Source organism: Rousettus aegyptiacus, unplaced genomic scaffold (assembly GCF_014176215.1).
Source record: "Rousettus aegyptiacus isolate mRouAeg1 unplaced genomic scaffold, mRouAeg1.p scaffold_m13_p_1, whole genome shotgun sequence".
Lineage (NCBI taxonomy): Eukaryota > Metazoa > Chordata > Mammalia > Chiroptera > Pteropodidae > Rousettus > Rousettus aegyptiacus.
The window spans coordinates 53,842,498-53,914,586 of NW_023416284.1; the positions used below are offsets into that span (position 1 = coordinate 53,842,498).

Genomic DNA, 72,089 nt, shown 5'->3' on the forward strand with positions numbered 1-72,089 from the left:
GATAATGGATTATACACACAAAGTGTCTGTCATGGTACTCGAAACTTAGTTCTTGATAGGTTACCCTCCATGCAACAAATTCTTGCTTGTTACTTCCACTCTTGTCAAGCATGATATTTCTTGTCTCTTACCTGCTCGGGGACATTTAAAGAGATAGTTTACTGGGTGGATTAAATTTGTTTCTTAGTTGAAGCCTAGATATCTATATCAAATATTGAAATCAGATAAGTCAGGAAGAAAAGTTCCAAAAGAGCAAATGGTAGCCTGGAAAAGGATGAGGGTGATTTGGAAAGAAAAGTGAAAAACAAAGCAAAACAAAACAGGAGGTTGTTAATAAGAACTAGCATGCTACTCTAGATTTTAAGTTCTTCCAGGGTAGAAACTGAGGCTACCTGATCTCTGCATTTAAATATCCTTAACACAATGTCTTGCTCATGTTAAGAGTCCAACAGGTTTGTAGAATAAATAGCAAACAGTGATAGGCACCAATGTGCTGGAGGGAGTGGCTAAGAGCAGGGTCTGGGATGAAGGGGAGGTATGGGAATAGACAGGAGGTTTTTAAGAGGGTCTGCACTGCCCCTGTGTACTTCGTGGTTTGTGTATCTCAATTTCAGCATGAGGTTTGTGATTTTGGGCAAGTAATTTTTGTTCTTTGGGCTTGGTTTGCTCATCTCTCCATTGTACAATGAGGATAAAAATAACTACCTGGTGATGTTAATGTGTTCATTAAAAGAGTCTGTCACAGTGCTGGTCACAGGGCAGGAAATCAATAAATATTATCTTTCTATTCTGCCTTCTTCCAACCTTTCCCTTCTTTCCACCTCACGGACTTTCTATTCTGCTTCTGTCATGAAGAGTTAACAAAAACAGCGTTAAAAATGTGCTACTGTAGGTCTTGAAGGTTGTCAAAGAATGTAGATGAATTATTGCAAAACTTTTTTTCACTAAAAGAAAAACAATACAGGGATCTGTTCTGGTGGTAGGATTAGCAGCAACACACCTGTGTGTAAAGGACAGCACTTTATGATTTACTAAACCCAGAGGCAATATGAAGAATTGGTAAGTATGGGGTTTGTGGTGAAACAGATTTGGTTTTGTCACATGTGTTTGCCATTCTAATCAGGCAAGTTACTGAAGTTCTTTGTGCTTGGGCTTCCACAGATCTATGGTATATCTATTTTATTCATTCGTTCGTTCGTTCATTCATTCATTCATTCATTCATTCATTCATTCATTCATATCCGAGCATATCCACAGCATATACAAAGCACTAGGAACACAATGTTAATGACAGATGTGCAGTAGGCATGATGTACAGAAAACACACTAACTTGTCGGGTGCTTATCCTTGAAGCCTGAATAGGAGTCAGGCAATGTTTGAAGGGTTGAAGGAAGGTTGTTCAAAACAAAGGGTGAATGAAGGCAAAGAAACAGGTTTTAGGAGCTGAGAACTCAGTGTTGCTGATGCATAGAGTTCTAAGTGTGAGGAATGAGAGTTAAGCCTCAGGGGAGAAGTTGCTGGATAGATTAGGAAGGGCATTGAAAACCCATAGAATTCAGAGTTTAACCTAAGGATGACAATAGCACTTCCCAAACAGTACTTCCCAGTGGGACTAAGTCTAGTGAGATCACTCAGCATTTTCTCCCTTCCAGAAAATTCACAACGCATATTGGTATCTATTAATGTTCCTCAGTAAAGAATGCTGTTTAACATCTGTTTAACAATTTTCCTAAACCTAATTATATTTTTAAAAAATTAACCTCTTCTAAACTGAGGCCCCAGAGAATCTGCTTAGGGAAATTATGGAAGCCGGAAGCCATTTCATGGTTGTAAACTGGAGCCCAACATAACTATATTTGCATTTTATAAAGATATATTTTATCTACCACATATGAAACACTGGGTATTCTTCAAAACGCTTAACACACTTAATTCTTATAATAAGTCCATAAGGTAGGTATTATTTTTTACATCATGGAAATGAAGAAACCAGGCATGAGAGAATTTGGTAATTTCCTAAGATCATGGAACTAGCTATAAGTACAGGGCCTTGAATATGAACTTGGCCATTCTGGCCTTGGAGCCCATAGTCAACAGATCAATCTGATTGTGTGGGGCAATGGATTGTAATCAAATGGGAGACAATTAGGAAGAAATTGTTGCCATAATTCAGGTGAGAGACAATGACCACTTGAATTTCATACATTTGTTTAGAGGATTAAATTTTATGATTAAAGTACTTAGTATAGTTTTACCTATATGGTAGGCAGTCAACAAATAACATAGTTTTCCCGTGCATGTATGGAAACTTGATATCTGAGAGAGGTCTATTCCAGATTAGTGGGGAAAGGAGAGTATTTAAATTTGCAGTTTGTGCCATAACAAAGTACCACAAACTGGGTGTATTGAAGAATGAAAATTTTTTGGCTCACAGTTCTGGAGTCTGCAAGTCCAAGATCAAGATGTCGGCTGGGTTGATTCCTTCTGAGGGCTATGAGGGAAGATTCTGTTCAAGACCTCTTTCCTTGGCTTATAGTTGGCCATCTTCACGTGTTCTCTTTGTTTTAGTGTCTATCTCCAAATTTCCCCTTTTAATGAAGACACTGGTCATGTTGAATTCGGGCCCACCTCGATGGCCTCATTTTGAGTTGATTACCACTGCAAAGAACTTATCTCCAAATAAGGTCACATTCCGAGGTACCTGGGGTTAGGACTTCAATGTATAAATTGGGGTGACACAATTCAACCTGTAGCAGAGAGATTATTTAATAATGACAACACAAAAATTGGTCATATGGGGAAAACCCCTAGATTCCTACCTTACATAATTCTTAAAAAATCATTATCTGAGAAATTAAATACTTAAATGTGCAAGGCAAAATGTTATAATGTTTAGAAAATAAACAGCAGAATGTATTTATAATTCAGGTTTTGAACAGACTTAAAATGTGACACAAAAAATGCTAAAATAAAACACAAAAGATGAAATTTAAAAATTTAAATTTGATTACATTAAATTAAGAGCTGTTCGTAAAAAAATAACAGCATAAAGAAAATGAAATGGCAAGCTGTGATTTGGAAAAAGATGCTTGCTGAACATATATATATATATATATATGACAAATGTCTAGAACACACAAAAAATTAAGAAAAAGACAAATAACCCAATAAAAAATTAGAAAAAAAGAGATGAACACATTTTATAAAAGAGGAAAAATGAATGCAAAGGGAAATACAATATAGGTCTGCAATGCAATATAATTTTATGACCATTGGTTGATAATAATTAGAAAACGACAATTCCAAGCTTTATCACAGATGTGGCCAAAGGGGAACTTTTATGCACAGTTTGAAAGAATGTGACTTGGTACAAGATTTAGCATTTTCTTGTAAAGTTGAACATGCTCATACTTTATCACACAGTAATGTCACCCAAGATATATATCTTAGAGAAACTCCTAGACAAGGTGATGAGATGAGCTCATTCCTAGTAGAATATTTCCTAAAAACAGAAAACCATAAATAACCCCAATGGTTATTGACAGAATAATATTAAAAATATTTGGATATCCAAACATTGAGATATTATAGAACTTTGTAGATGAATAAGCTACTACTACATATAACAATATGCACAAATCTTATAAATCTTGCATGCAAAAAGCAAGTTTCAGAAGGTTGTTATAAAAATAAAAAAAATTTACTATATTGCTTCATCTGCATATTTATGTGATAAAATGCAAGGGAATGATAACAAATGAAATTTAGGATAGTGGTTATCTCTGTTATCTCTGAGGGAAAGATGCAGAAGAATGGAATGGAGGCAGAAACATACAAACAGATGTAATAATATTAGTAATGTTCTAGTGTAGTTCTTCTGATAGGTTGAATTGGTTCCTCCACCTCCAAAATATGTGCCGAAGTTCTAACCCTTAGAATCTTAGAATTTGATCTTATTTGGAAATAGGATCATTGCAGATATAATTGATTCAGATCAGGTCATACTGGAGTACACTGACCCCCTACTCTAATACGACTAGGTCTTTATAAGAAAATGATCATGTGTGGACAGAGACACAGGGAGAATGGTATGTGAAGATGAAGGCAGAGATTTGGAATTCAGTTCAGTGGAAGAGACATAAGTAAATATTTGCAATGCAATGAGATTAAGTGCTATTAGTCATTAAAAGAAAGAATAGTGCCCCTATGTCATTTACATTTTTACTGTGGTTTATTACACAGTTGTTTTTTGGATACTGGTCATCCAGATATAATACTTATCTACTAACCAGAATATTTTATTAGCTAAATTATTCAATTCTCTGACCATACATAAGTAAGTTTATTTTACAAGTTATAATCATATCATTCAACTTTTTTCCCTATAGTTAATGGCCAATTTATCTTCCTTAAGCATTTTAGGATCCTTTTCAATTTTCAGGAATTTAGAGGTAACTTCTGAGTTTAGAATGGAGACAAAAGGGTTTATTTCTATGTGGCACTGGTTTTTCACATAGGTTGTAGTAATGTTTTACTAAAATAAAATTAGCAAAGGTCAGTAATAGATTCCCCTAAGTGTTGTTAGAAAAATAATACCTGTTAATAGGTATGGATCAAAATTATATTAGCGAAAAGTGGTTACGACATTAATATGGGTCAAATAATTCTAATGAAGTAGTGGATGTTGTCATAAAATGATCTTCACAAAATGTGTTATGTTCACATCTCTTTGGATAAATATATCAGTAGAAATTCTCTCACCATCAGAATGTTACTAATCCCTTATCTGCAGGTGTCCTTCAACAATACTTCACATCTCTTCCCCTTCTCACATTACATAGAAAGCTGGAGACATACGCCAGTCCCTCTGACAGCGAATCCTAAGCAGTAACCATTTCCATTTACAACGCTGGCTTGAATCTCTGTTTTTAACACGCTGGGGATACTGGCCACAAAGGCCTACCTTAAATAAGCCATCTCTTTCTACCTGGTTTCTTTATCCTTTTCGAGCTGGATTTGGGTGGGATGAGTTCAGTCTGCAAACTACAATCTGACAGCTCAACACGCCCTCACGACAGCTGTCTGTAGACTCAGCTCTCCAGATTCCTGTTTTGCAACCTTAAAGTTGGCGCTTCTAGCTTGAAGATGAATTTAAAACAAGACTTTCCTCAAGTGGTCGGGCTTTTGAGATTGTAGCTCTGCTGCTGCTGGAGGTGGGTGGGTGGGTAGTATCCGGGCGCGGTTCTTTAGTCTCTCCTGATCCTGCTCTGGGTTCACGGAAAAGGAGGCGGAGAGGAGAAAAGAGAAGGAGGCGGAGGTCACCCGCTCCCTCCCTCCCGCCCAGGATACAAGCGCCGCTAGGTGCTGAGGGATTGGAGGAGGCGAGCGCGCCGGGTGAGTTCCACTCTCAGGGAGCGAGCGGAGGGACGCGCGCTGAGACTCAGCAGTACTTGCAGCGGGTGCCGCAGAAGGAGCGCGGAGCTGCTACTGGGGAACCTGCAGCAGCTGCGGCGGCGGGGCGCGATGGCGCACCGAGTGGCGCGCTCTTCTACTCCTCGGTGAGCCCTGTTGGCGGCCGGGAAGCCAAGGTAAAACTACCCCTTGAGCCGCTCTTTCCCCACACGTCGAAGACTCAACGCGACTAAGGTTTAGCCACAGTCGGCCCCCCTAGAGGCACCTTAGCCTGCGTGTGACAACAAGTTTGGACCAGGTGCCCCCAAATGGAGATATCTGGGGAGAGAAGGGTATTCGGGCTGACCCCTTCTGATTCCGAGCTGCAGGATGTGGACCAGGTAGAGTCTCAGAGGAGGGAAATAGGGCAATTCCCTCCGCACCTCGCGCCTCCCTGCCCGGGGCACTTCGAGTCCTGCACTGGGGCTAGCGCAGGCCTCTGGAGCAACCCACCCCCCCCCCGCCCCGGGGTGGGAGGAACGCGGCCCCCCGGCATTTGAGCAATCGCAGAAAGTTTCAGCAAGTTAGGAGGTTTGGGAAGGATGTTGCAAGCAGTCCTAACTGGCGAAAGTCGATCGGTGAGTAAGATCTGGAGGAGGCGGCTGTCCTCGGGGCAGCCAGGTCGGACCCACTCGGGCGGGTCCTTGGAAAGGCTGGCTCCAGAATTCCCAGCCTCCCGGAAAGCTGCTCGGGAAACGCCAATCGGATTAGCTCGGGCGGGGTGGCTGTGGTCGTGGGTATCGAGGGTCCGTGACTCAGGCTTCGACTCACTAAGGAAAGAACCACAATAAATACTTAGTTTTGGATGTTGCTATCCTGAAGCTGTAGCTTAATCAACAGCATCTGGGCAGATGTGCTTACAGTGAGCACGGCTCTCCTCCTTTCCTATAGCAACTTAGAATTTCTGCACAGGTGGTAGTAGCTGGACCAGAAAACTTTCCTACAGACTCACAACTCTTCCTTCCAGGGGTCACTGATGCGTGTGGTTTGCTGTTATTTGATCTCAATCAAATAGTTTTAGAACTTATTCAGAGAAGCCCCATTTAACACCAGTGACCTTGCTGGTGATTTCTTTTGCACTCTCCCAAGTTTTGGAGAAGATCGTTTTGTCTACCTGACAAACAAGTAGTTCACCTAAGTAATAATCTGTAGTTTGGGGACAAAGCTCATCAGAGAAAAGAACAGAAACTTTAAAAGGTCGTCTAGTTATTTAAACAAACTATTATGCTTTTAAAACTTTATTGGGTTTAAATTTAATCTTGTTAGTGATTTTGTAACCCTGTAAAGTGTTGGGAGGAGATTTAGGAGGTGCCCATTTGCAGAAGGGCCACAGAGGTTAATCAAGGGGTTCAATTTTGGCAGCTGCTTTACCTCGAAAATGAAATGTGGAACCACAGGCAGATGTGTGCTGCTTTCAGTATGATGCAACCTTGCTTATGATAGGTCAGATAAATCTGATTCCTACCACAACGTGCTGGGGCTCTTTGGTCTTAAGTGGCAGATGAACAGTTATGCAGTGCTCATAATTTTTCTGTCTTCATGCTACAGATGCCTGGACAACAAGCCTGCACTGTCCGGAGTGGGAAATGACTTGAGCAGCCGGCTATTATCTTCACAACAATGTCCATGAACAATTCCGAACAGTCATTGTCTCCTGCAGCTGAGCTTCTTTCAAATACAACTTGCCAGACAGAAAACCGGCTTTCAGTATTTTTTTCAATAATCTTTATGACAGTGGGAATCTTATCAAACAGCCTTGCCATTGCTATACTCATGAAGGCATATCAGAGATTTAGACAGAAGTCCAAGGCATCGTTTCTGCTTTTGGCTAGTGGCCTGGTAATCACAGATTTTTTTGGCCACCTCATCAATGGAGCTATAGCAGTGTTTGTATATGCTTCTGATAAAGACTGGATTCGCTTTGACCAATCGAACATCCTTTGCAGTATTTTTGGTATCTCCATGGTATTCTCGGGTCTGTGCCCTCTTTTTCTGGGCAGTGTGATGGCCATTGAGCGATGTATTGGAGTCACCAAACCACTATTTCATTCTACAAAAATTACATCCAAACATATGAAAGTGATGTTGAGCAGTGTATACTTGTTTGCTATTTTCATAGCTTTGCTGCCCATCCTTGGGCATCAAGACTATAAAATTCAAGCCTCAAGGACCTGGTGCTTCTACGAAACAGAAGACATCAAAGACTGGGAAGATAGGTTTTATCTTCTACTTTTTTCTTTTCTTGGGCTCTTAGCCCTTGGTGTTTCATTCTTGTGCAATGCCATCACAGGAATCACTCTTTTAAGAGTTAAATTTAAGGGTCAGCAGCACAGACAAGGCAGGCCTCATCATTTTGAAATGGTCATCCAGCTCCTGGCAATAATGTGTGTTTCCTGCATTTGCTGGAGTCCGTTTCTGGTAAGAGCCTAACATTTTGACAATTTCTGCTTTCTTGCCTTTTTTCATGTTCAATACAAGATTTGTTGTCTTTTCCTACAATTTTTAATCTTGATGGGCAACACTATTTAGCCTTGTAAAAGCTGGAGTTTACGCCTACTCAAGACTTATTTCAGCACTTAGCTCTGGCTTCGAATTAAGCTATTTATGACACACATGGTTTTTTTCTCACAAGCCTTAAGTTGAAAGAAATATCTTGCTAACCTATGTTATCTGCTTGCAGTGCAGTGTGAAGTAATTTTAATGAGAGCAACATAGTTTTAACATACTGAATGTGATTGGGCTCTAAAATGTGAAAAAAAAAAAATTACCATCTAAGATGCAGTACTGGAATGGACTCCAGTAAGTCTTGGTAGAAAGTCACACAGACCTGATTTACAGAAAAGGTATATTGCTACTGGGTTCTTCCAAACACCCAATGACCAGGTCTCAGCTTGCAAAGGGAGGTATTAAGTGCAACAATTGGATAGTTCAGGTGAACGATACGCATAGATCAGGTGAAGAAATCACCAGTTCACAAACCCAGGAACAATGTGCAGAGAGAAATATGATTGGCAGGAGAGTTAGGGATCTTTCCTTTATAATTTCATTCCTTTAAAAAAAATAGCCAAAAGCTATATTTGACAGCTTGCTATTTTTATTGGAGATGAAGGCTAAGGTTAAGGAATTAGTAACAAAAGACAAGTCATTTATATTACTTTCCAGATAGAAGGGGAAAAAATACTTAGGATTGATAACAATGACACTAACTCTCTTCAACATTATACTTTATGATGGAAAGAGTGAAAACAGGTCACGAAAGAGAGAAAATTCCTTCTGTACATAGCTACTGATTGTTTTCGTTTCTTTTTCTGTACCAATGGGAAAACGTGCTGGTATCCAGAGATAGTATATAGCTGATAACACAGGTAGAGGTGAAGCAAAGGGATCAGACAAAGGTAGATAAAACACAAAGTTCATGGTAGTATACACAAAGTGCCTGTCATGGTAGTATAGAGGTGCTTGTTTTGGTTATTTTTTTTTTTCTTTTTCTTTTTTTACATTTATAGCACCTTGTCTTCCTAGGTGGTCTCCCATCCAAGCACTAACTAGGCCCGACCCCGCTTAGCTTCTGAGATCAGACGAGATCCGGCGTGTTCAGGGTGGCATGGCTGTACAAGGTGCTTGTTACTCATGCATTTTCCCTAAGCTCTCAACAGGCCCGTTGTCCAAGAATTGTTGCCAGTAGAGTTTTAATAAACAATCCTGATGACCTAGATGCACTAAAAAATCTGTGAGAGCTGTCGCCACAGACAGATTCTATGAGAACCAATTTTATTGTATGAAAGGAGTTCTACTTTTTAAATATTTCTTTATTTCTATATATCTTATTTCCTCATAATTTGAATTTAGCTTCTTGAATTCAAATTATGTTAAGTCATTTAAATATTTTGTCATGATGTTTCTGAATTGGTCCTAGGAACCCAACCAAGGGAAGGCGAGGCTGGGTTTCTTAGTGACAAGTCAACATTTCGAAACCTTCTTATTGTCAATTTAGGAGGCCTTAGGTGAACCCAAGCAGGGATCTGATCTGGGCTCACAGTATAGTTATTTGAATCTGAATGGCAGAAACAAGTTTTGTCAATATGTGGAATTACTTTAGTGTTCATAAATTAAACTTGAAGAGTTTAATTTATGCCACTCTACAAAGGGAATTTCCTTAGAATAATGCTTCTTTTTTTCCTTAAACTTTGAAATAGAGTAGCTTCTCAAAAAAAAAAAAAATGAGTCTGAATAGAATTAAAATTAACTTGGGGGTTATAAAGGGAATATGAAGAAGATAAGAAAAGAAGTAGCTGAAAATACTGACTTTTTTGCATGAAGGTAATAGCTTCAGAGAAAATCTGAAAATGATGATATAGTAAACTCAGTGAGAGATAATCTGGACAACTGAGGTAATCACTAGTGCTTTGCTTTTTGTTTGTTCTGAGTCACCTTTAAAATTCTTTTTAGTTGTGGCTTTTGACTGTGAGAAATCAGAGTGAAAGTTTAACTGGTATAAGACTATATTGTAAGGCAGCAAATTTCACTTTTGCATTGGTTAATTTGAATTTGTGTTTTTCTCTAATTTCTTTTCCTGAATATTTGGTTTCCTTCACAGTTAAAATGGATAGTGCAATTTAACTTATATTTTGAACATATTTTCTAGTTGAAATATTTTATGAAACATTTTCTGAGGTCAACACTTGACTATGAGTTATTTATATACCTATGACACTGATTTATCAATACTTCTAAAATTCTTTTAAGTGTGAACATTATTTCTGTGTTAGATGTCAAATAGATATGCCGCAGATACTCCTTGATGGATTAATATTTGTTTCAAACATTCTTTGCATTCCTGGTTTCTCTTGTGGGGACTTAGGTCTTCATGTCAAGTTCAGGTGAAAAGATTTATACCCTTCACGGGCTTACACAAGTGCCTTGAGCAGTAGGTTAAGGCCATTCAGACAGCTAACTCTAAATGGAACCCTAGTAAAAAACACAGGTTTTGGAATGCCAAAATAACACCTAACAGAGGTATATCACTTGAAATCTTTCTCCTTTTTTTTTCTTAATTGCCTAAGACGGATTGCCATCATTCTCCACCCTATATTTTTAAAGCATCTTAATTTTAAAAATACTTCAAAACCAAGCTTCTAAATTCCCATAGATATACTACAATGGTGGCAGCTTCTAGATCAATTCCCTATTTTACACCATGTGCCTTCTCTCTTGATCGATAGTATGAATTGTTGGATTTATAATCTGAATGACATCTGTACATACTCTTCGACCTGTGTTCCTGTCATTTTTAAGCCTGAAACTGGAACACAGGTATAGGTGCATACACTAAGAGTACGAAATGCAAATGATGGGGTCTGTGCTTGTGCTTGACAGGATTTATTGCATCAAAATTTATCAGTGGTGGAATAATTTCTAAAATGATCTAAATTAGTAACTGATGATAAAGGGAATACTTCATTAATTTCGATGATTGAATTTAACCGATACAAAGACAAGACGATCATGATAAAATCTCTCTGTTTTTAATGGACTTTATTTTTCTTGAGTCGTTTTAGGTTTACAGAAAAATGATTGGAAAGTAGAGTTCACATTTATTCCCTCATATTTCCTCCAGCCATTCTTATTAATATTTTGCATTGATATGTACATTTATTACAATTGATGGACCATTATTGATATGTTGTTATTGATTAAAGTCTCTAGTTGACATTAGGGTTTTCTCAGTGTTTTCCACAATATGGGTTTTAACAAATGTATATTGACATATTTTCATTATTACAGTGTTATGCAAAAACACTTTTATTGCTCTAAATATCTCCTGTCGTGTTTTCTTTTTAATTCAATGTGTCATTTTTTCTAAGGGGAAATGTGTTTGTGTTTTCAGGAATTGAGATTTAGAAATGTAGTACAATCATAGTATTAGTTTAAAATTTAACTTGTTAAAGTTGTGAGCAAGAAAAGTGGCTACTGAAGTAACACTTCTGAATGCATTTCTGTCTTCCCATAGTGCCAGTTTTGTTGAGAATCATTACCTGATCAGGTACCTATGCAGGTTAACACACAACACACAGAAGGGAAGTACAGTCTTATGTGACAGAGCAAAAGGTTGAAAGACCTTAGGGTCTCCAAAGCAAACTCTGTTGACAGGCAACATGGAGAGCTGTGTATTGGTCCCGAGCCAGTGGCTAGGACAGGTCAGAAGGTTCAGAGACTTCAGCTCTAGCTCACCGTCCAAGATGCTCTCGGGACAGGCTTGAGCATCATCTGTCTAAGGTGTTCAGCATATATAGACCTTACAAGGTGTGATCTTCATGCTTATCGGCCCTTGCAGATGGGGGCTAACGTTTCTGGGGTTTTGGGTGTTCCAATTATTGCCTAAGGGCATTTCCCTTGTGCACAAGTTGACATTACTGTCATGGCTCTCATGAAATCCATTCTGTAAAGTCCAAAAAGTCCTCATTCATTATACCCTATACAGTTAATGACTTTTCAAAATTTACAATATCTGGATTTTATAACTTTAAACACGGTTAACACATATAAATTAACTTAATTACAATTCCAACTGAAAAATACAGAAAACTTCAATAGGTATTTATTACCTGATAATTCCATTTAGCAATAAGTTAATACAAAAGCTTTGAATAAAATGGCAATCATAAAATTGTCTCGTGTGCATATAGGCGAATTATTTTCCCTAATAAATAAATCTTGAAGATATCCTTTTGATGTTCCTCGAGTGAGAAGAAAAAGACATTTACTGGCACTTTCAAGTAACATTTTCTTAATATATTTTTTTTTGTTTCTGTCTTCATATAGGTAATGGTTCTCTTTAATGCTTCATTTCTGGAATATGCAACCCCATAAAGAATTTATTATTATTGGTATGCTTTATTTCACTGGTTTGGTAGAGCAATAAATACTTTTTGACCGGCTGACTGTAACTTAAGTAGTATGAATGTTAAGAGATTGCAAATGATTGACTAGAATGTGGGTTCTGAGTTTTGTAGATAAGAGTTAATTAAGCAAATACTGAAACCAAATGGTAGTTTTAAATCTGTTCCCTAAGTTAGTAACTATAGACTTCAGACACTATTAAACTTCAATGATCTTTTACTAGAAAGCCACACATTCGTTTACCTTCATTTGGGGAAAGAGGATCATTTTGAATTGGGAAAAGAAGTATAAAGTATATTAAGAGCAAATGATCTCTTATATAGGTGAGTACTTAAGAAAAATGTCCCGCAGTAGAGTTTGAATTTGTTTTTTTATAGGTTGTTACTCTTATTCCAATACTTTGCATCAATGTAGTTAAACATTTGGTTACTAAGATGTTTGTCAGATATAAATCAAAGACTTGGGTGATTAATTAAATTTCGACTGAATTACTAAAGGTATTGGCATCATAATGACCAGGTCTTAAAGGGCTAATGGCAAATGATAGAGCAAAGCAATATCACAGAACATCTTGACTAAGTGAAGATTGTTTTCTTTGAGAGGTGGGCCCTTATTTTTATATTTAAGAACCATGTAATGAATATCTCTGTGGGGTCCTATGCACTTGCTACTACAGCAAAAAAAAAAAAAAAAAAAATGGTGAATGGATGTATATTTACACATTTTTAAGTAAAAAGAAAATGTGGAAATGTAGAAATATGTACATACATAATGTGTTCATGTGTAAATTATTTCTAAAGTTAAAAAAAATTAACTGATCAATCCATCATTCCACCTAACTGTACCAAATAAAAGGGCTTCTAATGGGTGCCATTCTAAAATTGAAATTAAAATGGACTCTTTTTTAGTTTTATGTCAGATCTTGGAGGGTAGGTCATTTGGTTTATTCTTGGATGACTGCTGATACTAGAGGCAATATTGTCATAAGTTGTTTTTGCTGGCTTCCTTTGTGAGCAGGAAGTGCTCCCACATTTGGAATATGGAAGCAACAATGATGTCTGAATAAAGGGCTGATGATGGTGCTTGGGTTCTACTTCTACAAAAGCCTCGAACTACTCAAAATTCATATCAAGAAGAAAAAGTTTATTTTAGATCTGTATGAATGTAGTTTAAACTGTGGGAATTTGGCCTGCTTTTGTCTTTGGGTAGGGATGGAATTAGTGGCCTGAAGTCAATAATGGTAGCTGGCAAAAGACAGGTTCTAGGCTATTTGGGAGCACATTCCTGTCCTTGAGCCCTGGTGTTCTCTCCCTTACTCTTCTCTTAATATCACCTTCTTTATCTAAAGGTACTGTTTCTCTTCTCTCTTCCTTTCCTGTGCTTTATTTCCGTCATAGCACTTAGCAGTATCTGATAACATAAGAGAGATACATTTCTTTATTGTTTGGCTTCATAAACCTCCAATTGTTTGAAGAACAATTCAAGTTGTTGACGTGCCCCAAATCTCTCTGGGTTACAAGTTTTAACTTTATTTGCTTAGTCTTATCCTTACAGGAGGTATATAAAATGCATTCCATTTATATTTGTTTTGGAAGGCATTTATAGCCACACCAAATTTCACCTGGTATATCAATGCCATTTATTTGTATTTAGAGAGGACTTCATCCAGTCTTTTGATATTTGCAAATATTACCTTTTAAAGCTCGTGTAAATTTGTCATTCTGTCCATACTTTGTCAGGGGTGTAAGGATGGTAATGCCACACAGGAATGGATATAATTGTGGATTTATACAGATAGGAAGGTGGTTTTCTTCTTTTTCCTAAGCTATTGAATCCCCGAGTAAAATTCAGATTGTGGAATGCCAAAATGGAGTATGGGAGTGGTGTGATGGTAAAGGAGACAGAGAGAATTGAATTCTTGTAGCTTTTTGTGCACAGCCTTTAATCGAGCCTTCCCTTTAGAATACTGTAGTTATTTAAGTACAAGCAGGGGACAGGGTTTCAGCCCTACCACCTCCTAGCTGTGACCTGGTGTCACTCTTAGCCAATTTTGCATATATGTGAAGTTATCACAATAATAGTACTTAAAAGTCAAATCAGAAAAAATGATTTGATCTCCCTATACTCTAATAACACAGCAATCGGCACATAATAAATGCTCAACGAAACCCCAAAATCCTCAAAACGTCTATTGCTATAATTGCCATTCACCATCTCAATTAGAAATAATCACCTGTGTCTAGTTTAGATATTTTCCATTTTCTCCTCTATTAGGAAGTTTTGGTTGCAGTGGAAAGGAACGGAGGATGCTGATAGCTTTAGAAAATTTTCCTGGACATTTCCACTTAAAGTTATTTAACTCTTGCCAGAAGTGAAAATGTTGCCTGCTAACCTTTCACATCATATTAAAATTTAAATATTTTAATAACAATAATTTATTAGGTATTAATTTATAAATTATTGGAATCAAGTTAAAATGAACAAAAAAATTATTGAGACCATTATGTATAAGGCACTACTCTTGGAGTCCTGTTTCCAGGGAGTAAAAGATAAAGCTCCTCAAAGAGCTTATAAGTTGGTTGGAGTAAAAGACGTATCTTGTCTATGAGTTAAGATATTAGCTCTTAGGAAATATAGTGTGGTGCTTAAGAGTTTGGTTTCTTCTACTTCCTGGCCGTGCGAATGTAACCACTCTGTGCCTCAATTTCCTCATATATAAATTAGGTATAGTCATAGTATCTGCTTTATTGGGTTGTCGTGAAGACTAAATGAATTAATATATTGAAGCTAAAATAGTGCCTGACATAGTACTTCAGTTATTATACTGTTATCATTATTATTGCTGTTACTATTAAATATTAATGCCACCAGGCAATAATTTTGTCAACAAGATAATCAAAAGTACTTTTTAGTTAGTTATTAAATGAATAATGAGCGCTAGGTAGGTAACTGTCATTTTCAACTTGGTGGTCCACAAATAATTATATGTTTATATATTTGATAGATATTTATTGAGCACCTTCCTGTGCCAGGCACTATTCTAGATACTAGAATAACAATCTCTGATTTTCCAATATCTATGGCTTTAAGCAACAATACTCACAAAAAGTGAAAGAGAGAACATGTAGTGTGTTGAAATATGAACATATTCAATTATACTTTTTGTTAGGAGTATTCTGTTGTGAATGTATATGAATGAGATTATTTTTGATTACTAATAAAAGGAGAAAAACTTTTAAAGTATGTCATTTAGAAAGAAAAATTAATGGAAATAAATGTAATCTTAAGTCAATAATATAAATTGTAAAAACCAAAGAGAAAAGAGACAATAATATATACAATTCCTAGAGATATGAAAGTCTACAAATAAGAAACTTCAGTATTTGGGACAGGCTTGAAGAGCATTAGAATACAGCAGGTTATAATAAATTAATATTAAAAGCTAGAAAAATTTTCAAGTAACACAACATGAGTAGAAAAATTAAATCAGCTAATAAAAATTTAATAATTCAAATGAGTGTTTCATACACTCTTTTGATAATGAAGGGGACTCAGGATTAGAAAGGAAATAGTGACATGAACATTACAAAAATTGCTCACTCTAAGAATTTAGGTTAAACAAATGTTAGAAAAGACTTAAAATAAGGGAAAACAAATTGCTGCAAACATTGATAGTATAAATGCATAAAATAAAATTTATTTTTGCTTAAATTTACTTGTTAATTTACTCATCGATTTGTTCTTTTGGCAGGCTTTCGCTGAAAAAGAAAACAAAAAAAGACCAGTGTCTCTCCAGGTGGAGAGTAAAGCATAGAGACAGAAACCTGACCTGAGAAAATAATCCTGAGGCACACTATGGGAATAATACTTTCTAGCTCTTTTATTTGATCCATGATCTTTCAACTCTCTTCTCCATCCTCTAACTCCTAGGTGTATCCTCTTTTTCCTTCTCTTCCCGACTTTTAATGTGGGATAAATATAACTATTTGCATTGCTTTGGCCTTGCCTGGGAGCAATGCAGAAGGTTAATTGCTTTAGTAACAGTGGAGGAAACTTTGGATCCAAAGGTACATTAAATAATGTGTTAAATAATAAAGTATTAAATAATAAAGTTGCTGTAGCAGCGGCAACAACAATAGCTACTATTGTTATTACTTTGATTACATGGTCCTTTATTTTGCTTTTTGCATTTATATTCATGGCAGAGGACCATAAAATGAAGATAAAAACCACAGAAAAGACAGAATGCAGGAGAGGGGAGAGGAGCAGGGACAAGGCAATGAAGGCAGCAGAAAGCTAGCAGTATACAAGTGTACGAGTAGAGAGATGAAATCTCATGTTTTAGGAACGCCATTAGAAAGAAAAGACCTCCCTTTATGTCCATGGACATATTCTCTTCATTGAGGAATATTAAATTTTGTACATTACATTCCTACAGACTACTTTAAAAATGTAATATTTTCTTTATAAAATTTTATTGTAAAATAAAATATAGTAAAATATAAATTAAAATAAAAATCTTTCAAATTATACTAGTAACACATAACCACTTTTAGCATTTGGGTGCATCCTTGTAGTCATCTGATAGGGAAAATATATTAGTTTAATTTCTTTAATAGAGTAGTTAAACTTTTTTTATATCTTTTTTTGTGTGAATGTGTGGTTATCTGTAAATGATTTTTCAAGAACTCTTTGGATGACAAAGAACAGACAATGCTAATACATAAAAATAAAAATAAAATTCGTTGTTGTAAAAGTAGTTGTTTTTTCAGGCCCATTGTCAGCTTTTTAGTTTAGTATTTTAATTTATAAAAGTAGTGAATAAATCAATAATTTCTTTTGTTGTTACTGCTTTCTGTTTCATATTAAGAAATACTTTTTTCAGGCTAGGATAATATCAGTATTCATCTCTTTTATCTTATAGCACTTTTGCCCTTTCAGGTTTTTTTGTATTTATATTTTTAATACATTTATAGTTTATTTTGGTTTAGTTTGCAAGTTAATGATATGAATTTTCTTTTAAATAGTTAACTAGTTATCTCAAAATCATTTATTGAATGATCTTCCTGCAATTTTTAAAAATTTCTACCTTTATTATGTCTGAAATTCTTAAATGTGTTTGAATATTTCTGGACTTTTTATTTTATTATATTAGTCTATCTCTAACTTTAAGTACAACTACCATCTTCTTCACATTTTATTGAGACTTATGTTCAATTTATCAATTACAATATAGAGCATTCCCTTTCATGATCATGGTCTAGCTTCCCTATTATTGAAGTCATGAACTGAGTAAAATTTTGTAGTTTGTTCATAAAAGTATATACGAAAGCTCTGATCTTGACACGTTTATTTTTTATTTATTTTTATTGTGACAAAATTCACATAAAAAATTTACGATTTTAATCATTGTAAAGGGTACAGTGCAGTGACATTTAGTACATTCATAATATTGTGGAACCATCACCATCTGTCTAGACAATATCTGTCTAGAATATTTTTATCTCTCAACAGGAAATCCCATACCCATGAAGCAGTTATTCCCTATTCCCTACTCCCTGAGGCCCCTACCAAAATTTTGTATAACAGTTTTCTTTTTTCTTTTTAAATCAGCCTTTCCTGAAGGTTGTCCAGTTTAATGGTTTAAAATTTTCTTATACCAACTTGCAAATCTTACTCTTTTCAAATTAGGTAACTTATTATTATCAAATTTTGTAAATATGTTATGGGCATTTGAGAAGAATCTATATTCTCATTTCTTAAAGTTAAAAGTTCAATACATAGCTATTAAATCAAAATTATTATTTATAGAATCTTTTTTATTTTTTTTCAAATGATGTATATGAGAACTTAGAATTTCATTACATTTGTGTTTTTTAGTTTATGTTTGTATTTCTAATGGTTTTCAATGGATTTCGATGATGTAGATTTTAATGTAATGTCATCATAGGTTAGAAATTTATGTCTGCACTATCTTTGTTGTAAATTACTCCTTTTATAAATATAAAATAACTTTCCTTCTCCACTTTAATACATTTTACCTTGAATTTTTTTTTATCTTATACTGAAGGTAAGTATTATTATTGCAATAATAGCAATAGACCTTTTGAGCATTTTGAATTTTGTTGTGTATTTACTATTATTGGTGTAGTCTAAAGAAACTTTTTATGCCATTCTTATTAATGAAATACAGCATCGTCATCATAACATTCCAATGGAACAAATAGAGTTTTTCTTTGCCTATTTCATGCCCCAATACCTCTTGGTTGGGCTCTAGAATTGAAAAAAATACAATGTGGGAAGTAAAGTTTCTTCTTATAGTCTGCTGTCTATATTCTGGTGGCTGCTTTAGTTCTGTGATTTAGAAAGTATGAAGTTAAATCAGGAAGGAGTCAATGAATGGATGAATATGGATAAATTTCCAGTTTAAAAAGCAGATCAGTTCTGCCTAGATCCAGGAATTGACTATAGACAGCAGTGGACCTCAGCACCTGTAATTGGCCTGTCCCTCATCCAGTTCTGCTTGAGGTTCTAGTTTGGAATTGTCCAAAAGCTAAGTACTAGGAAGAAACTTTTGAAAACATTCCTCTAACCTAGCATATCCTTTGGATCTGCTTAAATTAGAAATGCACTCTTTGGAGGAAGGGCTGGATTAGAACTGCATATAGAAAGAAAGAACTCTTAGCTGCCAACTTTAGGTTTGTCTGTCTAAAGCGAATGGTACTAATTTAAAAGCCAGTCTGCTTATTTAGATAGTTTTAGATCGATGTGGATTTACATGTGGTCTATTTAGCAAGCCATTTTATATTTGGTTGTAAGATGAACGAATAACCTATTTTACCTATATCAGTGCCCTTGTCTTTAATACCTCCTTTGAGTACAGATTCACATTAATATATAACCACACCATTAGTGCCACCTTTCTCTTGGAATTCTTGGTTTGTTTTAGATGATTTTCTAAAACTCAAGTTCATATCAATTCAGCTCATCCAGAGATTGCTTATCTACTAAACAGTACAAAGAGACAAGCAAGCAATCAAAAATCATGCATCACAGTGGTTTCTGAATGATGTGCTATATATTCAGGTACCAAACAAAGTAATAGCACCCAGTGAGTCCCGACATTTTTCTCTATTACCCCCATCTCCACAGCACCCCCACAATAAGGCCAAACACTCAAAAATGTGTCAGCTTTGAGGATGAAGTTCTGTATTTTGGAATTAACTTCTTTTTTTTTTTTCTGTCTACTGAAGGCCACTTGGATCTGTAGAAACTGTCAGGAACCTTCTTTGTGGTGGGTAGAGGGAGTAACTTAGCATAGGCCTGCCTACTTGATGACAGCTCATTCATTAGAACCCTTTAATTGCAAATGAGATCAGTGAATGAAACATTCTTATAGCTATGATTATTAAATGCATATGATACCACATAAAGGTTTTATTTTTAAAATGTTATCTTTGAAAAAAAGGAGCCTACAACTATAATTGTGATGATTTTTTTGAAATATAACTGTACAACTATAATTATGATGATTATTTTAGATATAAAGTTCTTGCTTAGAAATTTTGTGTTGTGGTGTAAGAATCAATTAATTAATTAAAAACCGTCATCTGTAGTTTCTACTATGTGCCAGGCAATACTCTCAGCACTTTTCAGATGTTAACCTATTGAATCCTTATTACATTTTCAGTTGTATATTTCCTCAGACATGGTAAATATTTATGATTCTGTAGTTTAGAGGGTTTACCAAAAGGATACAATCATAAAAGGCTTGACATTGTTTGCATTTAGTATTATAAGCAGTTGCACAACATCGGTGGCCATGTTTCATAACTGAAACTTTAGTGAAAATGAAAATGATTTCAGATTTAAGTCAAGATTCATGAGGAAGAGCTCTGACATGAAGACAGCTTGAAGTCATTGAATTGGTTGTGATTCGTGGAGGAGAAACATGGTTAAATGGATTATTTTTATACTTTATTGTTATACCGACATAGTCCTGATTGAAAGTAAATCTTTGAACAAGTTTGCTAGAGAGGCTGCCTTCGATAAATTAAAAAAAAAAAATTGATTCTCTTCTCCTTTCCAGAGTGTTGACAATACCCTTGAACTCCTACCTTCCTTTGTTTCCAACCTATATGGGTCCTAATTTATCTGGGTAATTTAAAAATTTCCAAATTAAAAAAAAGAGGGGCAGCTTTGTTAGTTGGTATTGAGTATTAAAAGTAACCTAGATTTTGTGCAGAATCCTTTTACCCTTTGAGACATTTTTTATTTTCTCTTATGTCATTAAAAGGTCCATGCTGAGGAGAAACGTTCTCACCGAATGTTTTGAGGGAAACAGTGAAGTTTTGGTTAAAACCAGAAGGTGCCAGTTTCAGAATTTTGATTACAACAAAAGGTGCCAGTTTCAGAATTTTGATTACAACAAAACCAACTTTTATCTTGAAAATGTGTTCATGTCTACTGAACAACCTATTTATTCCAAATGTCTTGCAATATCTAAAGTTATCAGGACACTACTGTTTGAAGTCATACCTAGGCATGTTTGCAGCCGGCGTATGCCATATAGTCCTTGACTTTTAGAGAGCCAAAGATATGGCCTTAGTGAGAATTCACTATAAAAAATCAATTAAAACCTATCCACGAATATATTTAGAAATGCTCATTTACTTATTCAATAAATATTTTTCCCAGTGCATTCCATGTGTCAGACACTGTTCGAGGTTCTAAGGCTCTGATGCTGGACAAGACAGACAATAATCCCTCTTCCATGGAGGTTACATTTTTCTGGGGGGTTTAGGGAGAAGGTTGTTGCTAGGAGCTAGGGGCTCTTTGGGGAGAGAGAGATAATGAACAAATTCATTATCAAAAAGTTGTAAGTGCTATGAGTGCCTATGGGGCTGGAACTCTTTTAGGTTGGATGGTCAGGAAAAGCTTCATGATATGGTTAGCCCTGGATGGCAAAAGGAGCCAGCTGTGGAAATATATATGGGTAGGGTGGCTGCGCAGAGGGAATAGCCAGCGTGAAACTCAATAGAAATGAGCTTCTCATAGTGAGGGAAAAAACAAAAGCCATTAACTGGATCAATAGGAGTGCAGGTGAAGGTGGTAGGATTTAAGGTTGGTGAGGAAGGTAGGACCTTATAAGCCATGCCTAAAACCTTATAAACCACGGCGAGTTCGGATTAAAATTTGGTTGGAAACCATTGCATTGGAGGGTTTCCAGCCCTCCAAAGGGGAGATATGACCTGATGCATGGTTTAAGAAGAGCACTTTGGCTGCTGGAGTACTGTGGAGCATGGAACGTAGTAGGAATTTGTTTTCTGCTTTCATCTACTTTGAGATTGCATTTGACACGTGAATAATGAATACATTATTTTTGTAGAAATTATTATTGAGAAGTAAGCCAAATAATAAATCATTATTAAGTAAAGATTAGCTTGTGAGTAACAATGGAAACACTTTCAAAAAGATTCTCCCTAACATTTAAAATACAATTATATTTTGTGGCAAAATTTTAAAAGAAGCATATTTATTTATACCTTACCTATGCTACTTGTTTAATAATCTCGATATATCTTCTCTGCTGGTTTAGCAAAAGGCATTTTGATGAGCATTAGTTTAGTTAAAAATATGTAATTATCTATTTGCATTTTTCTTTCAAGATGTTATTTGGTCCTCTTAGTTTTCATTTTTATTTTTTGTTTTTGATTTTACATAACTTCATACACACACAAATTAGATAACTCCATGTTTTAGTAACAAATGGTATTCAATTTCCTGACCCTAGAGAAATCATCTTTGGAACGCCCTAATAATTATTTTACTACAAAAGAGAAATTTCCAGCCATTACTGCATTTGCGATTATTGTATGAAGAGCAAACAGATACATATACTTATAGGAGAGTGTGTATTACATGCCAGATAGGTCATGGGCCAAGAGTTTACATATCCCTTGTTTGGAATTTATTTAGGCTTTGACTCCAGAATAATTTTTTTTTTTTTTTTACTATTGATTTTAATACCAGAGTTCCCACTCTTTACACTGTGTGAAACATGAACGAAGCAATGAAGCATATCGTTTTATTTCATAGAGCTTTCCTATAGGGCCTTAACATATATTAAAATTTGAATACCCTACAGAAATGAATCTTCCTTGGCAGAGAAAGATAAAAAACCTCAATGAATTCTGACTCAGCAAATTCTGACCCTAATAAACCTCAGGAGATTCTGACTCAACAAGAAGCTGTACTTTCTGAATGTTTAACGATTCTCTAGTTTCTGTTATTGGGAAGAAATGATCAGTATTCATTCCATAGTTAGGACATTAAGAGGTCCTGAATCGGAAAAGTAATTGAGTTTCTGGCTTTGGTTCTTTCTTTTATTTTCTTTCTTCCTTTTTCTTTCTTTCTTTCTGTCCTTCTTTCCTTCCTTCCTTCTTTCCTTCCTTCCTTCCTTCCTTCCTTCCTTCCTTCCTTCCTTCCTTCCTTCCTTCCTTCCTTCCTTCCTTCTTTCCTTCTTTCTTTTTTCCTGGCTTCATTCTGCCTTACCAGCTATTTAGCAGGCACCTACTATATGCGAAAATATCTTGATTTATATTGTTTATACCAATGAGCATCTTCATTAGCGTTGACTCCACAACATATAACTATGCTGAATCTCCTAAGCCTATACTCGAATCTCTACTTATAATTGAGTAAGCTCCTATAGAGCTATTGTAGGGTGCAAAAATTTTTCTCACTGTCTGAGTTTGGATGTGCTAATCCCATGTCCTTTGGCAAATTATTAAGGATCTTTGTGAGCTTCAATTTTAATATCTGTAAAATATGGATAATAATACAGATTATATCACTCATCTCCTCAAGTGGCACGTGAATTTTCTCAAAATACCTGGTAAGCATCCAGTAAAAGGTATTACATGATTGTTATTACTATTATGAGTATTATTCCATTTGATACTGAGTTTTAGTAAACTCAGTGGTAATTTGAAAAACATTCACTGAGTGCCTACCACGACATTTTCACATGTGCTACATGGGTATATAAACATGACTAAAATGGGATCCTAACTTCAAAGGAATTTATAGTTTATTTGAGGAGGCATGAGCTGAACTGGCTCTATTATAAAAGAACCCTTGTGAACAAGTGCCACAGCTTTCCAAAGAGCAGCTTTGCTGAGAAACTTTGTCTGTGTTTAGTCTATGCCAAACAACTAAGGGTAGAGAGTTCCTGACCAATGCACCCTTGAGTTCAGGTTCACTGTGGTCTCTGGTGGTCTTTGGGTAAAGGAGGTTCTTAATTACCAATCATGAGACTGAGTTCTCTTCTAGAAATGCAATTCTTCACTTTTAATTTAATCACTGATTTTTAACCTTCATTTTCTTTTCTTTCTTGGATTAAATTACCTCATCTTTTCCTCATACTGATTTCTTTTCCAGGGACTTGTAGCAAATGCTGTTTTAGGTTAATACCACTTCTTTTTTTTTTTTTTTTTTTCATGATGTACTTCTTAATACGAATGTGTTTAATAAGGTCAGTTCTTCTCTAAGATGCCAACCAGGGACAATTTTACCTTTTGGGATTTGGGAGCTTTGCAATTCAAGGTTAGAGGGGTTTTGGATCTTATAGCTTTCACTGGTTAACCCCACCGGGGAACTCTAAAGTCTAGTTCAGCCCATGTTTTGATCAAATCACTTACTTGAATGCAAAGCCCAATTTCTTATGGATTATACATGTTTATCTCCTCGTTTATTTTGGGGAAAGTCATGTTCTTTTAAATGAGGCCATTTTGTGGTATTATTTGCAACACTTTTTAAGAATCCAAAATCATATATAACCACAGAAGGGTGTGGCTTTTTGGTATTGCAAATAATACCACAAAACTTGGTAGCTTGATGGAAGAAATTACAGAAAATTTATATAATGGAAAGAAGGGAGTGTAATTGAAGCCACAATTTTACAGTAGAGCAAGGAGGAAATTTCCTCAGCTTTTTTTGACAGTCTTTTAAGGGAAGGAGAACCATCTTGATTGCTTTGGTGGTCATTTTCAGACCTACTTGTTGGATTACTAAGATCATTCTTAATGAGGTGAATAAATCATTAGTTTATTCAATTCAGTGATGATTTGACTTCAGTTTGGGATCAGTCGATCATGGTTAAAATATACAGAGGGTGTCTCGATACCCTATCTTGAATGTGTTTGTAAAGTGAAAACAATTTAACCTCTTAAGCTGCTTTTTATGGTAAATTTACTTACCACTCTGGTAGATTTTGTAAAAGTACTTATTAAGTATGTTCTGTAGTTTAATTACTATCTTTTGATTACTCCTGGAGTCCATGAGGGACTTTGAACTTTATCATTTTATAATTTGAAGGCAAGTAATGTCAAAGTCCCAAGCATTCACATTCTCGGAACAACTGAGTTTGTGTAGGAGATGCAACCTGAGCTATACTTTTTTACTCTGTCCTATCAGGCAGGACAGATGGTTAGCTTGTTGGTCAGGTGCAGGCCACATGGTAGTTCTTTCTTATTTTTTCATTCTCCAGTTCCATAGACATGCTCTTCTCTCTTCTATGCCAGCTCTGTTTTTTGTTCCCTGCAATCTTTTAATTAAGCCATATTGTCTTGTTGATCTGTGTTTTTGTCCCTTTTTCCTGACTACAGGAAAAATAATTAATTGAGAAAAATTCTTCAGAGAAAGTGAAAGGCTAAAATTTGTCCTTCCCAGAAAATTCTGGGAGAGAAATACAATAATCAGTTAACTTAAATAATCAATTAACTAATGAGATGCAAGGCTCTTCTTCACCTGGTACATGCCTGTGTGGTAAAACTGCGCATTTATTTTTCGTGCCATTCTGATTGATTAGTGCTAGTGTTCTAAATACTTTGAATATCACCACTGATATGGTATGTTTTTGTTGGCAAAATAATGTTTATTATATGAACTTTTAAAAATATAGAACAGGGGAAATTAAAAATATAAGCCCCTACAAAGGTCTTATTTATTTCTTAAGTAAATTCCTAAATACTTTATAATTTCTATGCTATTTTGAATGATATTTTGTGTTATAGTTTATAGTCAATAATATTAGTGTAGAGAACTGTTTTCTAAGTTGGTCATGTATTCAACAACTTGCCGAACTCTTTTGTTGATTTTAATCATTTATTGATTCTAATTATTTGTAGATAACAAAAGCTTATCTCTTTTCTTCCAATTCTTATATACCTCTTTTTTTTCCTTATAGTATTAATCAGGAATTACAATACTGTGTTAAGCAGTGGTAGTAATGATGGGAATCCTTGACTCATTCCAGATCTTAAAATGCATCTATATTTTCTCCATTAAGTGTAATGTCTGTTGTAAGTTTTTGTATAAGAATTTTTGCTTTCTAATTTTAAATCCTTCGTGAGTACTGTGTTAGTTTTCTGTTGCTATGTATCAAATCCCCACCAACTTAGCAGTGTGAAACAGTGCCTATTTTATTATCAATCTCATAGTTCTATAGGTCAAAAGTCTGTGTGGGTTCAATTGGGTTCTTTGCTCAGGGAACTAAAATCAAGGTGACAAATGTATTTTAAGTGCTGAAAATTACCTGAGAGAGGGTGAATTTAATCAGAGTTAGGCCCATATGCTGTTATCAAGTGAACGCTAAAGTATACACTGACTTATAACTAAGGAAGATGAATTTCAGTTTGCTACTTAGATGACGTGAAGGAAAATTAAAAATATAACTACATAATTCCTGAGAAATAAGTTCAGAAAGTAAAAAAATCTTAATGATCAAGAAATTGTCTTATCTTTGTGATAAAACAACCAGACTGACTCAAGTGTCACCATGAAATAGAATTATTTTTAATTAAATTGACTGGTAATCTGCAAGGTCTGAATTTTTTCCTGACCAGATTTATGTGTTGATTTCATTTTGAATTATACTCATATTATACTTTAGATTTAATTAGACATTGGTTATAGTCCTGACTCAGAGCCTTCCTAGCTATGTATTTTGTGTCTCAATTTGTTCATCTTCTAAAAGGATATAATATAATTTATCTGGAATGTTGCCAAGAGCAACATTACAAACTTCTGTAATAATAAACCAACTCTACCAGTTGGACATTTCTCTTTGGAAAAACATAATGTGTTTCATGGTGAGTGTTTTACTGAAACACTTTTCTGCTACAGTCTGCTTTTGCTATTAACAGAGTGTTGGCAATCGTCAAAGTAGTCTTTTGTTCCTAAAACAGTGCATTTCCTTCACTATTTCTAACTAGTTGTTTTCTCTTTAATTCATGAGTTGCTAATAATTACATTATTTACGACATGTTAGATAAACATTTCTTGATTAGGATGAAAATGTCTTCTTATGTATCTATCATTGCTAGTGTTTAAAGCATGACCAATATTTTGTTTGCCTAACTATGGGTTTAAGGTAGATAATCATGGCTAGAAAGGCCAGAATTTACAATGCTGTTAAAAGCACAGTTCAAAGTAAAATGAAATAATTATTACAACAGAGCAGGACATAAAAACAAACACATATTTTGGACACGTGTTTTCTTCTTCTAAGATCTGAACATTTTGCCTACTGATTTTTAATTTTCATCATTGCCAAATAATAGAAATGACAGAATAATGATTACGAATTGAAGTTTGGAATAAAAAAAATAAAAGCAAGATCCGAGAAGACATCTGAAGACCAGTCAGAAGTTAAAAGGATGAGAGGAAAGAGACTGTTAAAATGAAAATCATTTGTATACCTGAAACTAATACAACTAATACAATATTGCATACCAACTATACTTAAATTGAAAAGCAAAATAAAACAAAAACAAAGAAAATCATAGCCTGCATATGGGGTAGATACAAAGGAGAAAAAAAGATGCTGAACTTTGTTTTATAGTATCACTTTACATCTATTAGTTAATACTTAAAAAAAAATCATTTTCCATTCCAAGACAGACAGTGCTTCTCTGTTCTTGCATCCTTTTGACAGTCATCCTTCTGAAGGACACCTCCGTTGTGTGGTACTCAACTCATGTGACTTACATGTCAGTTATATTGGTTGTTATGGGCATAAGAGATCTGGAGCAATACATTTATTAGCATATGTTCCCAATCTATACTGGTGAAAGCATATTAATAGAAATAATGAGTGAGAGAATGCTAGAGCAGCAGTAGATAGGCAAACAGAAATAGAAAACTAGAGAGTTAAAAATGTGATCTGCTAATGCCAAGGAGGCCAATGTATGAATCCTTCCCATCCCCCGCTCTTCAAATCCTAACTGCACTATATTTTAGTTGGGTGACCTTGGGTTACTTAATTTCTCCATGCCTTAGCATCTTTGTGTTAAAATAGGGAATACATTGCTCTCCTCGGAGTTGTTAAGATTAAATAAGACAATAAATAAAAAGTATTAAAACAGTGCCTGGAACATAACATGTATTCAGTAGCTGTTAGCTATTATTTTATTTTTATCATCTTTTTCATAAATATAACATACTACTACTGTGTTATTACTGGGAATGGTATAGTGAACAATCACAAGCTTTGAAGCCAAATAGACTTGGGTTTCAATTCTGCTTCTGTCACATACCAACAACGTGAATTTGGGCAAGTTAACTTCTCTGTGATTTAGTTTTCTTATCAGCAGTATCAGAAAAATAGTAACTACCTGAGAGGATAGTTTGTGAGTATTAAATGGGTTGATTATATATATATATCAAATGACTTTTCCCTTCCCTTTCCCCCACTTCTTTGAAGACACATTGAGGTAAAGGACTTCAGTTTTTCCTACTGTACCTAAACCAACGCGGTGGACCTGGTCCTCCTGCACCCTCCGATGGCTGAAGGTGTCAGATACTGACAGGAATATTTAATGGCCAGCAGTCTGTGGACCAAAACTTGTCTACAGTTAAATTAAACTAATTGATTAGTCAGCGAGTTTAACAGTGGTTGGATCTAACAAATTATTATGCAGAAGATTCGAGGATGGCAGAAGCCCTTTAGCCAAGATAAAGATGTATAAGACAGAGAAGTCTGTTGTAGCATCTTGAATGTACCTCCTCCCCACATCCGCCATTTCCAAGCTCCCAACTCCTTCTGGGATCTAACCAGGTGGGAATTTCTACATCTGTCTCTCCTCTTTGTCCTCCCCAGTGATTCCCAATTTTGACCAGAGATTATAACCCTCCCCCAAGAACAGTAAAGACTTATGGGGAGATGTTCGACTTAGCACCTTAAAAAAATTAAAACTTTAAAACTCACTTTAATTGTACTACTTTTCTTTAACCTTAAGTAAATAGACACTTTTGGGCAAACTAGAGATTAATGGTCTCAAAAAGGCTGAGATATTCTTTGAAACATGAATTCACACAAGTTTTCTTTTACTTTTGTTTTTTTGCACCTTATCCATGACTTCTGGCATCTGGGTTTTTAAGTGATGAGATACTAAATGAGAGGGCAGGATGTGTTTGAGAGATACGAAGGTGGATTAAGGAGTACGTGCCTGGGTGCTGGCTGGGATTTGATGTCTCAGGCTCCAGAATGAATGTTAAGGATGTAAAGCCATCAATATAGAGTCATGGAGATGTGATTGTGACTCTATATATTTATGTTTAAATACTTATATATAAATATGTATATATTCACACATGTAAGTCTGAATAATTTGGAAACAAGTAGGGAAAAGTGAAGGTTGTTTTGCTCTGCATAGTCATTTTGAGTAAATTAAGAAGCTTATTTTCTGTAACGCATTAGGAGTTAAGATCAATTCACAAGGAGATACGCAAAGGAGAAAGTAGCTACGCAAAGGAGAAAGTAGCTGACACAATCATGGAGGCACAAATAAGAGTAGTTCATCCAGATCACAGGAAATGATTGTTCCTCTGAGCTTGGTACTTATTTATTTCTGACCAGTGCATTGTTTTAAAGGATGATTGAGAAACTAGACTATAAGAGATGGATAGCCAGAGGTTTGCAAACCATGTCATATGAGGAACGGTTGAAGAAATGGAGAAAAATATTAAATGTGTTATTTTTAACGTACGCATCCTCTAAGATTTTGTGATTCTGTCTCTTTATGTGAAGTGATGTAGACAATTCTATGTGTATATAATAAATGAAGCACATTTTGTTTCTCTCTGCTCTCAGAATTCCTTAAATTAGATTTTTGCTTTACTCTCTGAAAAATAAACGGGTCTTGGCTGCAATGATTATATGAACACGAAATTGTTTACTGTAGACCGTGGCTAGCTTTGGGCTGAAATTTGGACAAAATTCTCAGATCCCTCTAACTTGGAGACATCAGTTCTAAACCTTGCCATATCAACCTTGGCCTCTCTTGGGGCGAGGTGTTTGTACCCGTGTTAATCTGGAGGCAGAAAGAGAAGGGCTTCTTTGGGCAGTTTTACAACTGGAACAGGGCTTCAATTCTGTACTATTTCCTCCATCTATCACCATCTCTTTTTTGGGGTGGATGGAGATGTTGTCAGGAGCAGTGGCTCTTGACTTGGCAACAGATTCTGCAGGCCTCCTTGGTAGACTTGGTTACTGTGAGATCTTGGCTCTCTAAGTGGCTCCCATTACTTAGGAAGCTTTCTCCATTCTCCTGGCTGAAGTGTGGCAGAAGATTCAGCAAGTAGACTACAGGGCCCCTGGGCAATCTTGTGTAGTAATTAGAAGAACAGGGCCTGGACAGTCTTTTATTTAGTCTGACACCAGGGGGCAGGTCTCTTGTCTTGCTGAACCATAGTTTCCTAATTTGTAAAATGTAGATTACAACAATACATTTGTCATAGGGTTGATATGAACATTAGTAGACCTAATAGAAAAAGAGCTTTGCTAACATAGAGAAATAGTCAGTTCTAGATTTTGTAGTTATTTGTGTCCAGATCTCTCACCCTTAGGTGATATAGCATGGTGCTCTGGTTTATAGGAGTCTTTCCTATAATTCAGGATTTCATAATTGCCAGAATGACCAGTTCTTGTGGCTTGGTGCTGGCCTGTGTTTTGATAGTGGTCAAGTTCTATGACAGAGTCTGCAGTTGGTAATAAAGACCTTCTCTTAACTATGCAGTTTGTTCTCATTCAGTTATGACTAATTTACTTTAATTATAATTCAGTACAATCTCTGTTTGGTCTGTAGAACATATCTTTTGATTATAGCCTATTTTATTTCCTTAGAGAAATTACCACATGTGACATAAAATATATATGTTTTATTTATTTTTAATTTTTATTATAGTTGATATTCTGGGATAAATGACTATATTTTGTTCCTTCAAAAAGTGTCATAAAAAGAAATTAAAACAGCATTTTGTAAGGACTAGCAGCAGTGGACTAGGGACAATTATTCCTAGAAGTTCTGAAATAAAGTTTCCCACTAAATAAACTCAAAAACAGTGCAGGCCTGGGAGCAAAAACTGGACTAGCAAAGGAAAAAACATGAATTCTATAAATAAGCCTTCTCTAGAAAGATTAACTTTTTGGTTTTCCATGTATCAGACATTTTTTTCTTCTCTATGGATTGTTCAGTTTAAAGTTTTTCATTTTAAACATCATTTTCTTCGCTGGCATGAAGGAGTGAAGATGCATATAAAGTATTATGATTTGATATTGTCCCGTTTTGAAGGGAGCGGTATGTACATAGCATATCCTCTTTTCTTATTTCTTTACCACATTCAAAGTCTTTAGACAGAGACAGGAATGTGCTGTCAATTTGGCTATTGGTTAATCCTCTGCCAACAAATCAAGCAGAAGAAAGTTAATTGGCACATGTGTTTGTATTTTGCAGCACTGATACATACTTTGGTAGTGGGCAACATTTCACAGCTATTCTAGAGTTAGGATATGAGAATAGACTTAGTCCTTTTATTCCTCCCTTTTGTATTATTTCTGTCTTATCTCTGAATCATTCACCATGTGCAAAATACTGTTTTAATTTTAATCAGTATTTAATAAATGAGAAATGATTTTAAATATTATTACCTTTTATATTCAGAAATCTAGAAATATTTATAATTTAGTATGAAAAAGCCTCTGCATTTCAGTTTGTTACAATTTTTTTTTAAAAGCATATTAGAGTTGCACAAGAATAATTTTTTTCTTGAAGGGTCTTATAGTCATTGTTGCAGTAATGAAACAATCTATTTCAAGGATAAACACTGTTTAGTGAAATTGCCACAAATATATTTAACTCTAAAGGTCACCTGTTGAATTGAGATGGATTCAGTGATATGTATAAGGTGTCTTTTCTAAAATTGTCGTTTAAGTTGAATTAAAATGAAACTTCTCATTTGCAAATACTCAAAGGTGCTGTGGCATTTTAAAATCGACTGTTGATACATAGTTATTTACTCACTAATTATCCAAATTAACAGATAGATTAAACTTCTCATATGGAGATATAATGGAATGGTCCTTAGGCAAGGCTTCCTGAGGGACATTGTTCATCAGCAGGTAAGACTGGGTTATAATCCCATAATCACAATTAACCCCCTTGCTCTGCTCTGTGGTTATTCACATGTTAAACCTAAAGATAAGCCTTTGGATGATGATATGAGGGACAATAACTTGTCAATCAATGAATTATACTTCTGTGTGCTTTTTCATTTCCCAAAGAAACTGTCCCTGAACTGGTCTTCTATAATGACAGAAAAGAGGAAAGGAATGGTCTGCTTCTTGGAATAAGATAACTATGTGGGAAAATACCTGCTTCACTGACTAGATGAGAACCATGTATAATTGTCATAGACATTGTTCATATGAAAATAGGTGTTAATATAATTCTAAAAAATGGTTTTGTATCTAAAGAAGTTGGATATTCCACCAGTAATAGTTTTGATTATATATTCATTTAAATTTCTTTAAAAAATAGTGCCAAGAAGAAATAGAGACAAAGTGCAGTAGAATCGCCATAAATTCAAAATTTGTTATGTCTGAATAATTGGTTTTGATGTCCCAGAAAAATTTCAAAAAGTTATACTTTTTAATAACTGCATCTGGGATCATGTACAAATAAATAGCCCTGACTGTGACACATTTTACATGCCTTTATCATATTACTTATAACGTCATAACTTTGCTTTTGTCAGTCTCTCCTCATAGGGACTTTATTTGTTCAACAAATATGGACTGACCTACTGTATGCCAGGTGCTGGCGATACACCAGAGAATCAATCAAACAAAAATATATGCTTTCAGGAAGAGCATATTTTAGTGTGAGAGATAGTAATAAGAACTAGATATAAGTCAGACAAAGATAAATACCATATTATTTCACTGACATGTGGACTCTAAGGAACAAAAAGATCAAATGAATCAAAAACAGATCCACAAATAGAGAGGACAATGGGGAGACAGCAGAGGGGAGAGGCCTGGGGGCAGGGCTAGGAGAAAGCAGTACAGGTTTAAAGAAGTACAAATTAGTAGTTAATAGAGGGTCATGGAGATGGAGAACATGACATAAGGAATGCAGACAGCATTAAGATAATGGCTATGTGTAGAGCCAGAGGGAAGATAGAGTAATCTAGGTATCATTTCATAAACTATATAAATGTCTAACCAATGTACTGTATACATGAAACTAATAAAAAAAAAACGAGAAAAAAACTAGATAAATAAACAAAATATATCATGTGTTACATATGATTTTTCTAAATATTCGTCTCTGTATCACTAGCATCTAGCACAATACCGGGATGTAGTAGACACTCAGAATCTACTCATGGCTGGATTGGTTTACTTTCGTGATTACTCAAAGAAACGGAAGCATAATTCTTAAAATTTACCATTGCTTTTAATCGTGGATAGGCACTGGCATACTGACACTGACAGACAGATACACAGACAGGGTAGGAAATGATGGACTAGCTTACAGAATAAAACTTTAATGAACATGAGCTATTATTTATGAGTGAAGTAGCCTGGCAGATTCATTAATTTTGATCACTTTAACAATCGATTTAATTGTATTGCATGGCCTAGATAAATGGAGATTTTATTACAAGTGTTATCTATTTTGCTCTTTGCAACTGACAATGAACATGAACTCTTTTTCGCATACTCTTATTTGACTTCAGTATTTCTCTCTAATCTTAGAGTTGAGTGTCTTAAGGGTATCAGGTTAATTAATTGTTCTTTTTTTTTCCCAAAGAATATCTGAATATTTTGCTCTGTCCACTATTCAGAATTCTAATCATTAACAAAGATGAACAACTATAACATGCTAGGGTCCAAGAAAGGTATTTTAGACAATGACACATAATAATTCCATGTGTCAGGTGGCTCTTGGAAACTAGACAAAAGGTTGTGTTTGTGATAAGAATCTATACATGACCCTCTGGAATCCAAGGTCATGTCGGCTTGCCAGAGAAAAATGCTTTCAGGGCTTGTGCGGTGACTGTTGACAGGGCCCATGGAAAATGGCAGACTTGTCTCTTTCTTACTTTTAGCTCCCACACTTGTGCCGGTCTTATCAAGGCTTGAACTTTTCAGGCAACTCTGTTGCACCTCACTCACATACACATAGACATGCATAAATAATCCACATTAGTTCTGATTTAGTGTAATAGTATGTTTCAATAAATTACTTGAGAAAAGAGCACAAATTATAAAAACAATACATGATCTATCTTAAAAAATTAATAAATTAGAGGTGAACCAAAGGAAAAAATTGAAATTCTCTGTCCTTTAACTATCTAGCTTTTACCAATGAAAACAGTGAAATATACCCTAATCTTTTTTCTATGCATGCACAAAATTATGTTTTATATATATATATATATATATATGTATTTTTTTTTTCCAAAATTGGGATCACACAGTCAATATAGTTTGGTAACATGCTTTTTAAAGAGTTAATACTGAATAACAAACATTATTGTTTGCATATTTTTACATCATGTGAAATTACCATAATTTATCTTTTGTTGGATACTTAGGTTGTCCCAAGTTTTCAATAATATGCTACTATCAATAATGTACTAATGATAATCGTTTTATATAAATATTCCACCTGCATCTTTGTTGGTGGCTAAGTGATTAGATTCTCCCAAGCCAGGCCCCAGAGCAAACTCTTTTCCAGGCTGGGCTGGGGTGGAAGGAGGGAGGGAGTGAGAGTTAATGCCTGGGGACAGTGATGTTCTGGAGAGAAGCCTGAGTGCTGGCTAACCCCCAGCAGAGAACTCAAAGTCCTTTTACGGTCCGTGACAGACACACTGCTGATTGCAGAGGAGGGAGGAGAGTCAGAGAAGTGCCTGTTATGTAACTTAGGCATTTTAAATTTGCTCATCTCTGAGCCAGGCCCAGCTGTTCCATGCAATTACATTGACCATCTTTGTTCCCACCTACACAGAACAGTGTCTTGGTTGGGCTTTAGGCTCCCCAGGAACATATTTAGTCACTAATAGGAAATGCATTTATTTAATATTCATGAGGCAAGAGAAATATTTATCCCTTCATCCTTGAATCACCGCCCACCACACTCTAAGCTAGCAAATATTTTAAGTTCTACGAGATTAGGCACATATCTACTTGGTCTGCTATTTTGCCCTCAGTGCCAAACATGTCACCTGGCACATAGCAGATAATCAACAAACATTTGATGGGTAAAAATATATATATAAAGTGAAAATATCAGTCCAACTACCAATTGGGTCTTTGCCCTTCTTTCTTCTAAAAGAAACTGGGCCCGTATAGGTTTATTTCTTCAATCCTGTTAAATAACTTCGAGAACAGTGATGTAAGAGTCTGTACCTGATCTAGGTACTGTGTGGGGACTGTAATTTTTTCTGTGTTGAAGCTTGTCTGGCCTTATTTATCTACAGAATCTTTGGGCCTGCTGTTTGACACATTATTCCCCTAGGAAATGAAGGAAAAAAACCTTTTCCCAAGGGATCTGCATGGACTGCAAGTCTTGCTTCTTTTGGTGACAACAAATCACCTCAGAATTCTTCACTAGTGGATTAAAACTTTGTAAAACTATTGTATTAAAACTTTTAAAAACATTTTAAGCTTCAAAATATTAGGCCATTCTGATGGATGATCAGATAGTTTCAATGAATAAGAAGAATACAAGTGTTATTCATTCAACACTTAACTGTGTACTTCTAGGTGTGAGCTTTTTTCTGGATATTAGAAATGAAAAGAAGAGATGCTCTTAGATGTACAGATAAATACATACTTGTTCTGGAATGTCATAAGTGATATAACTAGGGTGCTGTAGAAATGCAAAAAAGGGACTACTTGCTAATTCATCTCAATAAGTTGGGGAAAGTTTCAAGGAGGTGAGGTTCAGAGGATGGATAAGAGTTTATCAGGCAGAGAAAGGAGGAAACAAGAGTTCAAAATAAAGATTGTTACACAAGCCAAAGCTCAGAAGGCCGCGGTCCATCTGTGACAAGGGAGGCCTGCACAGCGGTTGGAGCCTAGGGTATTTGCAGGGGAGATTGGATTGTACAGGTGAACTTCAGGTGCATCATCAAGGAGCAAGTTAAGGAGATCATACTTTGTTGTGCAGATAATGAAGGTTTTGATAAGGGACATTTATCCTTCAACTGGTAGTATCATCAGGCCAAATTAAGACATTTCCTTGTGATAATGATCCAGTAAGGAGACCAAGAAGACTTGATTTGCTTCTCATTTTGGTTTTAGGCTCCATTATATCCTATCTTAATCCTGGTGGCATAATGGTCCAAGATTTTCTTAATTTTTTAGCTTAAATTTTGTTAATTTATTTCTTATTTGTTTTTATATCCAAACTATTTTCAAACTCTGCTACCCACCCCCCAACATCACCCCCCAACCTTGTTTGTCTATCCTGTGACTATTTATTTGAAAGTTAAAGCTGGGCTCAGTGATTAGACCAGTTCTAACATGTAGCTGGGACAAAATGGTCTCTTTTACATCATGGGTGGTCAGGAAATGGACACATGAGACCAAAATCTACACTAAGTCTCAGTGGTAGTACAGAGCAGAACTCATTTCCTCAAAACCCTTAGAAAATCCCATTGCACTTTTGGAATGTTCTAGCAAGTTAAATTAAGACTAAGGTAAGAAATATAGAAAATGGAAGATGAAATAGCAATCCTTGATATTATTGTAGTTACCAAGCAGAAAATTCTAAAAGTAACATTTCAGAAAAATATCATATGCCATGTGCAAATTAATATCAGATGCTCTAAAATAATTTTTAAAAACTTTTATCTATAGTTTATATTTACCTTAGCTTGTCTATACTTTATTTACATAAATATACTTTATTTTTCATCAAAATATACAAACAAATGTTGGCTTTGAGCTTACAATTCTCAGAAGTAAAAAAAATAATCAATTACTAGTATCATTGTTTGTCCTCTCTTGACTTACTCTATTTCTGCATATTTGACTCATCATATAAGTTATCCTTTTTATAATTCTGATGTCAATTTGAATGCAAAGGATTCAGTCAACATTTCCGCTGTTCATGTCTTTTTGTCAGTATTTTGCAAAATAATATCTCTTTCTGTAGGTAAAATCAATACCATGCAGCATAGCTAGGTAAGTAAAAATAAAAAAAAAAAGGTAGGACTGAGAAAATGTCTATCAATCAATTTCCCTGTGTTTGTTTTGCAGGTGACAATGGCCAACATTGGAATAAATGCAAGTAGTTCTATGGAGACCTGTGAAACAATACTTTTTGCTCTCCGAATGGCAACATGGAATCAAATCTTGGATCCCTGGGTGTATATTCTTCTGCGGAAGGCTGTCCTTAAGAATCTCTACAAGCTCGCCAGACGCTGCTGTGGAGTACATGTCATCAGCTTACACGTTTGGGAGCTCAGCTCCATTAAAAATTCCTTAAAGGTTGCTGCTATTTCTGAGTCACCAGTAAATCAGCAAGCACCTAGTTTAATTGGACAATTAAGTTAGTGTAGGTCTAGGATGGTATAAATATATATAAAGCCTAACTGGAAAATTCAGACCTCAGTAGGTAGTTTGGAGCACTTTTGTCAGATTTGGCTTTTGAAATTTGTTAAATTAACTGTATAAATGCACATTTTCACTTTGTTTTGTCAATGAAGTAAACATGATGAAATAATGCCATGGGAGTCAAATTGAAAACAATTTTGGGCTTATCTGTGTTATTTGTGCTTTCAAAATGAGTGACTCTGTTAAATCCTAAATCGTTTACGTGGCCTATTTGCCAAAGAACATCTTAAAACTACCTGCATAGTGGAATGCCTTTTTGAGGGTCACTGCTCTACAGCTGTTCCTCATAGACTAGGTTTAATGCCATGGAGTGCCCTCGCTCTTTAATCCGGTCTGTTTTACCCCTCATTTGTAACCTCAGTAACTATATGTATGGTCATGTCACATGTGGTTTGTTTATGATGACCTCCATATACACCAGGTGTCGCTGTCAGGTTGCCTGATCTTGCGAGCCTGTTTAAAATGAGCCTGTCCTTGTCATATTTGATAAATATGACTGTTTGCATTTATTAGTATGAAGGTCAATTGTTGTTTGAGGGTTTTCTTGGTAAGTCACAGATTTTCAGGTTTCAAATTATTCCCTTTTCCTTTGAAAATTCTAGTGTACAGTAAGTAATTTTTAGAGGAAAAAAGGCTCTGTTTTAACACATATATAGGTGATTTGCATTATAGCAGTTCCTAAGAAGCTTTGCCGTGCATAATGCAAAAACAAACAAACAAACAAACAAATAAACCTTAAACCTAATGATAGGTGCAAAGAACACTGGCAAAGTTGCTTTATCTTGAGCCATCATTTCTTTCAGAGAACAAAAAAATTACAATCTATATTTAATAAACAATGACTATGTGTAGGTAGTGTGTTTCTGCTTTTTACCTACCTATACACAGACATACATACACGCGCACACCTACACACACTCAAAAGGACATCAGAAAGTTCTGTTGAAGGTGGCTTCATTAAATCTGTCAGATGGCATTTTCTAAAGCTGTGCTATAATGTCAAGGGGAGGACTGGCAATTAGTTAGCCATTTGAAATCATAATGGTTAACCGAGAGGTCAAGGGATAATAGTCTTTCTCCAAATTTCCCAATAATACTTTAGATTTTTCCTTTGCTTGTTGGTATAATGCAACCCCCAAAATTTTAATAATCATTCAAAATGCCCTAGGTCCATGAGAGCATAGGGTAGGTAGTTCTACTTTATAATAATGAAATTCATTTCTATAAAACAGTTCATTGCCTTCATTAACTGGGGTCTGTGTTAAATTTAATCTTCCCTGTGAGACTGTTTTCGGAATTTCCAGGAAATTTGTGTAGTTCAACTATTAAGTTATGTTCACAAATTTTTGCTTTTGACTTAATTTACATTGGAAGTTGTTCACTTTTGTGAATTTTGAAAAATTCTTGTTAATAAGTTAAAATAAATTAAGCAAATAGCTTCATTGAAGATTTTTCCAGTAAATTTAAAGAAGGGAAACTCGCATATGCACATTGGTGCATGATATAATTAATTTAAGACCATTAAATGATTAATCACACAAATTTAGGTTATTCTCATTTATAGAGCACATTGTAGATGCTCAATAAATACTTGCCAAATTAAATTACAAGAGTTTCTTTTTGCAAAATGACCATGGAATTGTAAAGTTTTTGTACATTTTTAATTTAAACTGAAAATTACATATTGGTTATTGTGATATATATGTATAAAATGCATATATTTGTGTGTGTGTATATCCAATGTATATGCTTAAAAAAGTCATTGCAATTTATGATTGCTGTTATATTACATAAATGTTCTCTTATGTTTCAAGAGGACTTAAAGCCTAGAAGAACTTTTAGATGGTTTAGAGGAGATATCTTTTTCTCACAGCGATTAAGAGTGTCGGCATCCTGTGAGCTGAGGCACAAGGAACCAAAGCATCATCCTTCTTCCTTATGCTGGGTAGGATGTTGCAGCGAACGCTTCCATGTATTGTGACCTGGGACAGATGTGGGGGAGAAACTCTTTTTCAAAGTTCCAAGCCTCTTATGCTTGAGGACTCTTCTAATCAGATGGCAGAATTGTTGCTCTATTGCTGTGCTGTCATCTTGGCCATGTATATCTGTATTGAGGCGATATTGTGACATAACCTCATGTAAGAAATCATTACCATGCTATGTTTTGGAGACTGACAGGGGGCTCTGTGCATATCCTGGAAGGATTATCTATATTATCCGAGCACAGGTTTAGACAATTAAATTGGTTTTATGATGATGTTAAACCCAAGAAGTAGACACCAAAAATTGAAAAAAATTTCAGTAAAAGAAAATGAGTTTACAGTTTTTAGGCTTTTCATCCAAGGAAAATTAAATAATATGTATATCTGACTTGGAATTTTATTTCTGTTATAATATACATTTTAGTGTAGTTTGGCAATTTATTGCATAACAAATAGAGCATCCACCAATAACTTTCATACAAATGTTCAAAGTAGAAGTATATTTTTTCAGATTACTAAAAATAAATAGTACAAGTGCTGTTCAACAAGTTTACCAATTTTGAAGTTTTAAGTTCTATTTTAATTAACCATCAGGGTACCTGAATTTCTTTTGTCATTGGGGGAAAATAGTATCTAAGCAACTTCTCATACTATTTGATCATAGTTTTGGAAAATTATTATGGGCAAATGTCTTGAAAATACTAGGCTTTTCTGAAGTTCGTGAAGTTTTTTAAAAATGAGACTAAAAAAACAATAGCACATAGGTTTTTATGATTATGAATACAAAGACATAATGCTGACTCATAATTAGCTGTGGGTGTGTCCCCAAACATCAAATTTTTTACTGATGGATTTAACTAAATGATAGAAATAAATTACTTTAATTTTTTTTTTTCTAGGGCAGAACTTGCTTCTACTTATCTATATTGCTGAAGTGGAAGATATCTAAAAGTGCGCTACCGAGCGAGTGATCGCTCGCGCGCTCTCTCTCTCTCTCTCTCTTTCTCTCTCTCTCTCTCTTTCTCACACACACACACACACACACACACACACACACACACACACACACAGATATAATGGATGTAGCAGTCTTGTTTCCTCATTTTTAGACTTAAAAGAAAAACCTGCTTTAGTTTCGTGCCTAATCGTAGAACCCAAATAAGAATGCTTGTTAATTACATAGAGAAAACTTTTTGTGAAACTTGTTGCCAGCTTCACCTGTATCATCGTCATTGCTCAAACTTAAAAAACTGTCTAAGGTCAGAATACATAGGAAGGAAATATACATTTTCTTTTTCTTCTGGGCATCAGAATATTTACCACCTAATAATATTGGATTTCAACTTCTTATTGACACATTTTAACAGTAGATGAATGTTTTATGTGAATAAATATATTTTGTGCTCTTTATATTTGTTGGATTGTATGTGATTAAATAGTGATATATATATATAAAATATATATATTTTTTGTTGCATCAATATGCATTACATGTAATTGTGATGCTTTGACTAGCTTAAAACTTCAAACATGATTTTATAATAAACTTGGACTGGTGTTTATCAAAAATGGTTATTTTCAGGAAGGTTATATAAGACTTGGAGCTCTTGAACCTAAACTCCCATTTTTGTCTCGATGGGAAAAATTTCAATTTGGTTTTCATTATTACCCTTTGCTATCCCTTTCTTGATCACTCGTCTGTGATATCCGCTTTCTTCTTGTTTTCCTGTGTCTTACCTTCCTTAGGTAGGTCATAATTCTTATGGAAATCTGATAATTTCTAAAACACAGTGGCTTTGGTGTATCAGTCAGGATGACCAAGGGATGTTTGTGATAACAACCCACAAAGATTTGTATCTCACTATGGCTCCTGCTCCCTCAGAAGAGAAACTCTGCTCATTGTAATCACTCAGAGACCTCAGGTAACAAAGTAGCCAACACCTTACAAGTTACTGTTTGCTAGCTACAGGGGAAAAAATAGCATAGTGGATCATGTACTGGCTCTTAGAGCCTCTACCTGCAGTACTTTTGCTCATATATCTCTAGCCAAAGCAAGTGATATGCTATGATATGCCCAGGAGAAGAACTGAAAATAATTGGTGAATAGCACTGATGATTTCCACATTAGGTAAACGGTGTTTTTTTTTTTTTTTTTTCATTTTTACCTTCCTAATATAATTCAAACTGGAACCATGTTTTTATTTTAAATTTATTAGGAATATCATGGAATGAAAATATTTAGAACTCATCCCTATATCTTTCAATCTATAAAGAAGAGGCAGAATGAAATGAATGTATGTGCCACATATGCTGTTTGCAAGTAATAGATACGTTAGGTGATAAAAACCACTATAAAATAGTGAAAAACTTTGTTCTTAAAATGGAAGAAGTGAGACATTTCTGTATAATGCTCAAGCATTGCCTAATTGCAGTATTGTCTGAAATTGTTGCTTTTCTACTAAATGAGGATGTTTGAAATATAGTTTTGCCTTTGCACTTTGTTTCCGTATCATGGAATATGTGTACCTTGATATGTGCACTCGTACTATTGAATTCTATCAAACTGTCAGAAAACCTGCTATGTAATAGCATAATAGTGCTGGAACAAGATTAAACTACATTTCTTTTTCTCCAAGTGAGAAAATGACAGTATATGAAGTAAGCCAAAATCTTGGCTAAAATTAATTCTTAGTAATCTGGAGATGTAAGTTTATATAGCAAGTATCCTGTTCAAAACTTCCATAGTGTGTTATTGCAAAGAATTTCTGGCAGCGTCATCTGTTTGCCCTGAAGATATATCAACTGAAAGTTATATGATCAAGACAGGCAATTATGAGAAAGCAACTTGAAGGTTTTTATGTTATTGAAAATCTCATATTTCCTAAAGTAAAATTTTTAGTTAAAAATCTAGATGGTTTATTAAAGAGTAACGAAAATCCCATTTTGCATATATCTTACAGTAAAATGGAGGCAGAATTATTGAAACCTAAAAGAACTATATTTTGGATTTGAAGTACATTTTACATTTCTACTTATGAAAGGATATAAAGTCAGTCTTAGAGTTTCATATTTAATATTTAAATTATTTTCAAGCCCTCATTGGTAAAACCCAAATTAACAAAATGCACTCTGTTGTAGTGCTACTTGCCAATGTTAAATAAGACAATCATACACCTATATAATTTTAGTTTCAAAAAATGAGATCATACTAGACATGCTGTTGTATTCTACACTTCTTTATTTCAACAGCCCATGTCAGTTTGTACAGAATATTTAACAGCTAAATAATATTACATATTATAGACGTACCATAATTTAAATTAACAATTTCATATCAGAGAGTTGTTATTGTTTCCAGTTTTTTCTCCTCTTTCAAATAATGCTTTTTCAACATGCACGTTTTTATACTTTTTTCTTTGCGTTTTGTGGAATTGCTGGGTCAGTGCATGCTTATTTTCGGTGTCAATATGTACTGCTAAATTGTGCAATGCATTCTCATTCTCTTCTAAGAGAAAATGCCCTATTCTTGACATCACCGTCTGGGTATTTCAGTAATCTTTTTCTTGTCACCAATCCGATTGGCAAAAATAAATCATACTCAAGTCAGACGTTGTTATGTTACTTGTATTTCCCATTGCTAATGAAGTTGAGCTTCTTTTCATACTTTTATTAGTCATTTGTGCTTCTATATATTTCCTGTTCCTGAACTTTCTCTATTTTTAATATGTTAATTTTTTCTTATTGACTTACAGGGGGACTATATATATTAAGGACATTATCTTAGTCTTTTGGGTTTCTGGACCCAATTCCTGTGTGCGTGGCGGGGGGGGGGGGGGGGAGCAGGGGGGAATTCCAGCAGGTGTCCAAGAATTCAACTTAGTTCTGACACTATCTACCCAGAGAGAGCATCAGAGTTCAGTCTTCCAGGACTCTTCACCCTACTTCCCCGCCTCACTTCAGATGCCAACTACAAGCCCAGGCTCTTATCTGTGCCTCTGACTAACTGGCTAGAGAATGGAGGTTCTAATGACCACTCCCACCCTGCCAAATCAGAATACCAATTGCAAGTTTAGGTTGTCACCTGTACTTATGACTGGGTTATAAATCAGAGGTTTCCAATTAATGTGTGTTCATTTAATTGGCTAAACAACTGGCAGAACTCAGAAAAACGTGTTACCTACCAGATCACCAGTTTATTGTGAAAGGATACGGCTCAGGAACAACCAGATGAAAGAGATGCATAGGACAAGGTATAAGGAAAGTAGGGTGAACTTCCATGGTTTCTCTAGGCCTACAACTCTCCCAGCACCTCCATAAGTTTGCAAATTCACGAGCTCTCTGAAACCCTTCTTTCTGTTTTTTTTATGAAGGTTTCATTATGTTGGCATGATTGATTAGATCATCGACCACTGGTGATTGAACTCCATCTCCAACACTTCTCCTCACCCCAGAAGTGTGAGGGCGGAACTGAAAGTCCTAACCCTCTAATTACATGCTTGGCTTCATTACCAACAAGCCCCATCCTTAAATGCTTTCCAAAAGTCACCTTGTTGAGATAACATACATTCCAAAGGTTTTTTTATTTTTTAGAAATTGTGGAGGAAGACCAAATTTATATGAAAATTTGGTCATCTGAATGACCAAATATATATGTCTTATAAATCATAATATTATGCTTAGCTTGGGTTCCTATAAAAAAAATGCCATAGTCTTACATTTCTAGAGGTTAATACAGGATCAAGGTGCTACCAGATTAGGTACCTGGTGAGGGCTCTCTTCCAAACCATCTTTTGCTATATTTTCACATGGCAGGAAGAGAGAGAGCAAGCAAACTCTTTGGTCCCTTTTTATAAGGACCAGTGATCCCATCATGAAGACTCTTCCCTATGGTCTCGTGTAAACCTAATACCTCCCAAAGGTCATATCTCCAAATATCATCACTTTGGGGAACAGGTCTTAAACAAACAATTTTTTTTTTCTGGGGAGATAGGGTTGGGAAATTTAGTTCATACCAGATATTAACACTTTATTTTTTATGTGTGTTACAAATACTTTTATCCCAAGGTGCTGTTTTCTTCTACATCGAGGATATCTTTCACCATACAAGAATTTTACATTTTTACTTAAGCAGGATTAATCTTTTATGAATTCTTTGTTTTATTTCTTGTTCGGAAAGACTTTTTGTCCTCAAAGATTTATTAATATATCTCCTTCTGTCATTTTCTGCAATTAAAGTTTTATTTTTAACTTTAGATTTTGTAGTTTTTATGAAATTATTTTTTTGTATGTTGTGCAAGATGGGGATCTAACTTTTTAAAACTCAGGTGTATAACCAATAGACCCAACGTCATGATTGCAATTCTAGAAAAAATTTTTAGTTATATTCTTGAAATCTTATTTTGGATAGACTTCTGTTAAGCTTTTCGAAATATTGAACTTAGTTTATCTAGCTTCTATTATTGACTCAGACTGGGAAACACTAGTGTAGAGCACATAATAATAAAAGTTACATTACCCTTAGTAGTCAACAATGACACTAATACCTATCACTAGTAAGACAGGGCCTTTGAATTGTTTTTCTAGGAAGAAATATAATTTTATGTAATGCTATTTTTCCTTTTCTGCCTTGTCTTCTGTGACCAACAACAGTTTCCACATGGGTGAGTGGGTTAACTAGGAGATATTATTAGTGTTCTAGGGTTCTGTCACACAGTATCACACACCGGGTGATTTAAATGACAGAAATTTATTTTATCACAATCCTGGAGGCTGGAAGTCTGAATCAAGGTGTCAACAGGGTTATTTCTCCTGAGGTGTATCTTCTTTTCTTATACATGACTGCCTTTTCCTTTTATCTTCACGTCGTAATTTCCTCTTCTGGTAGGAACATTGATAATATTGGATTAGTGCCCACCCTCATGATCTCATTTAGCCTTAACTCTTTAAGAATCCTGTCTCTAAATTCAGTCACATTCTGAGGAACTAGGGGTTAGGACTTCAACATATGCATTTTGTAGGGCCACAATTTAGCCCATAACAAGAGTATAGTCCATGACATTAAGCTAAAGTTATAATAATTGACCCACATGGGATTGAGCCCGTTACCTCAGGATCATTATCCAGTGGTTCTCAAACGTTAGTGTACATCACTTTTACATGAAGGGCATGCTAAATCAGTTTGCTGAGCTCCACCCAAATGACTGAGTAGTCTTGGGTAGAACATTCCTAACAAGGTCCCAGGGCAAGGTCTCAGGCGATGCTGGTCTGAGGAATATACTTTGAGAACCACTGGACTATTTAACTAGTCTAACCAGCCACAGATGGCATGATATGAAACATACAAAGAACCATGAAGCTTTTTGACAATGTAAAATTATATCACTATTTTAGTACTGGCAATTTAATTCCTTTCCTAACTCCATTTTTTTTTTCTTCAACCCCAAACAAATTAGACCTGAAAAATATAAAAGCTAGAAGAACATGGGATGATATAGACTGACAGTGAAAATCATATACAAAAAGAAAAAACAGACATAGTGAGGCCACAGATTAGCTGGTTGCAAATCTCTTACTGGTGTCAAAAGGATTTTTGTTGTCATGTTCACCGGCAAAAATTCCCACAGTAGTCTGAAAATATTGCTTACATTTTATAATTCTAACCAAATGCCTTTTTTTAAAAAAGAAAAAGTACAAGGCTATTTGGATAAATTTTAGATTTTCCTTTCTACACTTCCAATGTTTATAATCTTCTTTGATCCTTGCATTTTTCACTCTTGTTTAAGTACAGATGGTCTTAAAATAATTTTGTACCCTAGTAAAATAAATCTTTAGTCAGTTGTTGACTTTCCAGAAGGGTACTGAAACTTTTTCAATTTCCAAATAAAACATAATATTAATACTTTTTGGACAAATAAATTATGAAGTGGATTTAATTAAAAACAATTAGAGTGACAGTAGAGAATAAGTGGGCCAAGATTAAATAAACATACTCGAACACAAAATTTTATTCTACAGGAGTTAAAAATATAAGGTCTTTTATACAAATCCAAATAAGTGCTATTTCTAAAGGGGCTAAAGAGCTACAGATGTAAAACCCTGGTCTGTGCTTTCTCAAAATATAATTTTACTTAGGAAAGTTCCTCTCCTTTTTAAGAGTAATATATCATTAGTTACTAGGAAACTTCCAAAGGCCATCAAACATAAAAAAAAAACAGATAGAAATGTTGTAAGAAGTAGTGACTTCTTTAAATATATCATCTGAAATCTCAGTGACAAATATACTAATTTGTAAAACTTGAACTATTAGACAAGTTGAAAATAGCAAGAGGATATAGTCTCCTGAAGATAATGACAATTCGTCATCATTTTATGATTTCTGTTTTGGAAGATTAGAGATTTCCTCAGAATAATAGTCAAAAGAAAATGAAAAATAGAGAGCTCAAATATATACTAAGAATTAAAGAAGCTAAAATTAGCCTTAGAAGAAAAAATTCTGCATATTTCAAGACTGGAAGATGATCAACCACTGCTTTACAACATTGCTCTTGGAAATAATTCAACTCTCATAAACATTACCAGTAATTCTTTACAAGATTATCACCATCCCCTGAAATTTAATATTTTAATAATAGTTCTGAGTACATTTTGCAGGTAGGAAAGAATGTCATTTTAAAATGTAACTATTAATACCACCTGAGAAAAAGCCTGTGGTCCAACTTCCACTTGCCTCATGATACATTTATTTACGAATAGAAGTGATTCTTTGCTCTGATGATTATGAGATAATAGATGGCTGTTGAGTCTCAACACATAAACTTCAATTTGCTCTTCATTGCAGTTGCCACTGCAGGTCAAGTATCATCACATTTTAGCTGAAATACAGCCTTAGCTGGTTTTTCCCTACTATTTTGTTTCCCAAAGGGTCACCATTTTGACCATTTGGATTGAATGTGGTGTTTTCTTCCTAAAAAAAATAATGACGATTTTACCTACTTGCTTTCAAATTATTTTCATTCTTCACTGCCTTCGATACAGGTTCAAACTACTCAGCATGACAAACAAAGATCTTTATTATCTTCTCTGTGGTGAATCCTCTCTGGAGAGTTTGAGCAGCTTATAAATCATCCTCCCTCCTCTGAGATTGCTGAATCTCCTTCTATTATTGTCAGCGGTGCTTGTACCCCAAAACTACATGAATTTGACCACAAGTAGGCCTCTTTAAAAAGTTGTGAAAATCGGATTCTCTTGCCTGGAATTGTGGGTTTATAAGCTTATTAATTATTTAATTGGATCCTTACTTGCTGTTGTTATTCTGTTATATTAGTATGTCATTATAAATAGACAAAATCTATAGCGTGGAGAAACTATTTGCTTAAAAGAACAGAAGATTAAAATACCACTGTCTGAAGCTCCGGGCTACACTGGGATCACAAAAAATTTTTTTTAATGTGGTGGTATAACTAAAGAGCTACACGAATTACCTAATTTACAGAACTGGACATTGAAACCATTATTAAGAATTTCATTTGTCTAATGTTAATTAAAAATGATTAAAGGATTCCATGTTTAGGATATCTTCAGAAATATCTGTATTGTAAATACATTTAATAAATTACTATTTAGGATAAATGTACATTTTTTAAAAGAAATATTTATTTCTAGTTGATAATTGCTTTTAAGAAATTTTGGGGTAATAAAATCACTTGACATTAGTGATATTTATATATTTCCATACCAATTTCAAGTGGCCATCTGGGAAAGGGGAAATATATGTATGTATAGGGAAGAAGGGTGAAAAATACATATTTGGGTATACTTTATTCCAGTCACTTTGCTTAATGCATATTTCTTTTTGGGGTGGTGGTGGTGGTAAGTATTCTTGATTTTATTTTACTAATTGCTTCAGATCTAACATACTCCACTGGGAAAAGTGTGGAGGGGGAAAAAACATATATTTTTATAAAGCTGTACCCTTTCCCTGCACCCAAACTTACTATGTGCATTATTTAAGTTGATTTAATTCTTAATTTTTAGTTAATTAAAATAATTAATTAGAGGTATAATTGACATACAACATTACATTAGTTTCAGGTACACAACATGATTCAAGATTTGTATACACTGTGAAATGACCACCACAATACGTCTAGTCACTGTCTGTCACCATCCGCAGTTACAAATTCTTTTTTCTTATAAAGAGAACTTTTAAGATTTACTCTCTTAGCAACTTTCAATATTACTTTTTAAGTAATAGTACTGTATTATCAACTATAGCTGCAATGCTGAACATTATATGTCCACGACATTTTTTTTAAACTGGAAATTTGTATCTTTTGACTCCCTTCACCTATTTCACCCCACAACTCATCTATCCTACCTCTGGCAACCACCAATCTGTTCTCCATATCTATTAGCTTGGCTTTTTGTTTGTTTGTTTGTTTTAGATTTTACATATAAGTAAAATCATACTATATTTGTCTTTCATTGTATTATTTCACTTAACATAATGCCCTCAAGGTCCATTCATATTGTCACAAATGTCAAGAATCCATTTTTTTTTTTTTTTTGGTGACTGAGTATTATTTCATTGTATTCCACATCTTTATTTATTCATCCATGGATGGGCACTGAGTTTGTTTCCATATCTTGGCTATTGTGAATAATGTTGTAGTGAACATGGGGATGCATATATCTCTTCGAATTAGTGTTTTTGGTTTTTTCCTGATAAATACCCAGAAGTGAATTGCTGGATCGTGTGGTGGTTCTATTTCTAATTTTTTGAAGAACCTCTATACTATTTTCCGTAGTGGCTGCACCAATTTACAATTCTACCAATATTGTAAATATGGGTTCCCTTTTCTCCACATCCTCACCAACACTTGTTATTTCTTGTCTTTTCAATGATGGCCACCTAACAAGTGTGAAGTGGTATCTCATTGTGGTTTTAATTTGCATTTCTCTTTGATTAGTGTTGTTGAGTATCTTGTCATGTGCCCATTTGCTGTCTTTAAGTCTTCTTTTAAAAAATGTTTATTCAGGTCCTCTGCTCATTTTTTTAATTGGACTTTTTGTTGTTGTTATTGAGTTGTATGAGTTTATTATGTATTTGGGATATTAACCCCTATTAGATATATGATTTGCAAATATTTTTTCCCATTCAGTAGGCTGCCTTTTCATTCTGTTAAGAATTCCCTTTGTTGTGCAGAAGTTTTTAGTTTCACATAGTAACACTGATTTATTTTTGTTTTTGCTGCCTTTGCTTTCAGAATCAGATTCAGAAAAATCATTGCCAAGATTGATATCAAGGAGCTTATTGCCTATATTTTCTTCTTAAAGTTTTACGGTTTCGGATCTTACATTCAACTCTTCAATCCATTTTGAGTTGATTTGTGTGTATTGTATAAGACAGTGCTCTAGTTTCATTCTTTTGCATGTGACTGTTGAGTTTTCCTAATACCATTTACTGAAGAGACTGTCCTTTCCCCATTTATATACTTGCCTCCTTTGTCATAGATTAATTAACCATATAAATATGAGTTTATTTCTGGTGATGCACATTTCTCATTCCTCAAGAAACTCCATGAGACATGTATTATTATCATTATTTTATAATGAAACTGAAATAAAGAAAAAAGCTTTTTGCATTTTTCACAGCATAACTGTTATTGTTGTAGAGGATTATGTTAGCAATCATACTCCCCAAAGCCCCCTAAAAAACTGTTAGAAGAATTGCACTGATAAATTGTTGTTGGCAAGACAAGAGAAAATCTCAGATAGTTAACCTCTCCAGTGAGAGCTGAGTTTAATTTTTGTCATGGGAATGTTAAATGACTTTACTTTGTGAATCACCAAAATGCGGCATACAAATGTGATGTGATAGGCTTGCAAATTCCCAGTTTTTAAAATTATTTGTACCACTTTTTTTGCACTGCTGTAGATGAGGAAGTTTATCTGAAGAAAAATCACCAAGAAGTGATTGATTAGTTTAGCACTTCGAGGCAGGGAGTGGAAGATGATGCAGTTACAGGAATCACTTAGCCCTAGATGTATGGAAACTTTCTTGTGCACAGGAAGGGTTATGGTGCAATACTAATGTTTTCTTTTTGACTTTTGTAGTTTGCGCCTTTAGAATTCCTGTATTCATATACTAGCATCTTCAAAATTGTAATGTATGAAAGACTAATTGTTAATTGATGTCGTTTAAATAAAGACTTCCCTGGTCAAATACATTTGAGAAACTCATTCTAAATCTTTTTTAGGGCATGTCGAAATCTACAATAGAACTAAAACCTATTTAATTTGTTTAATAATTTAAAATATGTCGTAGCTATCATAGCAAAATCTTTTTGCATGGCATACTTAACGGAACCTCTTAGCACCATTTTGGCAAGCACAGTTCCTGATGAGAAAACAGTTTCTTGTTGTTCTTGGCTTATGATTTGTGACTCTTTCTGAGTACTAGCATCTTAGATTCTAATTACGTAAGAAAATTCTAAAGCTGAAAGCCATTAAATAATAAAAGTTCCAACAGTCATTGATATTACCAAGTAACCTTGATCTTTGAGAGAATAAATCAGATGGCTTACTGCCTCCTGAACATTCATATTCATCAAAAAGTAGGATGGCAATTTTAAAAAATGAAATCCTATTATTCTCAACGACATGGATGGACCTAGAGGTTATTATGCTGAGTGAAATAAGTCAGACAGAGAAAGATAGATACCATATGATTTTACTTATATGCAGAAGCTAAAAAACAAAAAAAAAGAACAAACTGATCAAAAACAGACACAAATATAGAGGACAATCTGGTGATGGCCATAGAAGAGGGGATTTGTGGGGCAGGGGGAATGAGGTGAAGAGTTAAAGAAGTACAAATTAGTAGTTGATAGATGGTCATGGGGATGGGGAGTACGACATAGGGACTGTAGTTAGCATTAATGTAATGGCTACGTGGAGAGCCAGAGGAGAGAAGGAGCAATTACGGGGATTGTTTTATAAACTATATAAATGTCTAACTGAGGTACAGTGTACTTGAAACTAATAATAAAATAAAATTAAAGAAAAATAAATAAATAAATAAATAAACAAAATAAATAAATATAGTAGGGATAAAAGGGGTCAAATATTTGGTTACAGAAGGAAATCTAACTTTGGGTGGTGAAAACAATGCAATATATATGACATACTGTTGAATCATACACTTGAAACTTATTTGATTTTATTAATTAATGTCTTCCTAACAATTTTTAACAAAAAAGATTTTTAAAAGTAAGATAACCAGGATCAAATAAAGTCACTTAGGGACCATACTAAATAATGATTAAATTGTTGCTTTGTTTTCTAGTGTTTACATACTTGTTCCCTAGCAAAATATATTGCTCATGCTCCAAAGAAGTGTTTGATGTGGTTTTATCCTTAATGTCTGAGACTGAGTGATAAAATGTTAAATGCAAACTAGTTGAGAAAAAAATAATGTCATTCTCTGACATGGATTGAGGAAATTTCTTCTGGTCTGATGAAAACTTTTATCTAACACCAAATTTGTACTGTCCATGGTCATCCCTTATTCATCCCTAATTCTTCCAATTTCTTTCCCTATAGCAAATTAAGTAAATCACAGCATTGGTGAATAGTGAAAATATGTAGGATTAGTCCATGAAGTAAAAATCCCAGGAGTAGTCATAACCAAGGGTAATCCAGTGGAAAGGCACAGCACACTAAATGTGTCTTTAAGCAATAAAATAGAAAATAGAACAAAAACAGGGAAAGTAATTTGGGTACAATATGTTTCTATCAAGCTAACTAGCTGGTTTCACTTGTATGCCTGTTTGATTTTTCTTTTAGGATATGAATACCTGAAAGTATTACAGATTGAATTTTATTGAATGTCAGACACCTAGGGTAGTAGAAATAAAATCTCCATCTTGATTGTAATATCATAGTTATGGTTCCTTGTTATTGTTAATTACTTGGAGAAGGAGAATGGCCAATTTCAGCCTATTACACAACTTGAGGCTTCGGAGCAACAAAGTTCTACATTGTTTTGTAGAAGTGGGTGCTGCTCTTTCTGACTTTTTGAAAACTCTTCTCCATGAGGCTGAAGCAGAAAGAGAAAGAAGGAATGAATACAATGCCATCATCGCATTGATGCGTGAACCCACAGGACTGAGAGTTTTTAATCAGATGTGGGTCACTTTTCCAGTGGTTGTTGAAGATGAAGAAAGTGTTCCCTACCCAACAGGAGATCTCGATTAGCTGTCAGGTTAGGTTTCCTTGTTACTAACTATAATGGCATTTCTCTTTGCAGCTGTGGTGCATCTACCAACAACATCACAGCTTCCCTTACACTGCTTATTGCTCAGTACAAAGTCACGAAGACATTTTGAGGGAATAGGGAATTTATTTTCTCATCACAGAAAAATTTAAAACACAATCTGAACCTATATTTTAAACAGATTTTTGTTGTTGTTGTTATTTGTTTTTGTAATGGTGACATTGGTTAAAAAAATCCAGTAAGTTTCAGGTGTACAATTTAACAATAAGGCATATATATTACATTTTGTATTCCCCTCCTATGTTAGATTTCTTTCTGTCACTACATGTATGACTCATTTTACTCCATTTACTTCCTCCCTCCCCTACCCTCTGGTAACTGCTAGTCTATTGTCCATGTCCATGGGTCCCTGTATGGTCTGTTCATTTGTTGCTTTTAGGTTTATATCTGACATTTAAGTGACATCATGTGGTTTTCAACATTTTCAGTCTGGCTTATTTCGCTTAGCATGATTATCTTGAGGTCCATTCATGTTGTCGCAAATGGCAGTATTTCATCTTTTCTTATGGCTGAGTAATATTCCATTGTGTATATGTACCACAACTTTTTTATTCAATTATTTATTGTAGCATCTTCCATGTCCTGGCCACCATGTTAAACAAAGATTTAAACCAGATTCACATCTGGTTAGTAGTTTAGTGAGACTATAGGAGTAATTTTGCATTGGTGCTGTTGAGCTTGTAAAATTTGCAAGGGAGAACCTACAGGGGTGAAGTCGTTTGGCTAAAACACAAGACAGTCCTCAATGAAATTAGAATTTTTAAGTTAAGATTTTAGGATTCTTCTGGAAATGTGATTAGACATCATATTGTGCCTATGATTTCATATTACCATGTATCCCAAAATGTATAAACAAAGTTAGTGTCTATAGAGATAGCAGGGCACTAGGTAGCTAGGCAAAGATATTTACACGGATTTAAAAGAAGATTAAATAATATCAGTAAACTAGTAGACTTTTTCTTTTTCTAGAAAGAAATAATATGGACAAATTCATTTACCACAAAATAAATTCGCAGAAGTCAAATAAATAATTTAAAAGATATATTCATAGTTTTAGGGGAGGGCCCCTGTCGCAGTGACCTTGGTCTGCCCATTACTGATTTTCAGATTTTCGCCCTTTTGGTTTCCTTGCTTCCTCTTGCTTTAGAAGAAAAACTGAAATGCTTTCTTGTTCTTTCTGTGTGTTTTTTCTTCTTTGCCTCTTTCTTCATTTTTCCTAAAATGCCTGTCTTTGATCTTGGCTCAGTTTTTAGGTAACACATGTTCTTGGCACAAAATTCAAAAATAAGTTAATTGTGTGGCTATTTATGTTATGTCTTCTCCACCACAGCTTATTTATCCTGCAAGTAATACTCTGAGAAGATCTGCTTTGTTCTTATAGTTTTTAACATATTTTGTAAAGCAATTGATTTTATTAAATGCTTTTGGTAAATAGAGGATTCCTGCCCCCCCACCCCCACCCTGTGGACTAGAATTGGCTAAATAAAACCCATTATGGAAGATCTTTTGCTAAATTTTTTAATCATTGGCCACTCATTTCTTGAATGCTTTGGTAATGTATTCCTGGAATCAATGTGGTCGATATATGGGAGATATTGGCTATGCTTTCGAAGTTTTAAAGAAATTTAGAAGTATCAGGGTCCCAGAGGTCCTACCCTTTACAGAGTAATCAAGTGCATTAATCTCTAATAAAATGAACCCAATCTTGTTGGTGTGTGCCTCTTCAATATTCATTGATCATCACAGTGCATTATGGAACTCACTAAGTGAAGAATATTGTACTGAGTATTTTAGAAATCAATGTAGAAAAGTTTAAAAGTGGAAATAAAGGCAATTAGTAGATGCAGGGAAAAATCCATTTGCGATGTGCTTTTTATTTACAAATCATAAGTCTTCTACCATGATAAAATAAAGAACAATGATTATTTAACAGATTAGGCAGGGATGCTGTTGCATTTGAGATATGCTCAAGCTGCCTTGATGAGCATAAATGTTTATTACATCTTAAATTATGGCTTAGAATCCTGTGTCTCCAAATCTAGAACTGAAACTATTTTTGACGTGAATGAAATCAACATGGCAATTTATCAAATCAAGTACATGGAGAATCCCACAAATCAGGCAGATTAAACACTTCAACGCATTTGTTTTCTCAGAGCACAGTCTGGGCCCTGGGCAGGAGTAGGCAGGACACTCCCGTCAGCCTGAATTAAGGAAGTCAGAAATTAAGCAAAACTGGGAAGGAGAGCACTGCATTCTCAATTAGTGTTGGAGATTATGTTAATCCAAGGGTTTTTGCCAAGTTTAATTATGTTTTTAAGATTCCGGTGAAAGGCAGGAATGAGGATCCTGTAAACCAAGTCTAGGATTGTTTCTTGAGATGCTTATTCTTCTAAATTGGGGGAGTAAAGGTCAGAGAGATCTGGCAAACAATGACAGAGTCTGATGTTTTGGTGGCAATAACCCCCAGGGAGGCTCGTCAATAGCTGGTTAGTTTCTCAAGTCAGCACAGCCCGCGAATTGTTTTGACAAAACCGTTGAAGCACCTATAAAGCACGGTATTTGAAGTTTTGTATATACAAAAATATAGAGTACTGTGTATATATAATGAATGTAGAAATATGTTATATGTAATAAAGAATATTATGTAAGACATTTTTCATCACTATTTACACACTTCGTAAAATTCCTTTTTCTTTTTCTTCTTTTGCCAAGTACACAGTTCAATTTCAAGTTAACTATGCCAATGGTGTCACTCCTCTAAAAAATAATTATATTAGTAAAGCTTTCATTTCACAAGTGGCTTCATCTTTATTAGAACCATGCTGATGTTTTGGATATATTATATTGTTTAATACATACAACAACACTGTGAGATAGAAACTGTTGATCAGTTTTACAGATTACAAGTCTGACACTGAGAGAAGTTAATAATCATGTAGCCAGAATCTGAGCACAATTCAGTCTGACTCTGAACCTCACACACTAAGTTAATGTGCCTGTCCACGTAACATGAACATTCATAGATATTATACAACACATGGATACATAAAATACACACAGGCATATGATATACTGTCAACTGTATTTCTCTCTGAATTGTATGACTTCAGGGCAATCAATAAAGTATTATAATTGGATTCAAGTTGTTCTAGTTGTTACATTCTGACTTGCTGACTGAAAATCTGTTGGAGAGAAGAATCAATGTCCTAAATCCTCAAAGAAGAGTAATGAGGACCTCACTATATGTAAAAAACAAACAAACAAACAAACCCAAAACAAAAAAAAAACAACAAAACAACAAAAAGCTGAACTCATAGATAAATAGATCAGATTAATGGTTGCCAGAGATAGCCTCTCCACATCACTTGACCTTTTATAAGCCAAGGAGAGAGACTGGGGACAGAGTCTTTCATCACAGCCCTCAGAAGGAGCCAATACTGCTGACACTGCGATTTTGGACTTCTAGACTCCAGAACTGTGAGTCAATAAATGACTGTTGTTTAAGTCACTCAGTTTATGGTACTTGGTTTTGGCAGCCCGAGCAAACTAATACATATATTATCTCATTAAACCTTCATGGCAGACCTATGAGAGAGGTATTATTGTCTCCAACTTATCAGTTAGCACCGTAATTCCAGGCCTCAGTTTTACTACCCATATGCTAAACTGCCTCCAAGCAGAAGCAGAGACAATCATTTCTCTCACCATTTCTAGCAGTTAAAGAGAATTCAAAACACCCAGGAAAATAAATTTTTGGTACCAATTAAAGAGACTGACTTTGTATTTTTACTCCTAAGGCCTTAAAAGAGTTAAAGTGCTTTCCTGGGGTTCTGAGTAGAGAGAGTGATGTAAACACTCGACCAGCTTCTCGAGGCCCCAACAGTGTGATGTTCGTACCTCTCACAATCACAAACACTTTCAAACTGGAATTCATGCTACAGGAAAATTGCTTACTTGAGAAACTTTTCCCCCAGGTTTGTCCTTAAGAACCCCAATATCACTGGGCCGCTTAGCACAGACACCAAATGACCATTGGTCCTCCCGGAGCCTAGAATAAGTAGCTGGCCAGTAATTACAGTTTCTCTTGAGATGTAAGAGATCAAGTGTTTTCATAACATGCAACTCACACCAGTCCTTTTAGCAGCAACAACTGAAGGATAGATTGGTTATGCTGCCAGTAAAACAGCCATTATTTTCTTAGATTGTTGCTAGGACTTTACAGTGATTTATCTTTCCCTTTTATTGCTTTGCTTCTGTTTTTGGTGTTGGTGAACTGTTTTAACTCGGGGTTACAATATTTAATGTTCTAAATAGCATAAAGTTAGTTCTAAATGAACATCATAAGGAATGCTTAGTTTTTGTTGCAATAAATGGCCTTTCAACATCTAAGAGTGAACAAAATGAAAAGACACATACATTGCATCCCCTTTCTGTATATTTACGTTTAGAGGCATTTAGGAGGAAAATATGCTTTTATAAACAGAGCAAGAGGTTTGGAATCAAAGTGAGATTGAGTCCAGCTTTACTATTTGTTTGTCATATTATTTATATCTTTAACAATTTGAGCCTCAGTTTCTTCAACTAAAAAAAACGATATGAAAATTCATAATTTAAAAAAATGACTTTTAAGGTTTAAGAAAGATTATGCATGTGAAAGTTAATTATAGAGTTATTGGCACATAGTAGGCACTATTATTTCCATTTTCTTTAGGTTGAGAAATTTGATTTTAAAACACGTTTAAAATACATTTGTAAATCTCCAGCAAGAGGTAATGAGATGGAACCTTATACCTCAAAATTGAAAAGAGAATAATACTAAGTAGAGGCAATAATATGGAGAAATGAGACTACTTTAAACTGCTAGAGAGTGAGCAAAACTAAAGAAAAAATTGCAGAAATTGAGAAAGTATTTAATGAAATTGAGTAGATTTACATTTTAAAGACCCAGAAATTCTACCACTAGGCACATTAGCAGACAAATTTTTTCACATGTGCATGAAAAGGTATGCATAATAATACTCATTGTGACATTTTTGAAATAATGAAGAGTTAAACACATCTGAAATGATTAGAAGGGTAATTGATAAATAAACTACTAACACTATATTATAAAATTTTAAAGGGATGAATTAGATTTAAATACATCAAAATAGGTAGCTATTAACATTTCAAAACTATATTTTTTAAGGGAAACAGATGAACTACGCTGGATGTGTATAGAAAGATAGAGAGGTAGACAAGTATGATATGGGGATAAAGAATATTGGAGATGAGGAACTGGGTCTGGACCAATATTGATAAATATGCTGTGAACATATCTAATTATGCTTACGTAAGGTTCATACAACACAAATAAAACAGAATAACAATAGCTATATATTTTTATTCCTCGAAATATCTATATCAAGTGCTGATGGAAATAATTTGGGGTCATTTTAAAAATTTAGGCAAAAATTCTCTTTTCTGAGGCTTTTCCTCCTTCCAGCTGGTCTAATCGAACAGAATTTAAAGACAGTTTCCACATGGGTTCACTCTTGTGTGGCCCCAATCCGGTTTCTATAAATACTTACCCAACTTTTGCCTCTCATAGCTCCCAACCAGTGCCAACAAGCTACTTCCTTTGATTTTTCTTCCAATTTGTAGTCAGCTTGAATTTTGTCTTAAAATTTCAAGGCATCAGGTGTCATTCCAATGTCCTTCTCACTGCAAGGGATAAATTCCCAGAGATTTGGACTGCTATAAGAAAATACTGTAGACTGGGTGGCTGAAATAATAGACATTTATTTCCCACAGTTCTGGAGACCAGGAAGTCCAAGATTAAGGTGACGGCAAATTTGATTCTCTGTGAGGACCCTCTTGCTGCCTTGCAGAGTGCCATCTGGAGGGCCGGGGGCAGGTGGAAGAACATAGAGAGAGATTTAGAACTCAAGATTTCTGGTGTCTCTTCCTCTTATCAGGGCACTAATCCCTCATGGAGGCTCCACCATCATGCCCACATCTAAACCTAATTATCTCCCAAAGATCCTATATCCTCATACTATATGCCAACTCTTAATATCTAGCATCATATTGGGAGTTAGGGTGTCAATATATGGGTTTTAGAGGAATACAGACTTGTAGTCCATAACAAAACCCCTCTAAGCTTGAGGTAAGGGGAAAGTGCTCCCTTTTGGAAGGATGGGATATACAACATAGCTCTCTCTAATGAAAGCTTTTAACAATTTCTCTTTCCCTAATCTCCAGTAACCTATCATTTTGTACGCTTAAATCAGGCAAAGGGTTTAAGAGTTGGAATATTTTCCCCTCAGTCTGGAATCTTCTTTGTTATCTGTGCTCTAATCTAAGATTCTACTGCATTTACTCTCTGCTTCTAGAGGGCAATGACACCATTTTCTTTCTTTTTAAAAAAAATTTTTTGGTCATTTTAATTTTATTTTTTATTAAAAAAATTACATTTTACTGTTAGTTTCAAGTATATAGTACATTGGTTAGACATTTATATAGTTTATAAATGATCCCCCTGATTGCTCTTTCCTCTGGCTCTACACCTCGGCATTACATTGATGCTAACTGTATTCCCTGTGCAGTGATCCCTATCCCTGTGACTATCTACTAACTAGTAATTTGTACTTCTTTAACCCTTCACTCTTTTCTCCTAGCCTCCCTACCTCCTCCACTCTGGCTGTCACCCAATTGTCCTCTATATTTGTGGATCTGTTTTTGATTCATTTGTTTTTTTTGTTTCTTAGATTTTTCATGTAAATAAAATCATATGGTATTTATCTTTCTTTATCTGACTCATTTCACTCAGATACAAACCTCTAGGTTCATCCATGTTGTTGCGAATGGCAAGATTTTATTTTATTTTTTTATCAGCTGAGTAATATTCCATTGTATATAGGAACCAAAACTTCTTTATCCAATTGTCTGTTGATGGGCATTTAGGATGCTTCCATATCTTGGCTATTGTAAATTGTGCTGCCATGAATACTGGGGTGCATAAATCTTTTATGAATTATTATTTTGGTTTTCTTTGGATAAATACCCAGAAGTGCAATTGCTTGGTCAAAAGATAGATCCATTTTTGATGTTTTGGGAAACCTCCAGACTTTTCTATAGCTGCTGTACCAATTTGCAATCCCACTGACAATGTGTGAGGGTTCCCTTTTCGCCGCATCCTCGCCAACGCTTGTTGTTCTTTGATTATTGATGATAGTCATTCTGACAGGTGTTAGGTGATATCTCATTGTGGTTTTAATTTGCATTTCTCTGATGATTAGTGACCTTGAACATCTTTTCATATGTCTATTGGCCATCTGTATTTCCTCTTTGGAGAAATATCTGTTCAGGTCTTCTGCTCATTTCTTAATTAGATTGTTTTTTTTTTTTTGATGTTGAGTTATATGAGTTCTTTATATATTTTGGATATTAATCTCTTATCAAACATATCATACACAAATATCTTCTCCCATTCTGTTGATTGTCTTTTCATTTTGTTGACAGTTTCCTTTGCTATGCAAAACCTTTTTAGCTTGGTGCAGTCCCATTTGTTTATTTTTTATTTGGACACCATTTTATTTCTTTTTAAAATCTCCACAACTTGCACTGTGCCTAGCACATAGTAGGTGCTTAATAAGTGCTTTAAAAATTCACTAGAATAGTACGATAGTCTCTTGTTTCTCTTCTTCCACTTTTGCCATTCCCACCATCATTCATTTACTAATATAGCAAGCAAAGTGAGTCTTTAAGAATCTAAATCTTAACTGTTACTATCTGGCCCTAAACCCTTCAATGAACACCTCCTTAGTTTGAATGAAACCCAGTCTTTACCATGGCTAACAAGGCTCTTCCTGCCCCGGGCTCCAACTATTCCTACCACCTCATCTTCTACTGCTTCTCTCTTGCTCACTCCTCAGCAACTGCATGGGCATCTCTGCTGTCCAGTCATCTTGCAAGCAAGATTTCACCCCAGAAATTTTGCACTTGCTATTTCTTCAGCTTGGAAGCGTCTTTTCTCAAATATTTTCAAAGCTTGCTGCCTGTCTTCCTTCATACCTCTGCTCAAATGTCACCTTATCTAAGATGCCTTCCGGAACCACTTTACCCCGAATAGCAGCTGGCTTCAATATTCCTATCTCCTTCCTTATGTGGTTTTAGTTTTCTTCATTTTTCTCGTATTATTAGAATGTGACTTCCACTAGGACAGAGATTTTGTTGATTTTGTTAACTACTGTATCACTAGTACCTAGAATAGTCTTTGGCATATATTATCACTCATATTGGTAAGGGATTAACTGTTTGTTACTTTTAAATAACTTTATTTAGTACTAAAATAAAAACACATAGGGTCGAATTCAGCATTTTAAATTTAGCAAAATATATTAATTAGTTCAGGTAGTGAATTTTTGCTTTTAACTGTAAATATGCATATTCATTTTCTTTGTTGTGTAAAGACATTATGACTTTAACCTTGAAATTTTCTGATTAATTTTTCTGAGAGTATAGTGCACATTGTAAAAGCAAAAATGCACCTCAAAAATATTTATTGAAAATATTCAACTCTATTATTAAAATGTAGTTTGCAACATGGGGCTGCTTCCTAATTGTTGTAGAGGATGTGCATTGTAAAAAAAAAATATCCATACCATGCATTCATATCATATCTTTAGACTAAATAGATAATATGCCTTTATATATGTAAAGTTTTTTCCAATTTAGATATGTGGTTAATAAATCATTCATTTAAAATGATTGATTTCATATTAATCTTTTGATTTTAATTTTCCTGGTTGTTGAGTATTTAAAACTACAGCTACTATCATATAGATACAAGAGAAATGCTTTCAGCTTAAAAGAAAGGCCATGCTTCCCAAATATGGTGAAACATTGATATAATTGACACCCATTAAAGAAATGGAGCCGCAGAGAGCTAAGTGAACCTCCTAATGGCACATAGCTGGTGATAGGCAGCTCTTGTCTCAGATGTCTTTATCCTCAGGTGGTGCTCTTTCCCTTTCATCATTTAGTCTCCCAAATCAGGTGAGCTTTGTCCTTAGGTTCTTGCTTTTCAATGCCTTCACGTTTTCACCATTATTTTCCTGGCGCTCAGAGATGACCCCTTTAAGAATTATTTTTTTCTCTCTGTTCATTTCTCTCTCTTCTTACTTTTTTTGTTTTGTGCTTCATTAGTTCTTTTGGGCCTGGGAAATTATTGACTTTCTAGTATGGAACTGGACTATTAACACTTTATCCTAGATGTGTTCAATTGTGACCCTTTGACCCAGGGGAATTTTCTTGGTAGCAGATCACAGAAGTGCCATATCTCAAAGATGGATTTTATCACCACCCACCTTAGTCAATGATCTACACCAACTTTGAATAAAACTGAGAAAAAAACTTATAAAACTTGTAAGTACTTAATACTGATATAGGCCTTAAGACTCACCAGTAAGAAAATGGTCAAGTTAGACCTATAGGATACCAATTAGAGATATAGCTATGCTCTAGGAACAACCATAGATATGTCAAAATATTTTAGTGGCCACAGAATAAATGTTCTAAATCTCAATAAGAAGTGTAAACACACATTTGAGTTCATATGAAGAAAATAAGATTTTCAAAAATGACTTTCTATTTATTTTTTTAGCTTTTAATTTTGACATAATTCAGAGAAAAAAGTTGCAATAATAGTATAAAATGCTTCTGTATATATTTTTGTTTGTCACAGAAATGGACCCTTTGGTCTCTGAGTACTTCAGTGGATATTTCCCTCAAACAAGAAAATTTTATTATATAACCACAGAACAAATATCAAAATTAAGAAATTAAGATATTATAAGAAAAGAAAGCTACAAATCAATATTTCTTATGAGCATAAATGCAAAAATCTTCTACAAAATGCCAGCAAATAAAACACAAAAAAATTATAAGAAAAAGTATACGCCATGCTCAGGTGGGATTTATCCTAGATATCCAAAGCCAGTTCAGCATTCAAAAATCAATTAATGCAATCAATCATATCAACAGACTAAACAAGAAAAAAATCATACCAATAGATGTAGAAAAAGGCATGTGACAAAATGCAACATCATTCATGATAAAAGCTCTCAGCAAGGTAGGAATAAAGAACTTTTTCAACTTAATAACGAACATCTATAAAACAACCTCTAGCTACATCATACTTAATAATAAGAAACTTGAAATTTTCCCACTAAGATCAGATACAAGACAAGAATGTCACCTCACCACTCTTCTTTTAATATCATGCTAGAATTTTTTGTAATGGAATAGGTAAGAAAAGGAGGTAAAAGGCATACTGACGTGGAAAGAAGACATGAAACTGTCTTTGTTTCCAGATGACATGATCATCCATGTAGATAATCCAAAATAATAATCATAATCATAATCATAATAAGACTCCTAAAACTAATAAGCAATTATAGCAAGGATTATAGAATACAAGGTTAATATAAAAAAGTCAATTGCTTTCCTATATACTAACAATGAAAAAGTGGAATTTGCAATTAAAAACATACTACCACTTATATTAGTACCCCCCAAAAATGAAATACTTAGGTATAAATCTAACAAATTATGTACAAGATCAATGTAAAGAGACCTAAGAAACTCTGATGAATGAAATCAAAGAAGCACTAAATAAATGGAGAGATATTCCATGTTCATGGATAGAAAGACTTAATATTGCTAAGATCTCAATTCTCCCTAAGCCAAACTATAGATTCAATGCAATTTCGATCAAAACCCAGCAAGTTTTTTTTGGTTAATATTTTGTGATCCTAAAGTTTATATGGAAAGGCAAAAGTCCCAAAATAGCCAACATGATATAGAAGGAAAAGAAGAAAGTTGGAGGATTGATGCTACCCAATGTCAGAACTTACTATAAAGCTATAGTAATAAAGACTGTGTGATATTGTCAAGAGCATAGAGTCCTATAGAACAGACTAGAGAGCCCAGAAATAGATCCCTATGAATAGAGTCAACTGATCTTTGATATTGGAGCAAAGGCAATACAATGGAAGAAAGTAGACTTTCTAACAATGATAGGATAACTGGACATTCACGTGCAAATAATTCATCTAGATACAGACTGTATATCTTTCACATAAATTAACTCAAAATGGATCGTAAGTCTAAATGTAAAATGAAAAGCTATTAAACACCTAGAAGATAACAGTGTAAAACCTAAATGACCTTGGATATGGTGATGCCTTTTTAGATACAATGTGAAAGACATGACCCATGGAAGAAATAATTAGTAAGTTAGATATCAGTATAATAAAAAAAAGTCTCCCTGTAAATGACACTATCAAGAGAATTGAAAGATCTATCTAACTGAGAACCATTTATTTCTAGAGAAATTGTGAAAAAAAATTGAACTTTCAATATCATCAAGTAATAGCTGTAGGAGTCATGATAATACAAAATGAACATAAGGTCTAAGAAGCTACAAGAAATATGGGCGATTCTCTGAGGAAGCAGGTGAAATGAAGACCTGAGATAGTTTTGTGATCATTCAGGCCAACGTAATAATTTCTATTTCAATTATACAAACAGTTCAATTGAGAGTGACTTACTGAGGAAGAAGTAAAATCATTCAGGTAGTTTCCTCTCAAATTCTCTATCATTTATTCCTGTAGCATAATCTATAATCTAAGTAGAGTGCTTTAATTCCTGGATAAGTCAAGGAAAGCTAGGTCTAAGAAGAATTTATAACCAACTACCTAGTGAATTAGATTATATAGTGCACTTGGACGAAATCAATCATCCCTAATAATTTATCTATTAAAATGATAGTTCAACTGGAGATATGGATAACTATGTTCATGTAAACCTATGATGACAACAAAGGAGGCAGAAAAATCCCAGACCATTCAGTTATGATAGAACTGGATGTCTCTATAGCAAATTACCTGGTGTCATCAAACAAAATAAGAGTTACATGGACACTGTCTGGTTGAAAGTGAAACTTCCAGTGATTTTAAAAATTTAATCAAATTAAAATTCAGATATGAGAAAAGGTACAAAGACTGAAAATTGTTGTTTAATGTATAAATATAAACAAAATAAAGATAAATGGTGCCATATTGAATGAGAGGTAAGAAATGGATGGCAAAAATGCAGATCTGTTTATTAAATTCAATCTACTTTAATACTATTGTTAATTTCCTTAAGAAAAGCACAATTATATAGATTAAATTTCTGAATGATAGAACATTGGACACAATTTCTGTTTCAATAATGCCAGAAAAATTCTACAGAGTTAGAGGCCTATGGAGTATAGTTGGTAATATACTTATAAATAGAAATTAGAAAGGAAGAAACAAAGCTACCCCTATTTTCAGATGACATGAATGTCTACATACAAAATCTCAAAGAATCTACCAAAAAATTCTGAGAAGCAATAAGTGAGTTTAGCAGGGTCACAGGACATAAAATCTGTACATAAAAAGTCAATCGTATTTCTATATATCAGCAATGAACAACTGGAAGTAGAAACAAAAAATATATGCCATTTATAATAGTACCAACAAAAATGAAATCTTTAGGTAGAAAGCTGACAAAATATAAACAGGATGTGTATGCTGAAAACTACAAACATTAATGAAGGAAATTTTTAAAAAAGGTTTAATGGAGAGATATTCTGTGTCCTCAGATTGGAAGACTCAATACTGTTAAGATGTCATAATTCTTCCTAATTTGATCTATAGATTCAATGCAATCCTAATCAAAATCCCAGAGAGCTGTTTTATAAATATTGACAAATTGATTCTAAAATTACATTGAAAGACAAAGGAATTAGAATAGCCAGAATGATTCTGAAGAATAAGAGTAAAGTTGATGGACTCACATAATCTGATTTTAAGACTTGTTAATGTAATTACTATAAAAAAAAGACAGCGTGGTATCAGACAGAGAACAGACATTTTAACAGGGCTGGCTTCATGAGTGTTTTACCTGTGCAAACAGGACCTTGCTCCTAAAAGTATCCTGTGTTTGGTTTATGCTCTGCTGTCATTGTCTTGAATATCTTAATTTTTGAACATGGAGGCTTACTGGATAAATAATATAAAATCTAATTTAAATCACTTAGCTCCTTTTATTGGTGTTGCAGAAAATTCCATATAGTTAAAAATTTTATTTTCAGTGTCTTTCTACATATTATAGATAAAGCGAGAGGAGAAACAAAGAAATCAAAAGATCATATATACATCTAGAGTTCATTTTTATTTTCATATTTAGGTCTTAAGCGTTTTTCATTTTGGAAAGAAACTTAAAAGGTAAATGCTGGAGTCCCAGATCATGGGCCCTCTAGCAATTTGCAAACTTTAGTTTTCACATCAAGACTTTTGCTATATTTGTTTGCCAATACTACTTTTACTTATCATATTTTAAACAATATTTATTCCTGTTACAAGAGTAACATGAGGTTTTCATATTTTGAGATACCACTTAGAAAGTGATGGTAACAATTCATCTCATCCAGGTTTCTACACAGTCATATCAAGATAATGATCCTGGAAAGAGACTATGGTAGAAACAGTGCTATGGATTCATTAAATTTATTTCATTTTGTCCTGGCCATGGAGGAAAACTAGATTTTTTAGCCAGCTTGCAGGTAGCAATAGAAACTGAATTCTGGACAATAGAATGTAGACTGAAGCTATGTATACCCTTCCAGGACTGGCTTCTTAAATATCTTGCATAATGCTATGTATCTTTTCTCAAGCACTGGGGGGTTGCATTGTCTAGGGCAAACTTAGGAGCCAAGTGTTGAAGATGGTGGAGTCTTTGTCAGCTTGGGTCATTGAATGACTGGGCAGCAGAGGGAGGCTCTTTCTCCAGCCCCTACCACCTTTATTGGACTGTTTAGTGAGCAAAAGATAAACTTCTTCTGGTTTAACCATTGAGATTTTGGTGGGGGAGAGGGGAGAGCAAGTTTCAGATTAACTGAAACTTTTTATGAACAAATTATGAACCAACCAATTTTAATGCATTAACAAAAATGAAATTACTTCAAGTATATAAAATATTTAGATAATTTTATGAATTTTTTTAATCCAAAATTTAAAAACACAAATGTTTCTGTAAATTGGTTATGTTATAAGAAAATGACATTGCAATGCAGACTCCCAAGAGAAAGTGCAGTGTGGACTATTATTACTTACATTTTAGAGGTGAGAAGACTGAGCCATGGAGAGCCTCATACAAGTTTATACCACTGGTAAAGAGATAGTGTGTCCGCACAGGTCGTGCCTGTAACCTCCATGTTGTACTGGTTCTTATTGCTAAAACACACTGCTCAGCAGGAAAATCGTCAAGCTATTGACAAATCAACAACAGCAGTCCTGTTGCTGTTAAAACACTCAGGAAGAACAAATGGTAATAACTCCAATTCTGTGATAAATCATTTTTGTGTGAACCATTCTAGCTTCAAATGGCCTTTCAATGATTCATTATGCATGAAGAACTATGGGATAAAGTTTGAGTTTCAACACTTAGAACAACTTTCCTATAGATTCATCAGGAGAAACTGTTTTCTTTTCCTGCAAATTGCTTTAGTGCTGCTAGCTCAGCATGACTATTTTAGTACACATTCGAAACAAATAGGCATTTTAGAATTGTCATACCAAGACTGATTAGCAAAACTTAGCAATTCAAATGTAGTGCATAGACCCAGAGATTTGTCAATTATAACATTTTTTAAAGTTGACGTTAAAATCTTAAATGAGAATTTCTCTTAATTTGAGTACAAATAACTAATCTAGTCTAATTTAAATGCAATAACCCTTCATAGCAGTGTACCCTGCCAAGTTCCATTTATTCATCAAATATTTATTGTGTACCCATTCTGTGGTAGACACTATTTTAGGTATTTAGGATATATTGCTAAAAAAAAAAAAAAAAAAAAAAAAAAAAAAAAAAAAAAAAAAACAAAACACCAAAAACAAAAACAAAGATTCTAGGTTTCATGGGGGCAAATTGAGAATATTTTTCTCAGTGAACAATCCATTATAATGCCACTGGAAGAGATTTGAACACACTGGCTTTTCATTCTTTTTTCAGCAAGAATACCAAACATGTGGTATAGACATGTCATGATGTGTTAAGGAATATTACACTACTGTGATTCATTTGACTTCAACCAGTGACATTCCTACTAACTATCTTGTTGCCTTTGGGAGGATAAATCACCTCTGAGGTACAAAAAATACCCCCCCACCCCCACTCCCTTTAAACTCCAGGAGGAGAAAAGGAGGTGTCAAAGGTTTGTGCCTTTCTTGGAAGTAAGCAAGTTAGTTCTAAGTGGAAGAGATGGGTGAATCAACCTTTTATGTGTGGGTAAAAATGAAATCACACCAGGAGGTTGTTTTTTCACACCAAAAAAATCTATTTCAAAGATCTCAACTGTATCAGAGGCAATCTTTTATTCAAGTGGGAGAATAAAATAAGCTTTTATTTTTTCTAACTGAAAAAAAAATCAAGTAAGTTATTACTGAACTACCTATTGATTTATAGAAGAGAATTGGGCTGCTTTTAATTTATTTTGAAAAAATATTTTAAAACAAGTAAGACATCTAGAAATTTCAAAAGTTTTGAAGCATTTAAATCAGTTAATTTTAAAAAGCAGGAGAAAAAATCAGCATTTCTGAATCATTTCCATGTGCTAGGTATGGCGCTAAACAATTTTAAGTACATAAATTTTTATTAAATTGATAATTCTTGAGTATTATTGCCTAATTTATTTTATAGCTATCATTATTTAACTCCTGAGCCAGGATCTATCTATTGATCCATCCATCCATCCATTCACTCATCCATCCACCCAACCATTTATCTATATATCTTTCTGTCTACATACATATGTATGCCTATGTAGATAATTGTGTATTATGAAGAGTATGACAGAAGTAACTAGATCGGTAGCTTTCTAATTGTTCAATAGTTAGACTTTCATAGCCCAACCTTTCAAAACATGGCCAAAGAGTCAAAACTATGTGGAAACATTCTTTTAATTAAGTAGAAAAGGCTTTCCTTCCATGATCTTATTTTATTTCCATAATAATCCTGAGATTCATGGCTTCCTAATAAGCTAAGAAGTAATTCAGGTGAGCCCTATCCTGTATGATTCCAAAGTCATTACTAACAGATAAGGATTTATAAAAGAGGTGGCATTAAGTCATAATTATTTTTAAAAGAATAATTACACCCACGAATGAGGTCCTCCTAATGTGACCCCTGTAACCTCTGACTTCAGGTCACCATATTGAGCTGCACTGGCCTTCTTTCTTTTCCTCAGCAAGCTAGGCTTGTTACCTCCAAGGGCTCTGCTCATTCCTAAGAGTTCCCTTTTCCAGATCTCTGATTAATTCCCCTCTCTTAGGTGAGCCGTCCTTGGTCACTGTGAGTAAAATATAGTTCTCTATGTACTCTCATACCTCCTCTGCAATCAGATATCCTATTTTTCTTATGGATTGTATTACCCTGATTATCTTGATGATTAGTTTGTTTGCCTCTTTTACATTGGTTCCCCACTCAAAAATTTAGGTCCCATTAGAATAGGAACCTTGTATGTTTTGTTGTATCTCTGGCATCCAGAATTGCACTGGAACTTAGAAGGAGTTCATGACTATTTACTGAATGAATAAATCCAAGTTACATTTGATAAAAATAGGTCTGAGAGCCACTGAAAACTATAATTTGCTTGTTTTAATTATAGACTTGGTATTTAAACAGAAAAGTGTTAGGCTGGCATCATTCAATTAACCTTGCATAACCTATTTTCAGCTTTCTTTTGTGTGAAAATACAATAACTTTTATCTTATATAAACCAGTATTATTTGTTTTTTTTTTTAGAAGCTAATCCAGATTAATACATCAGTTTTGCAAGCACTCATTAATAGTCAGTTTTGAAAGCTAAATTTGGTCTCAGTCAGCCATAGTAGTGTTGGTTACCAAATTAAAGATTTTCAACCAAGAAGTATTAATAATTAAGAGAAGGAAGGGTTGGTGCTATACCTGAAAGATTTCAGGAATCAACCTTACCTAACTAAAAACATTCTCTCCCTTTGTCATCAAATTACTGTGGATTAAGCCCTTCCTCTTGAGATAGGTGTAGGGGAAGACAGAGTGTTTGGTTCTGGACAAAATCTTCAAATGGTTGCAAAGAGCAGGAGAGCAGCATGTGCCATGCTAGGCCTTCTAACTGAAATTTCTCCTTCCATCTCCTCCACCCAAACCGCCCCCCCCCCCCCCACACACACACCTTCTATGGCCTTAGCCGACATGCCCAGGAGATGAGGCATAGCAAAACCAAGTTTTCACCTAGCTTAGCTGGAAGTTTAGTTACATACAATGAGGGATTGAGTAAATAAGTAAATAGATTAGGAATAGTGGGAGGCATTTTTTACTATCAGAGATTTATAAATATAGAAAAAGGAGAGGGTAGAATACGCCCTATAGTAATGAATTGGAATTGGAGGTATCCATGGGAACTCATGGGCTAAATTTACGAATGCTTGTCTTTGTTCAGGACACTGTTTCACTTCAATGATCACTCTTTTATATATTTACTGTCTGTATAAAGATTCTAATGCCTGGGCATTTTTTTCAATTAATTTATTACTCCCTTTTATAATAATATTTGCATTAAAAAAAGCCCAGTGGAAATTTTAGTCCCTTTTCTGGTACATTAACTTTTATAACATGCATATTTTTATGCCACAGTTGTAATTGTCACTACTTTTTTTTGACACACTTGGTTTTATTTTTATTTTTCCCCTTTTGGCAGAGAAATGGCTTTGTAGACACAGTTGGTGTCCCTAGCCATGTTCTTTCCATCCACCCTTGTTGCTGGCTGTGACTGTGACTGGTCTTCTCTGCTTTCCACTTCAAGCACCAGTTGTATCTCTTGGTTTTTCTGCCTCAGGGCTTTTTCCAAATCAATGTAAGTTCTGACATTGGGTAGCATCAATCCTCCAACTTTCTTCTTTTCCTTCTATATCATGTTGGCTATTTTGGGACTTTTGCCTTTCCATATAAACTTTAGGATCACAAAATATTAACCAAAAAAAACTTGCTGGGTTTTGATTGAAATTGCATTGAATCTATAGTTTGGCTTAGGGAGAATTGAGATCTTAGCAATATTAAGTCTTTCTATCCATGAACATGGAATATCTCTCCATTTATTTAGTGCTTCTTTGATTTCATTCAGTTGTGGAGAAGGATAGAAGTGTCCCTAGGTTCAGCCTTCAACTAATGTGGAGTGGGTGAAGGAGTAAATAAATATGCCAGTCTCCTATTACTGAGAGGAACAATTCTGAGGTGGAGTCTACACAGCTCTCAAAGGATTCCTTGTGGGGATTTGTCACTGCAATAATTGATTCAGAAAAAGATAGTCTCTTGTTTTGTTTCCTCATTCTGGCTTCTTGCGATTCCTTTCAAGAACTTCCAGTCCTTGTCTCAGTTTGTGCTTTCTGAGAAACCCAAACCAAGATACACATTTATAATAATGTTCTACTTTTCTAACTCTGCAATTAGAAAAAGTAAATCTATAATAGCACACAAACACTCATATTTGTCTTTTTACTCAGGCTGAGTTTTAGAATAAAACGAGGAGCAGTGGAAATGAAATAAATTGAAAAGCACATTTTCTAGGCAAAGGAGATAAAACAACTTAACTCCAGCCAGTTGGTATTTTGTGGGAACAAGCCAGATCTCTTAAGTTATCAAAAGGAGCTTGAAATATTGTTAAAGTTTTTGAAATTAAAAAAATATTCAATATAAGGTATCTTGCTTTTAGTCCGGATTCTGCCATTAAATTACCAGTTACAAAATAAAATTATAATTTTGGTGGCTGACTTCCCTGTATGATAGCCAAACCAGTTATTATCAAATAACTAGGAATAAATGTAACAAATATGTGCAGGATCTAAATAAAAAACACCAAATTTTATTGAGAGATATAAAAGAATATTTGAAAATTGTGAAGAAGTAAATTATCCCTAAATTAACTGTTAAAATTAGGACAATGTAATGAAAATTACATCAGTATTTTTTTTTGGGACCTGAAAAAAATCATATAAAATTTATTTAGAAAAATAAATAAACAAATGTAACTTTATTGTTTACAAAGAAAAATAGGAAAAGATACTTGCTAAAGCAGATATTAAATTTATTATAAAATTATAGTAATTAAAACCCTGTGGAATCACAATGAGATATCATTTCATACCCAGTAAGGTGACTCTAATCAGATAATAATAAAAAATAGGCAGCAACATGTGTTAGTGAGGAAGTGAAGAAAGCAGAGTCCTTGTACATCGCTGGTGAGGAAGCAAACTGGTGAATCTGCTGTGGAAAACAGTTTGGAGTTTTCTCAGAAAGTTGAAAAGAGAATTAGCATATGACCCAGGAATTTCAGTT

General features: G+C 34.6%; 1 protein-coding gene and 1 pseudogene across 3 annotated transcripts; one reads left to right on the forward strand and one right to left on the reverse strand.

Annotated features, from left to right (window-relative positions):
• The first annotated feature begins 5,406 nt into the window (after window positions 1-5,406).
• Window positions 5,407-40,738, forward strand: PTGFR (prostaglandin F receptor). 3 transcript variants are annotated; one of them, XM_016151011.2, is made up of 3 exons: window positions 5,407-5,589; window positions 7,001-7,870; window positions 36,969-40,738. In XM_016151011.2, exons 2-3 carry the CDS (start codon window positions 7,073-7,075, stop codon window positions 37,263-37,265), a joined length of 1,095 nt encoding a protein of 364 aa, XP_016006497.1. In that variant the 5' UTR covers window positions 5,407-5,589; window positions 7,001-7,072; the 3' UTR covers window positions 37,266-40,738. The 3 variants fall into 3 exon arrangements, with proteins under 3 accessions (XP_016006497.1, XP_036091382.1, XP_016006498.1); XM_036235489.1 differs by lacking the exon at window positions 36,969-40,738 and adding an exon at window positions 16,104-16,782; XM_016151012.2 differs by lacking the exon at window positions 5,407-5,589 and adding an exon at window positions 6,007-6,030.
• Window positions 8,950-9,068, reverse strand: LOC118607358 (annotated as a pseudogene).
• Window positions 40,739-72,089: the final 31,351 nt, after the last annotated feature.

What these genes read in the sequence shown, in the direction of transcription:
- PTGFR (XM_016151011.2), top strand. Translation starts at nt 7,073, where the DNA reads ATGTCCATGAACAATTCCGAACAGTCATTGTCTCCTGCAGCTGAGCTT. An exon ending in TTTGCTGGAGTCCGTTTCTG is followed by an intron (nt 7,871 to 36,968) that starts GTAAGAGCCTAA and finishes TTTGTTTTGCAG; the next exon opens with GTGACAATGGCCAACATTGG.